The sequence below is a fragment of the Peromyscus maniculatus genome, chromosome 6 (assembly GCF_049852395.1).
Source record: "Peromyscus maniculatus bairdii isolate BWxNUB_F1_BW_parent chromosome 6, HU_Pman_BW_mat_3.1, whole genome shotgun sequence".
NCBI classification, from domain to species: Eukaryota; Metazoa; Chordata; class Mammalia; order Rodentia; family Cricetidae; genus Peromyscus; species Peromyscus maniculatus.
Genome location: NC_134857.1, coordinates 73,804,998 through 73,877,086, shown reverse-complemented (window position 1 = coordinate 73,877,086; position 72,089 = coordinate 73,804,998). Strand labels below are relative to the sequence as shown.

The following is a 72,089-nucleotide window of genomic DNA, read 5'->3' as shown; positions in this document are numbered from 1 at the left end:
TTCCACGTGGACAATAATAATATCACTAAGCTGACAAACATCATCTACAGATCAGCTTTGAACTACAAAGTGCTCAGAGCATTTTTGAGATGACTAGCAGAGATGATCCAGTCTCAAAGACTACTTGAATAAGGACTTGAGATAAATCCTGTACTTTGGCATTATATACAGACTGGATAATAATGAAGGATATAGTTATCTTTCCTAGAATTTGACAATTAACCTAAATTTTTTCTTTCAGGATAAAGATAACTTCACCCATACCCAGCAGGAAGCAATTTTAAGAATATGATACCCACATTCCCAAAGAGGTGGTGTGGGGCAGGTGGTTTTTTTGATCTTTTTAATGGGTTTTGAGTTTGAGATACTTTTCATTGTTTAGGGGGGTTGGTTACAAGTTGTTGTCAAGGGTTAGGAAAAAGGCTAAGCAAAGGAGATTAGATTTAATGTTCTTGTTTTTAAAAAAAGAGGAAAGAGAAAGAAAAGAAAAAGACAATTACTAGTTTTAAATACTTTACATTGGATTGGATTGTTTTATATTGTATACAAATTTGAAATTGATATTGTTAGAAAATGCTATATGTATATTTCTAATTGTATTTAAAATACCATTCATTTAACAATGTAATGCAATTTTCTGATCCTTGAATGTTATTATTACCAACTATTAGGATATAAAGAAATGAAAGTTAGTAGTTAGACATTACAATAGAACTCGTAGTCATATTAGATATGTTTTAAAAATTGATCATATATATTTTAGATAGACAGGTCATCTTCAGACCCTTCAGAGATCTACAGAATATGGCATTTAAAATATTTTAATAACTTAGAAATTTTTCTTTGAGACATGTCGGCTCCTGGCAGTACCAATCTACTTCAGAGAAAATATGGGCATTAAGAAACTGCATATGGAGTTAACTTTCATTGTGGCAAAAGTTAACCACTGGACAAAAAAGTATCCTCGGATCAACAGGACAAAATGGACAGACAGGACATGAAACAAAGGACTACTGATTCTTGCCAAAACAAGTGTGGTTATGGCTTTATCAAAAGGCATCTTCTGAAGCCAGGACAATATGGCACCTCCCTGAAGTGGCCTTCACAATCTGGAAAAGGTACAGTGCCCTTTTCTTCGAAGGCAGCTTAACAGGCAGTGGGCTGATGGCTTCTGATGTGCAATGGAGCAGCAGCTGAAACAGTTATTCTTGAAGAGTAACTAAGCTCACGCCTCTCAATAGTAGACTGGCATTTGATAGAGGGATGTGGAGAAGAACAGAATGCTGAAAAGCCATATATACACAATCAAGAAGAATGAACAGCTGAATTAAAAAACTGTCAACAATTTCCAGAATTTAAAATCCTGACACTAGTGGAATTCAGGTGTTTCTGGTACATGGACTGCTCTCAGCCAATGTGAGGTTGAACTGTTGACCTTGTGTACTTCCTACTTCACAAATGAGTCTTTCAGTTACGCTAAGCCTATAGGCTGAAGATGATGCCCCAACACTGTGGAGAAACCTCAGGTGACTGTCCAGGGAGCTGACTGTTTCTGTCAACTCACAAATTTTTTGGAAGTTGCTTGCATGCACTTCCTGTTTTTATTTTTGTTAGCTAATATTATTTCCTTCTTGGGTCTCTGAGGGAGTTGAAGATTAGTTAGGTATAGTTGAAGATTAGTTAGTTACAGTTGAAGATTAATTAGGATAGAAAGTGAATTAGATACATTTTGGACTTAACAAAATAGGAGAGATAATGAAATTATTTTCTCTGAATTTGTCAAATACAAACGAACTAGACCTTGTTTAGGTATTTATTACTTGTATATACTGTATATAGTTATTGTACTTTTGTACATAGTTTTTCTTTTGTTAGTTATAACCTTTTGCGTTTTTTCTTTTTATTAAAATCTAAAAGCAGAAATATGGTGGTATTTTATTTGTACTGAAATGTGATTTTAATTGTATGTTAATAAATAAAGTTGCCCAGGGGTCAGAGCTATTAGAGCCATAGCAAGAGTGTGACGGTGGTGGTGCACGCCTTTAATCCCAGCACTTGGTAGACAGAGCTAGGTTGATATCTGTCGACTGTCTCAACTATTCAGAGGGCCTGATCCAGTTGGGGGACCCTCAGTCTTTGGTTCATAGTTCATGTGTTTCCATTCATTTGGTTATTTGTCCCTGTGCTTTATCCAACCTTGGTTTCAACAATTCTCATATAAACCCTCCTCTTTCTCACTAATTAGACTCCCAGCGCTCCACCTGGGGCCTAGCCGTGGATGTCTGCATCCAGATTCCTCAGTCCTTGGATGGGGTTTATGGCACAACTATTAGGGTGTTTGGCCATCCCATCACCAGAGTAAGTCAGTCCTGGCTGTCTCTCGACCATTGCCAGCAGTCTTTTGTGGGGGTATCTTTGTGGATTTCTGTGGGCCTCTTTAGCTCTTTGTTTCTTCCTTTTCTCATGTGGTCTTCATTTACCATGGTCTCTTATTCCTTTTTCTCCCTCTCTGTTCTTGATCCAGCTGGGATCTCCCGCTCTCTTTCCCTCGACCCTCGCCCTTCATTGCTCCCACACATGTCCAGGCTGTTCATGTAGATCTCATCCATTTCTCCGTGTCTTTCTTGGGGTACCGTTTTCCAGGTAGCCTCATTGGTGATGTGAGTAGCAGTCCAGTCATCCTTGTTCCACCTCTAGCATCTTCCTATGAGTGAGTACATACCATATTTGTCTTTCTGAGTCTGGGTTACCTCACCCAGGATGATTTTTTCTAGATCCATCCATTTGCCTGCAAAACTCATGATGTCATTGTTTTTCTCTGCTGAGTAGTATTCCATTGTGTATGTGTGCCACAATTTATTTATCCATTTTTCAGTTGAAGGGCATCTAGGTTGTTTCCAGGTTTTGGCTATTACAAACAATGCTGATATGAACATAGCTGAGCAAATGCTCTTGTGGTATGATTGAGCATTTCTTGGGTATATGCCCAAGAGTGGTATAGCTGGATCTTGGAGGAGATTGATACCCAATTTTCTAAGAAAATGCCATATTGATTTCCAAAGTGGTTGTACAAGCTTGCATTCCCACCAGCAGTGGAGGAGAATTTCCCTAGTTCCTCATCCTCTCCAGCATAAAGTGTCTTCAGTGTTTTTGATCTTAGCCATTCTGGCAGGCATAAGGTGGTATCTCAGAGTTGTTTTGATTTGCATTTCCCTGATGATTAGGGATGTTGAGAAATTCCTTAAATGTCTTTCAGCCATTTGAGTTTCCTCTGTTGAGAATTCTCTTTTTAGTTCTAAAGGCCATTTCTCAATTGGACTGTTGGTCGTTTTGATGTCTAATTTCTTGAGTTCCTTATATATTCTGGATATCAGTCCTCTGTCAGATTTTGGGTTGGTGAGGATTTTCCCATTCTGTAGGCTGTTGCTTTGTCTTGTTGACCATGTCCTTTGCCCTACAAAAACTTCTCAGTTTGTAGAGGTCCCATGTATTAATTGTTTCTCTCAGTGTCTGTGCTACTGGTGTTATATTTAGGAAGTGATCTCCTGTGCCAATGCATTCAAGACTACTTCCTACTTTCTCTACTTTTTTTTATTAAGAAATTTTCTACTCACTGAACATACCATCCACAGATCCCTCTCCTCCATCCCCCTGCATCTTTCCCAAGTCACCTCACATCTTCACATCACTCAAATCGAGTTCTCCCATGGGGAGTCAGCAGAGCCCAGCACACTGAGACCAGGCAGATCCAAGCTCCATTCCACTGTACCAAGGCTGTACAAGGCATTACACCACAGGCACCAGATTCCCAGAATCCTGCCCATAGACCAGTGACAGATCCTGATCCCCCTCTCTGGGTGCCCCCCAAACAGTTCAAGCCAAAAAACCATCTTAAATATCCAGAGGACCTAGTCCAGTGCCATGGGGGCTCCACAGCCACCAGTCCACAGTTCATGGGCTTCAACTAGTGGGGCTGGTCATCTCTGCACATCCTCCCATCATGATCTCGAGGTTTCTCGCCTACAGAATCTCTCCTCTCTGAAATCAATTGAATTCCTGGAGCTCAGCCTGGTGCCTCGCTGTGGATCTCTCCATCTGCCTCCATCAGTCACTGGATAAGGCTCTATGATGACAGCTAGGTTATTTACTAAGCCGCTCACCAGAGTAGACCAGTCCAGGCACCTTCTGGACCACTGCCAGCAGACCAAGGTGGGGTCATCCTTGTGGATTCCTGCAAGCCTCCTGACCACCCTGCCTCTTCCTATTCTGATGATGTCCTCATCTATCATGATATCTTCCTCCCTGTCCTCCCACTCTGTCCAAGTTCCAGGATGACCCTCCCATTTCCCTATGTCCTCATCCCAACTCCTGGCCCTCTGAATCCCAATACACACCCAGTCTGCTCATGTAGATCTCATCCATTTCTTCGCAGGTTCTTGAACACATTGGCACCAGAGATCACTTCCTAAATATAACACCAGTAGCACAGACACCGAGAGCAACAATTAATACATGGGACCTCTTGAAACTGAGAAGCTTTTGTAGGGCAAAGGTCACCTGTCAGAATGGCTAAAATAAAAAACACTGAAGATAGCTTATGTTGGAGAGGATGTGGAGCAAGGGGATCACTCCTCCACTGTTGGTGGGAATGCAGAATTGTATAGCCACTATGAAATTCAGCATGGCAGTTTCTCAGAAAATTAAGAATAAGTCTTCTTCAAGACCCAGTTATACCACTCTTGGGCATATACACAAGGAATGCTCAATCTTACAACAAGGACACATGCTCATCTATGTTCATATCAGCATTATTCACAATAGCCAGAACCTGGAAACAACCTAGATACCCCTCAACTGAAGAATAGAATAAGAAAATATGGCACAAATACACAACGGAGTACTAGTCAACAGTAAAAAAAAATATCATGAAATTTGCAAGCATATAGATGGAACTAGAAAATATCACCTTGAGTGAGGTAACCCAGACTCACAAAGACAAACATAGTATGTACTCACTCATAAATGGCTACTAGATGTGAGGGAAGGGGTGGCCAGACTGCAACCCACAACTCCAGTGAGGGTAGCTAACAGGGAAAGACCCTAGGTGGGACACATGGATGACCCTGTGAAGGAGTAGTGGATGAGACCTACTTTCTCCTCTATCAGGTTCAGAAGTAACTGGATTTATGTTGAGGTCTTTGATTCACTTGGACTTAAGTTTTGTGCACGGTGACAGATATGGATCTATTTGCAGTCTTCTACATGTTCACATCCAGTTATGAAGAATGGATAAATAAAATGTGGTACATATACACAATAGAGTACTACTCAGCAGAGAAAAACAATGACATCATGAGGTTTGCAGGCAGATGGATTGAACTAGAAAAAATCATCCTGAGTGAGGTAACCCAGACTCAGAAAGACAAACATGGTATGTACTCACTCACAAGTGGATACTAGGTGTAAAGCAAAGGATAAGTAGACTGCAAATCACAACTCCAGGGAGGCTACCTAGTAAAGAGGACCTTAAGAAAGACACAGGGATTGTCAAATGACAGAGAAATGGATGAGATCTACATGATCAAACTGGATATGAGGGAGTGTAATAGAGGGCAAGGGTCAGGGGAAAAAGAGCTTAGGGGAGCAGAAGGTCCTTACTGGATCAGGAGCAGAGTGGGAGAACAAGGAAAACAATACAATGATAAATGAAGGCCCCCATGTAAACAGGAAGAAGCAGAGTGCTAAAGACTTCCCCAGAAATCCACAAAGATACCTCCACTATAGACTACTGGCAATGGTCAAAAGAAATCACGAGCTTACCTACACTGGTCATCAGATGGCCAAACACCCTCACTGTCATGATAGAGCTCTTATCCAGTGACTGATGGAAGCAGATGCAGAGATCCATGGCTAGGACCCAGATGGAGCTCCAGGAGTCCAATCAGTGAGAGAAAGGAGGGATTATATGAGTGTGAGGTATTGCTATTATAATTGGAAAAATCACAGGGACAAATAGCCAAACTAGAGGAAACACATGAACTGTGAACCAATAGCTGAGGAGCCCCCATGAAACTGGAACAGGCCCTCTGGATAAGTGAGACAGTTGATTACCTTGAACTATTTACGAGGCCCCCAAGCGGTGGGACAGGGACCTGTCCTTGGTGCATGAACTGACTTTTTGGAACCTAGGGCCTATGCTGTGACATTTTCCTAGCCTTGGTGTAGGGAGGAGGGGACTGGACCTGCCTCTACTGAATCTACCAGGCTGAACTGAATCCCCAGGGGAGATCTTGCCTTGGAGGTGGTGGGAATGAGGGTGCATTGGGGGGAATACTAGGGTTTAGGAGGAGGGAGAACAGGGGAAACTATGACTGATAAGTAAAGTTAAATTAATAATAAAATTATATAAACACATGTAATAAAGATAAATGCAAAAAATAAAAAATATATACATTTTCTGCTGGAAATCAGAATACTTTCTCATTTTTTTTTTTTTTTTTTTTTTTTTTTGGTTTTTTGAGACAGGGTTTCCCTGTGTAGCTTTGCGCCTTTCCTGGAGCTCACTTGGTAGCCCAGGCTGGCCTCGAACTCACAGAGATCCGCCTGGCTCTGCCTCCCGAGTGCTGGGATTAAAGGCGTGCGCCACCACCGCCCGGCTATACTTTCTCATTTTTAAGGCTCTACAGAGTCAGCATGTAAGTTCAAAGTTTGAAGAGGACAGAACTCACAGTTTAAAATGTGACATATAAGGTATTTAGTGGCTGATCTAATCAGTCAACATGATTGAATTGAGAAGTGTTTAGGACTTCACATAACACAAACCAAAATTCACTTATGATTTTTAATCTTGGTTCCCATTTTGACTTCCTATGGAAAGAACTAAAATCCTAAAATGGAGGACACATCTCTGAGATTTTCTGTATAAGTAGCAGAGTTAGATCCACTTCCATTCTGTATTTGGAGGTAGGAAGAGATAAACATATAATCTGGATCTCACGGCCTGAAGACACACACACACACACACCTTTAATCCATATCTTGATGCTAGAAGGCACACCCTAAATTCAGCCATACCCTCTGCTGTTGCTCTTTGCCTGCTCCAGTGAAAGAAACATTTTATCCCTGAACCCAGAATCAAAGAAACATGCCCTGACTCTGAAACCAGTGCCAAAGAAACACACTTTATCCCTAGATTCAAAGCTAGTGAAAAATATATCCTGGCCTTAGAATTAGAGGCAAAAGGCTTAGAAAAGCCACTGAAAGTAACACAGTTTGACTCTGAAATCAGGGCGACCTCTGACCCTGAAACTATCCAATGACTGAACAGAAAACCCTCTCCCTGGAGAAACTCCACACCTAAGAAATCTTATATCAGCTAGGCCTGGTGGTGCACGCCTTTAATCCCAGCACTCGGGAGGCAGAGGCAGGCAGATCTCCGTGAGTTCAAGGCCAGCCTGGTCTCCAAAGCGAGTTCCAGGAAAGGCACAAAGCTACACAGAGAAACCCTGTCTCGACAAACCAAAAAAAAAAAAAAAAGAAAAAGAAAGAAAGAAATCTTATATAAACCACCTCCCTGTTTAGTTGTCATCTGTTCTTTCTCATCCTGGCAGAGGCAGCCACTCCCTTGGATTTCTCCTTCCCAAATAAATTTCTTTCTCAAAAAATCTTGGGTGTGAAGATCTTCATTTGCTGGGGCAGAGAAGATGAACCTTGCTTAGATGATATGTAGAGAACTGAGCACAACAACTTGGCACAGACATTTCCTTAGGAGGCTGAGCTAGGTGGAGCAGAACAGAAGAACCTTGCTGATAGGTGTCTTAGGAGACTGGGCAACATAGAGCAGAAAAATAACAACTTTTCACTGTTGCCAAAGGAGATTGTTACCTTTCTCTAGGGGTTTCCCCTTTAGCAGAGTGAAGCAAAAGAAGCAGCATCTTTGGTCATAGAAGAATTAGAGTTCTGCTGAGAAACCCTCTTAAGTGGTGACTGAGTAAAGCTCAGCTGTAGGAGCTCTCCAAGAGAAGAGCAGGATTGCTATATCTTGTGGGGAGACCATCTCCCACTACACCCCAACTCAAAGAATAGCTAGAGCTGTCCTAGCAGCTCAAGGTATAGCCTGACTCCACAAGCATTCAGCACACCTTTCCCTATAGAGCTGAGCTGTCCCACGGCAGCTCCAGCCACCATAAATGTCTTAGTAACTCAAGGTATAGCCAGACTTCCCAACAGTCAGGATACCGACACCTTGCCACCCCCAGAATAGCAACACATGCTTACACACCTCATGTATGAACTTCTGGAGCATGTGAAATTTAAATAAAAGTGAACCCCCAAACAAAGGTCCAGCATAATTTTTAAAACAAGAGTTGAGTAAAGACCTAATCATTAAGGGGAATTTGTAAATGATGAATAAGAAAATGAAGAGGCCTTCAATTTTATTAGTAAACTGAGAGATAAAAATTAACAATTATCTATCACTATTATCTTTAAAAATCTGTCAGAGCCATGACTGTTGAGTCTGAGGAGAAACTGGGATCTTCATTTTCTGGTCTGGAAAATCTAAGTTGATAAAATTACTAAATAGACAGTCCCTCCAAACCTGAAGCATAACAGGATGCCATAGTTCCACAATTCCACTCCTAGGATAGTGCCACTAGAAATGAATAAAAAGTAAAGCAAGAGTCTGCCCAGTGTCTTCCATTGTCCTAGTGCTGAAGTAGAAGCAATCCAGGTTACTGTCAGCACTGCAGGGATGATGAAAAGGACTTTCCCATACAGCAGCCTGGGTGAATCTTACAGCTCCAGTTCAGAGAAGCATCTCAACATGCAAGAGTCCACTCATGCTCCATTCACAGGTAATTCAAACTGGACAAAGGCATTTAGAATGAGGTCAATGAAAACAGTGTTTGTCTTGAGGAGTGGAGGTTCACTAGGAGGGGCCCAAAGACCTCACCAAACAAGAACCACAACAACAACCATAATCAATCAATAAACAAAAAGACCCAAAAAGCAGGATAAGATGGCTGTAGTACCAAATTCTATCAGATTTCCAAAGCAGAATTAACATCAATACTCCTCATATTATTCCATAAAATACAAACAGAAGAAACAGTGGCTGATTCATTATATGGGACCACAGTTACCATGATACCCAAACCATACAAAACACCCCCAAAAAAGAGAACTACTGAACAATTTCCCTTGTGCACATAGATGGAAATATACTAAAAAAAAATCTTTGAAATGAATCCAAGAACACATCAACAATATGAATTGCCATGATCAAGTAGGCTTCATACCAGAAATACTTTTCAATAGAGGAAAATCAGTAAATGTGATCCACCATACAAACTACCAGTAGAAAACCTCATGATCATCTCATTACAAATAGACAAAGCCTTTGACTAAATCCCACACCTCTTCTTGGTCAATGTTCTAGAGAGGTTAGGGATACAAGGCACATATCTAAACATAAAAAAGACAGTTTACAGCAAGACCGTACAAAGCATCAGCTTAAATGGAGAGAAATTCAAAGCAATTCCACTAAAAATAGTTGTGAGACAATGTTGTCTACTCTCTCCATGCCTATTCAATATAGTGCTTGAAGTCTTGACTCAGCAATAAGGAAACTGACTGAGTTCACAGGGGTACAAACTGGAAAGGAAGAAGTCAAAATATTGGTATTTGCAGATGATATGAGAGTATACATAGGTGGCCCGAAAAATTCTATCACAGAACTCCTACAGCTGATAAACACCTTCAACAAAATAGCTGGATAAAGATTAACAACAAAAGAAATTCAGTAGCCCTTCTATAGAGAAATGAGAAGCAAACTGAAAATGAATCAGAGAAACACCCTTCACAATAGTCTCAAGTACTATAAAATTGGGCTAAATCTAACCAAGCAAGTAAAAGACTTGTATGATTAAAAATTTCAAGTCTTTGAAGAAAGAAATTGGCATAGATATTAGGAGATGGAAAGATCTCCCATGCTCATGAATCCGTAGGATTAACAGTAAAAATGGCCACCCTACAAAGAGCAATCTACAGATTCAGTGAATTCCCCATCAAAATTCTAACACAATTCTTCATATATATTGAAAGGACAATTCTGAGCTTCATAAGGAATTGAAAAAAAAACAAAACAGGATAGCCAAAACAAACCTGAGCAATTAAAGAACTGCAGGAGGTTTCACCATTCTACATCTCAAGATATAGTACAAAGCTCTAGTAATAAAAACATCATGGAATTGACATAAAAACAAACGTGTTGAACAACAGAATCAAATTGACTATCCAGATATAAACCTACACATGTACAGATAACTGATTTTTTTTTATAAATCCAAATATTCACTCTGGAAAACAAACAACCTCTTCATCAAATGGGGCCAGTCAAACTGGATGACTGAATGTTGAAGAAGGCAAGTAGATCCATACCTATATCTTGCACAAAACACATCTCCCAATGGATCAAAGAACACAACATAAAACTAGATACACTGAACATGATAGTAGAGAATTTGGGGAATAGCTTTGAACTCATTGGCACAGGAGAAGACTTTCTGGACAGAACACTGAGAGTTTAGGCACCAGGATCAACAATTAGTAAATGGGACCTCATGAAACTGAAAAGCTTCTACAAGGCAAAATAATCAGTCATTTGGAAAGAGCAGTAGCGTAAAAAATGGGAAAAGATTTTTACTAACACTACCTCTGATAGACGGTTAATATATATTATATATTATTATATTTCATATATTATATATGATACCTCGTGCCTGGCATGGTGGTGCATACCTTTAATCCAAATATTCCAGAGGCAGAGGCAGGTGGATTAAAGGACAGAGTGATCAACAAAATGAGTTCTAGGACCCCTTGGGTTTTTATACAGAGAAATCCTTTGTCAAAAATCTATCCCCCTAAAAATAACCCAAAACAAACAAACAAACAAAAAAATCCCAGGGAGTCTGATTTAAAAAAAAAACAGATTATCCAATTAAATAAGGGCTACAGATCTAATCCAAAATTTAGATGACTGAGAATCATTAAAGGAATGTTTAATATTCTTAGCCATCAGGGATATGCAAACCAAAACTAACTTGAAATTTGACCTCACATCTGTCAGAATGGCTAAATCAGTAACACAAGTGACAGTTCATGCTGGTAAGGTGTGTAGCTAAGGAAACAATCGTACAGGGGTGGTGGGAGTCCAAACTAGTGAAGCCACAGTGTAAATCAGTATGGTGTCTCCTCAGAAAGATCAATTTACCTCAATATCTGCCTACACAACTGTTGGGCAAATACTCTAAAATGCTTCTTTCTACCACAGGGACACTTGGTCAAGCATGTTCTTTGCTGCTCTAATCATAATATCCAGAATATAGGAAACAACCTAGATGTCCCTCAACAGAGAAATGGATAATGAAAATGAGGTATATTTACATAATGGAGTTTTACCCAGCTGTTAAAAAAGGACATCATGATATTTGTAGGCAAATGAGTGGAACTAGAAATATGCTGAGTGTCATAAGCCATATCCAGAAAGATAATTATGGTATATGTAGTGGTTTGAATAGGCAGGGCCCTCATAACCTCATATATTTGAATACTTGGCATTAGGAAGTGTTACCACTTGACAGGGATTCGGAGATGGGGCCTTGTTGAAGAAAGTGTGGCCTTGTTGGAGAAAGTGTGTCACTGGGGATGGACTTGGGGGTTTTAAATGCTCAAGCCAAGCAAGGTCTCTTTCTTTTCTTCGGTCTGCCTGCATTTGGATATGCAACTCTCAGCTACCTCTCTAGTACCATGTCTGCCTGCTTGCTGCCAAGCTTCCATGTTGATAATGGAATAAACCTCTAAAACTGACAGCCTCAATTAAATATTTTCTTTGATAAGAGTAGCTGTGGTCATAGTGTCTTTTCATAGCAATAGAACACTGACTAAGAGAGAAGTTGGTACCAGCAACTAGGGTATTTCTGTGACAGGCCTGACCATGCAGTCATTATTCCAACAATGAGGGATTATGTCAACATTTGCAAAGGTATTATTTACCCTTGTGATGATATTACAATGATGGCAGCTATGAAGACCATCAGGGAAGAGGTGTTTTTCTTAACTTGTCAGTTGACTTGGTTTTCACAACATGGATAGCAGGTGAAGAGCTCATACATGGTGAGTGGAAAGGAGAGCCAGGAAACCCTGAGATGGCTCTCTTCTTTCCTGCATTTTATTCCATCCAGACACACAGTTCCTGGATGACTCCACAAACTTTAGTGGTGGTCTTTCACATGGCTCTCATATAATCCAACTTAGAATCAGTCTTCCAGATCCATCTAAGGGTGTGGTTTATAAATATCCTAAATCCTTCTAAAGTCAACCACTTAGATTGACCAGATTCAGCTTTTCATTAGCTCATATTCTTTATCCTCCACTGGTGGGTTCTATCCTTAAACTTAGAACTGCCATGCTCATTTTGCTGGTCTTTAAAGGTGAAAGATTTTGCTCATTTCCATGAAGTGCAGAATGTGATCAAAAGAAACCATAGAGGGAAGGGCTTTGAATGGATCCTCCTCTGTATTGTGATCAGCGATATGTTCCCTTCACCTCATATCTCCCCAGTTAGTCCTGTCTTAGAGAGACTCTCTAAGCCTAAAGCACACAGAAATAAATTCAGATTCAATCAGCTCAGCCATTCCCAGTCTGGTTCTTCTGTAAGTCTGGCTGCAACACTACATTCTGTCAATATGGGATAAATCATAATTGGTTTTGACTCCTTGATTATTTATTCATCTGATAGACTTTTGCAGATGACTAATTAGTAGCATTAGAACTCTTTCCCATAAGAGTTCAGAGTCACTGGAGTAGACATCCCTCCATCATATGTGTCATTTGAAGGATTTTGTTGGTGATCACTTCAAGAAACATTGTTTGTAAGAAATGTGCTCTAAATTGTGAGTCCTGTGCTTCAATGAGCATGCTCCTAGAGGGAAGGTGTAACTTGTCACAGAGGAACTAAGAAACCTTGGACAGTAAGCTTAGGCTTTGCTCATAATGTCTCTCATTTATGGAGAGGCACAGGTGGAGCTTTTCTTTTTCCCGTTGGTAGGGTTTTCACAGGGCAAACTGATTTAGTTACAAAAATACTCAGATTCCCAACAGTAGGAGGTACATGTATTAAGCCTGGAATGGGATGGCCTCCTAGCTGACGGAGCCACTGTTCATTAAAGGAAAACAAAGCTGTTCATTAAAGGAAAACACACACACACACAATCACACACTGTCTAGCACATATTCATACACCTGAACAGACAGGAGGAATCAGGTGAAGTATCAAATAAATACTAAACCATGGGGAATAGCCCCATGACACACCTCTCCTATATGTCCACACAGAAAATGCTTTAACAAGACATTCCTCCAGACTTGAGAGGCCAAATAACTTTCTAGTATGTTTCCTTTTCGTGTGGAATTGTCAGAGTCCTCTGAAGTGTTTGCAGCAATTGATAAAGGCAAGCATGAATGCCTAGATTAAAATGAGCACACCCTGGAGGAGCCAACTCAGAAGGAGCCAATATCCGACAGTTCAGAGACTGCCACACACTCCTGCTGTTAGGACTCCCACAAACCCCCTGAGCTAAACAAGCACAGTATGTACACAAAGGACTTAGTACAGACACATGCAGGCTTTGTGATGGCCTCTTCAGTGTCTGTGAGCCCCTACGAACCCTGTTTAGTTGACTCTATGAATTCTGTACCCCTTATGTCTTTGATGCCTCCTACAACCCGGCTTTTCCCTCTTCCTTGAAGTTCACTGAGTTCTGATCAATGTTTGGCTATGAATCTCAGTATCTGCTCCCAACAGCTGTTGGAGAAATCCCAACTGATGTCCATTGGACTAGGCACCAATCTCTGAGTATAACAGAATTCATTAGGTATTGTCTCATTGATTGTGTGTATGTGTGTCAGTGAAGACACTGCACCAAATTATACTGCAGAGCACAGCTGGATGGAATAAAATGGCCATTTTCAAACAGAAACACCACTGGAATCCATAAGCTGATTTTACAATTTTTATTCATATGATATGACATTTTATTAGGGTATTTTAATTACTTGAGATGGATGTGCCCATGGAGACAAGAGGAGGACTGAAGAAAAGGTCCTCTGCAAGATCAACAATTGTTTTTGCCAACTGAGTCATCTCCCCTGTCCCAAACCCTGAGTTTGGAGAAAAACTTTGTTCATTATCTTTGCTTCTCTTGTAACCAAACATTCATGTTTGTTTTATCCTTTCTGAGTCCTTGATCATATCTTCTGCTCTGTCCAATCCAGATAGGTTTCTCCAAAGACACCCTGTTGTAACGTTCTTGGTGCCAGCAGTTAAAATGAATTTCACATTCTAACTCCTTAGAAAAAAATCAAAGCAGTATAACAACTAGGTAGAGGATGTGTAGATTGTACCATAGTGGAAGACTCCCCCTCCCTAAACCTGACATTGACTCCTTTACATCTGTATTAAGCTTCAGCCACCATGCTGTTATTCCCTAGTTTCACTGGAAATTTTCCACACATCCCATAGTCTACCCCTGTATCATGGGTAACACCATGACTGCTGCTTCTGGGAGACAAGTGTAGGACAAGGTTTACCAGGTCTTAGGATCGCTTCAAGCATTTGATAGGGTGCTCCAGGAAAGGGCAGTGAGCAGGCCTGGAACCATAAGCTTCAACCACTAAGTGGGGATATGAGCCCACCATTGTCTTCCAGTCTGAAGTCTCAGAAACCTCGGAAGCATGAGCTGTAATGAAATCCAGTGTCTGGGTTTTCAGCTGCCCTGAGCTGTGGAGGTCAGCCAGGAAGAGAGTGTGGGCAGCATTTTCTACAGAGAGGTCCCTGAAGAGGGCATCCTCACACATGACCTTCAAACGCTCCAGGCCATACTTGTCAGCAGCTGCCAGCAAGGCAGCTGCCATGCTGTCCAGGTCTGGTGCTGTTCCTGTGTAAATGAAGTTCATCATTGCCTTGAAGACTTGTGGCTCCAGGTCAGGGATCTCAATGCGATTCTTCCTGCTCTCCTCCATGTCATTTTGAAACATGGCTCTGAAAACTGGAGAGCGAACTGCTAAGATGGCCTTGTGAGCCCAGAATTCCTGGCCAGCTACCACTAGGCAACAGTCTGTGAACTGGGAATTCTTCCACAGCTCTCCTACTTCATCTGCCAGTGTGCATCTGGGAACCAGAATTCCCGGCTTCTTGTTCTGCTCAGAAAGGCTCAAGGAGACCTGGGCCACACTCACCTTGCAGACAAGGGTGAGCTGGTCATCTGGGAGAAGCCAAAATGCATGGGACAAGAGAAAATCTCGAAGAACAAACTTTTTGTAACCCCAGTCCTGGCCTGGAACGAATCTAAAAGCTCTTGGGTTCTTTTTGACATTCGTTTTCTCTCCTTCATTGCTTATGATCCAGAACTGGAACTTTGCCCAAACAGGACTCTTTAGAGAACTGAGCAACACTAGGTAAACTGACAGGTAATCTGCACTTTCTTCATCGACTCTGTTCGGGTGTACTCTCAAACACCATTTGTCATTGGCTCCTATTGAGAAAGTGGGGCTTCTAATGCTTTGCCGCATTTCCTCAGCAACAAAGGGGAAGTTGCTGATGGTCCACCTGTAGGAGAAATCCTGAATGCTGATTTGTGTGTGGTCCCATCTCTGGGCGATCTCATCTCCTGCCATTTCTCCTGCAGGTAGTTTGAAGTTTCAACTGGATTGAAATTGAAGAACTAGCAATTGTTTTCTCTTCACCCTGAGAGACGCAATAACAGACAGGATTTTGGTTTTTAGTTTTTGTTTCTCATCTCTTTCCTCTTCTACGAGGCAGAAAACTTGGGTCTCTGATATTTTCTATCCAGATTTCAATACTAATTTTAGAGGACACAATCTAGGCTACTTGATAACCTTTACATCACTCCATTATTTTATAGATTGAATCTTAGGTCAATAGGTGACTTGTTTTGACAATTATACACAACTTTTGGATAGTTTTGATCATTAATTCTGGTAATTCATATATAAAATGTTGCAAGAGGGTTCTCTAGAGGAACAGAATATATGCAAAGTATATATATATATATATATATATATATATATATATATATATATATATCAACAATTGGGATTTGTTAGAATGATTTTGGGCTGCAGTCCTGCTAATCCCAAATTGCCTTTAAAGGGAAAGACTAAGATTCCAGTACTTACTCAGCCCAGGACTTTGGATGTGTCTGCTGGACTTCACTATATGCTGGTGTTCCAAATATTCTCTATTGCCAGGGATGGGACGGACTTGCAGCAAGGTGATGGCAAGCAGTCAAATAGTAAGAGATTCTGGGTTCCATGTCCTTTTATATGCTTCCAGCAGAGGGTGTGGCCAAATTTAGGGTGTGTCTTCCAACCTCAAGATCTGGATTAAAGGTGTGTGTTTTCAGGCCCTGAGATCCAGATTAGATGGTTCTTTCTTTTTACTTCCAAAGTCTGTCCTTGAAATGGATCTACCCACATCAAATGAAACAAAACACTTCTCACTATTATGACCTCCACTTTAGGGTTTTAGTTAATTCCATATCTTGTTAAGTTGGGAACCAACAAAAACTACCACAAGGGTATTTTGCATATTTTGGTTCACCTTAAATAAAATAGGGTAGGCATCCATTCCTATATAGCTGTTACTTCCTCTTCTCTCAGTTTTACACAAATTTTTCCCACTAACATGAACAGGAAAGAAGTGGTTCCTTACCCTGTCAGGGGTCTCAGTATTCACAACATGGAGTTCAGGGTGGAAGAATTCATATGTGGTGGTCAAGAAGCAGAGCCAGGCAGCAACTCTGAAAGTGGCAGTCTTCTTTCATCCAGACTCACATTCCCTGGGATGGCTCCACACACTTTCATTGGTGATCTTGCCCCTCCCCCTCAGATAATCCTCCTTGGAAAAACTGTTCTTGATCCACTATGAGAAGATCCTCAATTCTCAGTTCCATGAAGCTGACTGCCATGATTCAGATTCTCAATACCTCATAATTTTCATCCTCCACTGGTGAGTTCTGTCCTCTTTAAACTTTGAACTTCCATGCTTACTCTAATGGGCCTTAAAAGTGAGACAGTATTCTGGTTTTCAAAGGGTGCAGAAAATATTCAACAGTTACTGAAGAAGGCATTTTGAAACAGTTCTTAGAATGTGATCTGTAAAATGCTCCCCACATCTATCACTTCTCTCTAGTTCATCATGTCTAGAGGGATTCACTAAGCCTTGAGGACAGAAAAATGCCTTCAGTGATTCAATCACCTCAGCAATTCCCAGTCTAGCTCTCCCGAAATTCTGGTTCAAATGGTGCTCACCTCTCAATCCACGATAAATCAATCAATTGGTTTTGATCTCTGAATATTTGGTTCCTCATTTAGGAACCTTTGGCAGGTAGCTAACTAGTAGCCTCTGTGACTTTTCTGTATGTGTTCAGGACCAGGGTGGCAGGTACCCTTTCCCTCAAATATCTCATTTGTAATGAAGTTAGAAAATTCCTGCAAGACCCCTCATTTGTAAGAGAAGTGCTCCACCTGTAAGTCCGGAGCTTCCATGAGCATGCTTCTGCAGAGTGGGAGCAATTATCTCAATGGGGAACTGACTCCTGCCTGAGTCTCAATTACAAGATCTTTTCATATAATTTCTCATTCCAGGAATGGTAGCTTTGATTTCAGGTGGGTGGTTCTTTGGGGGACATGACATAGCCAATGTGATTCAGATTCCCACCAGGAGAAGACAAAGCCTTAAGGAGCAGAGGTGTCCACACAACAGAGAAAGCCAACAGTCAATGAAGCAAAACTATACTAACAGTAACATGCAGAAAGACTTATAGACAAACATACACTGAGAGAGAGAGAGAGACAGAGAGACAGAGACAGAGAGAGAGAAACAGAGAGAGACAGAGAGGCAGAGACAGAGAGAGACACAGAGAGAGAAGAGATTGTTTGAAAATGGATTTAGGAAACTAGAAATCCTTCTTAGCCAGCTGGCAAACACATGAGGTATTTGGGATTCTAGTGTAGCTTTTAGCCTTTCTGAGTGTGGGATTTAAGAAAAATCCCCATATTCTGGGTTGACAAACTTCAGTTAATAAGAAGATAGCCCAAAGTGGCACTAAGGAAGCCAAAAGTGTTACTATATTTCAAGCAAGGTTAGAACATTTAGAGATATCCCTAGAACTATGGATGTTGGTAGATGAAGGCTTTGTTTTAGCTATGGCAGGTGTTACTGGTTTTTTTTTTTTTTTTTTTTTTTTTTTTTTTTTTACAAAAGTGCTGGGTTTTACTCCTTGAATGGTACTTCCTTCATGGAGACAGTTGTGCTTTCTTCTGGGGGCCTGCTAATGTCTGGTCCCTCTTACACAGGTGGGTCAGTGCACCATGAGCATACGGTACCTCAGAGGCTGAAAGAAGCTGTTGGATCCCCTGGATAACTGGATAACTGCATTACTGACTGTTGTCAGCTGACTTGTTAATGAAGTGAGTTGGATGGCAGTCTTCTGGAAAGGTATTCAACACCTTTGACTGCTGAACCATTTCTCCATACCATCACAGTTACTTTCTTAAAGAGGATGGAACAGCTCTGAAAGACTAAATCCTTTCTAAATTATGGTGGTATTCTATTTGTAATGAAATGTGATTTTAATTGTATGTTAATAAATAAAGTTGCCAGGGGGTCAGAGCTATTAGAGCCATAGAAAGAGCGTGGCAGTGGTGGCACACGCCTTTAATCCCATAGATCTCTGTGTGTTCAGGGATACAGCCAGCATTGGAGACATATGCCTTTAAGACCTAGAGGGCTGTACTTACAGACAGTGACAAGGCAGTCATGTGTTTGGGTTTACAACCAATGAGAAGGCAGAACAGAAAGACTACATTAAAAACAAACACACAGGAAGTAGGTGTCTTTCGGAGAGGTAGGAGCACTGCAGGAGGAAAGATTTTAGCTCTGAGCTCTGACCTCTTGGCTTTCTCTTTTACATTGGTTCTGTGTTTCTTATTTTAATAAGACGGTTGGGTACATCTACACTAAATCATTGGCACCTGAAATATATTAGCAGGAATTCAGAGGTAATCATGAATTTATTCCTATTTCTTTCTTTCATTTTTTTTCTTAGACATAATTTTTTATTCTTTTTATTTTTATTTTATTTTACAATACTATTCAGTTCTACATAACAACCACAGATTCCCTTGTTCTCCCCCTTCCTGCCCCCTCCCCTTCCCCCCAGCTCACCCCCATTGCCACCACCTCCAGAGCAAGGCCACACCTGAGTACTGAGATCTACCTGATAGACTCAGTCCAGGCAGGTCCAGTCCCCTCCTCCTAGACTGAGCCAAGCATCCCTTTATAAGTCCCAGGTTTCAAAAAGCTATCTCATGCAGCGAGCCCAGGACCTAGTACCACTGCCTAGATGCCTCCCAAATAGATCAAGCCAATCAACTGTCTCACTTATTCAGAGGGCCTGATCCAGTTGGGGGCCCCTTAGCCTTTGGTTCATAGTTCATGTGTTTCCATTAGTTTGGCTATTTGTCCATGTGCTTTATCCAACCTTGGTTTCAACAATTCTCACTCATATAATCCCTCTTCTTTCTCGCTAATTAGACTCCCAGCACTCCACCCGGGGGCCAAGCTGTGGATGTCTGCATCCAGATTCCTCAGTCCTTGGATGGGGTTTCTGGCACAACTATTAGGGTGTTTGGCCATCCCATCACCAGAGTAGGTCAGTCCTGGCTGTCTCTCGGCCATTGCCAGCAGTCTTTTGTGGGAGTATCTTTGTGGATTTCTGTGGGCCTCTTTAGCTCTTTGTTTCTTCCTTTTCTCATGTGGTCTTCATTTACCATGGTCTCCTATTCCTTGTTCTCCCTCTCTGTTCTTGGTCGAGGTGGGATCTCCTGCTCTCTTTCCTTCGACCCTCACCGTTCATTGCTCCCACTCATGTCCAGGCTGTTCATGTAGATCTCATCCATTTCTCCATCATTGGGTGATCCCCGTGTCTTTCTTGGGGTCCCGTTTTCCAGGTAGCCACACTGGTGATGTGAGTAGCAGTCCAGTCATCCTTGTTCCACATCTAGTATCCTCCTATGAGTGAGTACATACCCTATTTGTCTTTCTGAGTCTGGGTTACCTCACTCAGGATGATTTTTTCTAGAGCCATCCCTTTGCCTGCAAACCTCATGATGTCATTGTTTTTCTCTGCTGAGTAGTATTCCATTGTGTATATGTGCCACAATTTATTTATCTATTCTTCAGTTGAAGGGCATCTAGGTTGTTTCCTGGTTTTGGCTATTACAAACAATGCTGATATAAACATAACTGAGCAAGTGCTATTGTGGTATGATTGAGTATTTCTTGGGTATATGCCCAAGAGTGGTATAGCTGGATCTTGGGGGAGATTGATTCCCAATTTTCTAAGAAAGCGCCATATTGATTTCCAAAGTGGTTGTACAAGCTTGCATTCCCACCAGCAGTGAAGGAGAGTTCCCCTAGTTCCACATCCTCTCCAGCATAAAGTGTCCTCCTCAGTGTTTTTGATCTTAGCCATTCTGACAGGCATAAGGTGGTATCTCAGAGTTGTTTTGATTTGCATTTCCCTGATGATTAGGGATGTTGAGCAATTCCTTAAATGTCTTTCAGCCATTTGAGTTTCCTCTGTTGAGAATTCTCTTTGTAGTTCCATAGCCCATTTCTTAATTGGACTGTTGGTCTTTTTGATGTCTAATTTCTTGAGTTCCTTATATATTCTGGATATCAGTCCTCTGTCACATGTGGGGTTGGTGAAGATCTTTCCCCATTCTGTAGACTGTCGCTTTGCCTTGTTGACCATATCCTTTGCTCTACAAAAGCTTCTCAGTTTCAAGAGGTCCCATTGATTGTTTCTCTCAGTGTCTGTGCTACTGGTGTTATATTTATGAAGTGATCTCCTATGCCAATGCATTCAAGACTCCTTTCTACTTTCTCTTCTAGCAGGTTCAGAGTAGCTGGATTTATGTTGAGGTCCTTGATCCACTTGGACTTAAGTTTTGTGCATGGTGACAGATATGGATCTATTTGCAGCCTTCTACACGTTGATATCCAGTTATGCCAGTACCATTTGTTGAAGATGCTTTCTTTTTTCCATTGTACACTTTTGGCTTCTTTGTCAAAAATTATATGCTCATAGGTGTGTGGGTTAATATCAGGGTCTTCAATTTGATTCCTTTGGTCAACATGTTGGTTTTTATGCCAATATCAAGCTGTTTTTATTGCTGTAGCTCTATAGTAGAGCTTGAAGTCAGGGATTGTGATGCCTCCAGAGGTTGTTTTATTGTACAGGATTCTTTTGGCTATCCTGGGTTTTTTGTTTTTCCATATGAAGTTGAGTATTATTCTTTCCAGGTCCGTGAAGAATTGTCTTGGTATTTTGATGGGGATTGCATTGAATCTGTAGATTGCTTTTGGTAAAATTGCCATTTTTACTATGTTGGTCCTGCCTATCCATGAGCATTGGAGATCTTTCCATTTTCTGACATCTTCTTCAATTTCTTTTTTCAGGGACTTAAAGTTCTTGTCATATAGTTCCTTCACTTGCTTGGTTAGTGCTACCCCAAGGTATTTTATATTATTTGTGGCTATTGTAAAGGGTGATGTATCTCTGATTTCCTTCTCAGCTTCGTTGTCCATTGTATATAGGAGGGCTACTGATTTTTTTTTTTAGTTGATCTTATATCCTGCTATGTTGCTGAAGGTGTTTATAAGCTTTATCAGTTCCTGGGTGGAATCTTTGGGGTCACTCAAGTATACTATCATGTCATCTGCAAATAGGGAAAGCTTGACTTCTTCCTTTCCAATTTGTATCCCCTTAATCTCCTTATGTTGTCTATTGCTCTGGCTAGAACTTCAAGTACTATATTGAATAAGTATGGGGAGAGTGGACAGCCTTGCCTCATTCCTGATTTTAGTGGAATTGCTTTGAGTTTCTCTCCATTTAATTTGATGCTGGCTGTTGGTTTGCTGTAAATTGCCTTTATTATGTTTACGTATGTTCCCTGTATTCCTGATCGCTCCAAGACTTTTATCATGAAGAGGGGTTGGATTTTGTCAAATGCCTTTTCTGCATCTAGTGAGAGGATCATGTGGTTTTTTCTTTGAGTTTGTTTATATGGTGTATTACATTGACGGACTTTCGTATGTTGAACCAACCTTGCATCCCTGGGATGAAGCCTACATGATCATGGTGGATAATTGTTCTGATGTATTCTTGGAGTCTGTTTGCCAGTATTTTATTGAGTATTTTTGCATCAATGTTCATGAGGGAGATCGGTCTGTAGTTCTCTTTTTTTGTTGCATCCTTGTTTGGTTTGGGAATCAGGGTAAATGTAGCCTCATAGAAGGAGTTTGGTAATGTCCCTTCTGTTTCTATTATGTGGAACAATTTAGAGAGTATTGGTATTAACTCTTCTTTGAAGATCTGGTAGAATTCTGTGCTGAAACTGTCTGGTCCTGGGCTTTTTTTGGTTGGGAGACTTTTAATGACTGTTTCTATTTCCTTAGGGGTTATTGGACTATTTAAATAGTTCATCTGGTCTTGATTTAACTTAGGTATGTGGTATCTATCCAGAAAATTGTCCATTTCTTTTAGGTTTTCCAGTTTTGTGGAGTAGAGGTTTTTGAAATATGACCTGATAATTCTCTGGATTTCCTCAATGTCTGTTGTTATATCCCCCTTTTCATTTCTGATTTTGTTGATTTGGATTCTCTCTCTGTGTCTTTTGGTTAGTTTGGATAAGACCTTGTCTATCTTGTTGATTTTCTCAAAGAACCAACTTGTTGTTTCAATAATTTTTTGTATTATTCTCTTAGTTTCTATTTTATTAATTTCACCTCTCACTTTGATAATTTCCTGGCATCTATTCTTCCTGATAGACTTTGCTTCTTCTTGTTCTAGAGCTTTCAGGTGTGCTGTTAAGTCACTAGTGTGAGATTTCTCCAACTTCTTTATGTGGGCATTTAGTACTATGAATTTCCCTCTTAGTACTGCTTTCATAGTGTCCCATCAGTTTGGATATGTGGTGTCTTCATTTTCGTTGATCTCTAGGAAGTCTTTAATTTCTTTCTTTATTTCTTCCTTAACCCATTGGTGATTCAGTTGAGCATTATTCAGTTTCCATGAGATTGTAGGTTTTCTGGAGTTTTTGTTGTTGAAATCTAATTTTAAACTATGGTGGTCTGATAGAACACAGGAGGTTATTCCAATTGATTTGTATCTGTCAAGATTTACTTTGTGGCCAAGTATGTGGTTGATTTTAGAGAACGTTCCATGGGGTGCTGAGAAGAAGGTATATTCTTTTTTGTTAGGATGGAATGTTCTGTAGATATCTATTAGGTCCAATTGGGTCATGACATCAGTTAAGTCCTTTATTTCTCTGTTAAGTTTCAATTTGGGAGATCTGTCCAGTGGTGAAAGTGGGGTGTTGAGATCTCCCACTATTAATGTGTGGGGTTTTATATGTGGTTTAAGCTTTAGTAATGTTTCTTTTACATATGTGGGTGCCCTTGTGTTTGGGGCATAAATGTTCAGAATTGAAACTTCATCTTGGTGGATCTTTCCTGTGATGAGTATGTATTACCCTTCTTGATCTCTTTTGATTGATTTTAGTTTGAAGTCTATTTTGTTGGATATTAGGAAGGCTACATCTGCTTGTTTCTTAAGACCATTTGATTGGAAATTCTTTTCCCAGCCTTTTATTCATATGTAGTGTCTGTCTTTGAATTTGAGATGTGTTTCTTGTATGCAGCAGAAAGATGGGTCCTGATTTTGTATCCATTCTGTAAGCCTATGTCTTTTTGTAGGTGAATTAATTCCGTTAATATTAAGGGATATTAATGACTAGTGATTGTTCATCCCTGTTATTTTTTTGTTGTAGCGTGTGTGTACTTGTTTTCTTTGGGGTTTGTCGCTGTGGCTTTATCTATTGCCTGTGTTTTTCAAGTGTGTATCTGACTTCCTTTGGTAGGAATTTTCCTTCTAGTGCTTTCTGTAGGGCTGGGTTTGTGGATAAGTATTGTTTGAATCTGGCTTTGTCTTGGAATGTCTTGTTCCTTCCGTATATGATGATTGAAAGTTTTGCTGGGTATATTAGTCTGGGCTGACATCCATGGTCTCTTAGTGTCTGCATTACATCTCTCCAGGTCCTTCTGGCTTTCAAAGTCTCCATTGAGAAATCTGGTGTTATTCTGATGGGTTTACCTTTATAGGTCACTTGGCCTTTTTCCTTTGCTGCTCTTAATATTCTTTCTTTATTCTGTACATTTAGTTGTTTTATTATTTTGTGTTGAGGGGACTTTTTTGGGGGGTCTAGTCTGTTTGGTGTTCTATAGGCTTCTTGTATCTTCATAGGCATTTCCTTCTTTAAGTTGGGAAAGTTTTCTTCTATGATTTTGTTAAATATATTTTCTGTGCCTTTGAGTTGGTATTCTTCACCTTCTTCTATCCCTATAATTCATAGGTTTGGTCTTTTCACAGTGTCCCAAATTTCTTGGACATTTTGGTTCATGACTTTGTTGGCTTTAGTGTTTACTTTGACTGATGAATCTATTTCTTCTACTGTATCTTCAATGACAGAGATCCTCTCTTCCATCTCTTGCATTCTGTTGGTTATACTTGCATCTGAAGTTCCCGATCTTTTACTCTGATTTTCTATTTCCAGCATTCCCTCTGTTTGTGTCTTCTTCATTTTTTCCATTTCCCTTTTCAGGTCTTGGACTGTTTCCTTTATTTGTTTCATTGCTTTTTCATGATTTTCTTTCAGTACTTTATTGTTTTCTTCCAGGACTTTATTATTTTCTTCTAATTTGTTTGCCCTTTCCTCTATTTGTTTACAGCGTTCTTCCCATTTTTTTTGTCTTTTCCTCTATACAAGCCTCTACCTTCTTCATGATGTTATTCATAAGGCTGTTTTCTTCTGCTTCTTCCAATTTTTGATGTTCAGATCTAGATGTTGGAGGCAGGCTAGGTTCTGATGATGCTGTATTGCTCTTCATTTTGTTGTATGTACTTCTGCCTTGACGTCTACCCATCTCCTTATGGTTTGTTCTTCACCTTATCAGTGCACTTGTTTCAGACAGAGCTGACAGATTCAGGAATTCTCTCTCTCTTGTCCAGATGGGAGCTCCCTTGTCAAAATGGCAACTCCGGAGCAAGATGGATGCTCTTTTCTGGATGGGAAACTGGGGCAGGATGGGAGCTTTTGTCCAGACAGGAATTCAGTGGTAGGATGGGCACTCTTATCCTGAAGGGAAGTCCAGGGCAGGATGTGCGCTTCTGTCCAGAAGGGAAGTCCAGGTAAGGATGGGAACTCTTGTCCAGAAGGGAAGTCCAGGGCAGGATGGGAGCCCTCTCTGGTCCACAAGGGAAGTCTGGGGCAGGATGGGAGCTAGGGGCCAGACTCTAAGTCTCAGGAAGTGGCTGGGGTCTCCGGCAGATGGGCGTGGGGGCAGGGCGTGGAGATTGCAGGGGCTGCCAGGGGCTTGGACAAGGGGATCCTTCCCGATGGGGCTAGAAGGGGACCTGCCCGGTGGCCAGAACCTGAGGCCAAGTTGGGCAGGTGTTTCCAGAAGTGGCTGGTGCCCAGGGATGGGGTCCGGGATAGGCCCGGATACTCACCTCTGGTCCAGAAGTCTTTCTTTCATTTTTAATTGCTTTCTACTCTGCATGTCTGGCTTTCTTAGAAGTTGCCCTATGGACCAAGGTAGACCTCAGACTAACAGAGTTCAGTCAGCCTCTCCCTTCAGACTACTCTGATCATTGCCATAGAGTTTCACATCATGCCTGGTTCATTAATTTCTCTTTAATTACAGTAACCACAGTGTTAATTTTAAACAAATGATATTGAAAGGTATCCTTTAATATTAACTTAATGAATAGTAAGACTTTTTATTCACCTCAATATCTATTGAATCAATATATTTGAATCAAATTAAATAAGCTTTATTTCCAGCCATATTAGGTTTTCTCCCTAATGCTTGGACTGAGAAAATAGCCAGGAACATAGGAGAAATGTTCCTCCAAAAATGCAAGACTCAGGGTTTTCTGTGAGTTGGTGAGAGTGTTACAGATGAATTTTGGTGATGTAGGGACTTGTCTGAATTTTTTAACCAGGAGCCAATGACAAAGAGAAATAAGTGTTTGAGAGAATGTCTGAAATGATCTATGAACAAGGCAAAGATTACCTGTCAGTTTAGTTGTTGTTGCTCAACTAAACTGAAGAAGAAAAGAAGAAAGAATCTTTATTTGTAGAAAAAACTCTAATACACATAAGTTATGTCAATGATTCAACAAGGAATTTCCTTCAGCTAATAAACACTTTCAAAAAAGGTTTGTGGGAGTCCTAATGAAGGAGTATGGGGAGTCTCTGAACTCTTTGTCTGATATTGGAAACTTTTCTTCCTTCTGAGTTGCTCCTCCAGCCTTGATATGAGGGTTTGTGCTTACTATTATTACATTTTGTCATCTTGTGTTCATTTGATATCCCCAGGAGACCTGTGCTTTTCTGAAGGGAAGCAGAGGAGTAGTGCATATATGTGGAGTGGAGGGAGGGGAGACTATGGTCAGATGGGACTTTATGAGAGAAGAAAAAATAACTGGTAGTAGTATTTGGACAGATCTGCAAAGGAGCAGAGAATGTGAAGTTCTTTTGTCCCCTGTAAACACTCATAATAGATGCCTTCATCAGAGGAGGAGTTCAATAATCAAGTAGATAGGATGACCATTTAGGTGTACAGTCAGACTCTTTAACAAGCTATCCTCATTATTACCCAATGGGCCCATGATCAAAGTAGCTGTGGTAGCTGAGATAGGGGTTATGCATGAAATGACAACATGGATATCCACTCATCAAGAGTGACCTGGTTACAGCTGTTGCTGAATGCCAGATCTGCCAACAACAGAGACCAACACAGAGCCCCAGATGTGTCAACATTCTTCAGGCTGACCAGCCAACAAAGTCATGAGAGGATGACTACATTGGGCCTCTTCCTCTTTGGAATGGACAAAATTTTGTTCTTCCTGGAGTAGATACTGATTCTACTTATATATTTGCATTTCCTGCCTGTAATGATTTTACCAAAACTACCACACAGGGACTAACAGAATGCCTTGTCAACTCTCATGGCATTCTACACGTATAGCTTCTGACCAAGATACTAAATTCTCAGACATGGAGTTGCAACTCTGGCCCATAATCATGGATTCCACTGGTTGTGCCAGGTTCACCAACCTCCTGAAGTAGCTGTTATAAACTTTCAAGACTTAGTTAGAGAGCCAATGAAGTAGCAGTATTGGTGATATTATTGAGGCCATTCCACGTAGTTAAAAGATAGGTTTATTTTGTGGTAACTTACAAGTGAAGGGATAGGTTACAGGGTCTGGGAAAGGTGTAGCACAGTTCAGCTGTGTTCTCTGGAGAACTCTGCTCGGACTACCTCCAGCATCCAGGGTCCTGGAACCAAGAGAGCTGGTCCATCTGGATCCCGGGTCTTCAGGATCCTCTCTTGGCCTGCCTTGTAGGTGTGACAGTTACCAGAGCCTCAATAGGGGTTGGACCTTCCAGAGCAAAGCATGAATGGCTACCCACTACATCGCAGCAACCCCTGAGTGCTGGTTTAGGACACCATAGGAGGCAGGTTTCTCCATAGCCCAGATCCATGGGTCCAGGCACCAGGTGGTAAAAAAGGGAATAGAACCAACTCTTTGTTTCATTAATTTTTTATATTGTTCTCTTAGATTCTATTTTATTAATTTCATCTCTCACTTTGATAATTTCCTGGCATCTATTCTTCCTGGGAGACTTTGCTTCTTCTTGTTCTAGAGCATTCAGGTGTGCTGTTAAGTCACTAGTGTGAGATTTCTCCAACTTCTTTATGTGGGCATTTAGTACTATGAATTTCCCTCTTAGCACTGCTTTCATAGTGTCCCATTAGTTTGGATATGTGGTGTCTTCATTTTCGTTGATCTCTAGGAAGTCTTTAATTTCTTTCTTTATTTCTTCCTTAACCCATTGGTGATTCAGTTGAGCATTATTCAGTTTCCATGAGATTGTAGGTTTTCTGGGGTTTTTGTTGTTGCTGAAATCTAATTTTAAACCATGGTGGTCTGATAGAACACAGAAGGTTATTCCAATTGATTTGTATGTGTCGAGATTTGCTTTATGGCCAAGTATGTGGTTGATTTTAGAGAATGTTCCATGGGTGCTGAGAAGCAGATATATTCATTTTGTTAGGATGGAATGTTCTGTAGATATTTATTAGGACCAATTGGGTCATGACATCAGTTAAGTCCTTTATTTCTCTGTTAAGTTTCAATTTGGGAGATCTGTCCAGTGGTGAAAGTGGGGTGTTGAGATCTCCCACTATTAATGTGTGGGGTTTTATATGTGGTTTAAACTTTAGTGATGTTTCTTTTACATATGTGGGTGCCCTTGTGTTTGGGGCATAAATGTTCAGAATTGAAACTTCATCTTGCTGGATCTTTCCTGTGATGTGTATGCAATACCCTTCTTGATCTCTTTTGATTGATTTTAGTTTGAAGTCTATTTTGTTGGATATGAGGATGTTTCTTAAGACCATTTGATTGGAAATTCTTTTCCCAGCCTTTTATTCTTATGTAGTGTCTGTCTTTGAATTTGAGATATGTTTCTTGTATGCAGCAGAAAGATGGGTCCTGATTTTGTATCCATTCTGTAAGCCTATGTCTTTTTGTAGGTGAATTAATTCCGTTAATATTAAGGGATATTAATGACCAGTGATTGTTCATCCCTGTTATTTTTGGTGGTAGTGTGTGTGTACTTCTCTTCTTTGGGCTTTACTACTGTGGCTTTATCTATTGCCTGTGTTTTTAAGTGTGTATCTGACTTCCTTTGGTAGGAATTTTCCTTCTAGTGCTTTCTGTAGGGCTGGGTTTGTGGATAAGTATTGTTTGAATCTGGCTTTGTCTTGGAATGTCTTGTTCCTTCCGTATATGATGATTGAAAGTTCTGCTGGGTATATTAGTCTGGGCTGACATCCATGGTCTCTTAGAGTCTGCATTACATCTCTCCAGGTCCTTCTGGCTTTCAAAGTCTCCATTGAGAAATCTGGTGTTATTCTGATGGGTTTACCTTTATAGGTCACTTGGCCTTTTTCCTTTGCTGCTCTTAATATTCTTTCTTTATTCTGTACGTTTAGTTGTTTAATTATTATGTGGCAAGGGGACTTTTTTGGGGGGTCTAGTCGGTTTGGTGTTCTATAGACTTCTTGTATCTTCATAGGCATTTCCTTCTTTAAGTTGGGAAAGTTTTCTTCTATGATTTTGTTAAATATATTTTCTGTGCCTTTGAGTTGGTATTCTTCACCTTCTTCTATCCCTATAATTCATAGGTTTGGTCTTTTCACGGTGTCCCAAATTTCTTGGACATTTTGGTTCATGACTTTGTTGGCTTTAGTGTTTTCTTTGACTGATGAATCTATTTCTTCTACTGTATCTTCAATGCCAGAGATCCTCTCTTCCATCTCTTGCATTCTGTTGGTTATACTTGCATCTGAAGTTCCCGATCTTTTACTAAGATTTTCTATTTCCAGCATTCCCTCTGTTTGTGTCTTCTTCATTTTTTCCATTTCCCTTTTCAGGTCTTGGACTGTTTCCTTTATTTGTTTCATTGCTTTTTCATGATTTTCTTTCAGTACGTTATTGTTTTCTTCCAGGACTTTATTGTTTGCTTCTAATTTGTTTGCCCTTTCCTCTAGTTTACAGCGTTCTTCCCATTTTTTTTTGTCTTTTCCTCTACACAAGCCTCTACCTTCTTCATGATGTTATTCATAAGGCTGTTTTCTTCTGCTTCTTCCAATTTTTGATGTTCAGATCTAGATGTTGGAGGTAGGCTAGGTTCTGGTGATGCTGTATTGCTCTTCATTTTGTTGTATGTACTTCTGCCTTGATATCTGTCCATCACCTGTGGTTCGTTCTTGGTCTTATCAGCACACTTGTTTCAGACAGAGCTGACAGATTCAGGAATTCTCTCTCTCTTGTCCAGATGGGAGCTCTCTTGTCCAAATGGGAACTCCGAGGCAGGATGGAAGCTCTTATCTAGACTGGAAGTCCGGGGCAGGATGGGAGATTTTGTCTAGACTGGATGTCCTGGGCAGGATGGGCGCTCTTGTCCAGAAGGAAAGTCCAGGGCAGGATGGGAGCCTGGGGCCAGTCTCTAAGTCTCAGGAAGTGGCTGGGGTCTCGGGCAGATGGGTGTGGGGCAGGGTGTGGAGATTGCAGGGGCTGCTGGGGGTCTTGGAGAAGGGGATCCTTCCTGGTGGGGCTAGAAGGGAACCTGCCCAGTGGCCAGAGCCTGGGACCAAGTTGGGCAGGTGTTCCCAGGAGTGGCTGGTGCCCAGGGATGTGGTCCGGGTTGGGCCTGATACTCACCTCTGGTCCAGAAGGGAACTCTTCTTGTTAACAGAATTATGCCAGTTCAGAATACAGAATCTGTGCTTGAGACCCAGAAAGTCTCTAAGGTACAGTAGGATCCTGAATATGCAGTGTAATTGTCAGCCTGTATATACAGACTTTCTATTGGAGTATATCCATGTCCCAGAGGTCTTCTCTGATAGCTATCCTACATTCCTAAGATACCACTGAGATCCCATAGACCAGAAGTGGATACAGTGGTGGACTGAGGGCCCCTTGGAGTGGGCACGGGTATGGAGTACAAGAGCTCCAGGGTGTGCCCATTCTAATCTAGGCATCCAAGCCTCCCTTTATTAATTCCTGCATAACACTTCAGAAAACTCTGACACTTCCACACAAAAAGGAAACAGATTAGAAAGTTATTTGGCCTCTCAAGTCTGGAGGAATGTCTTATTAAAGTACTTACTGTGTGGACACATAGGAGAGGTGTGTCTTGGGGCTATTCCCTATGGTTTAGAATTTGTTCTATACTTCACCTAATTCCACCTATCTGTTCAGGTGTATGAATATGTGCTAGAAAGTCCTATGGGTTTTTTAAGTGTGTGTGTGTGTGTGTGTGTGTGTGTGTGTTTCATTGTGCTTCTCTCAGCTTTTTTTTCCTTTAATGAACACTGGCTCTCTCAGCTAGGAGGACATCCCCCTTCAGGCTTAATACATGCACCTCCTACTGTTGAGAATCTGAGTATTTTTGACTAAATCAGTTTGCCCTGTGAAACCCCTACCATTGGGAAAAAGAAAAGCTCCACCTGTGCCTCTCCACAAATGAGAAACATTATGAGCAAAGCCTAAGCATACTGTCCAAGGTTTCTTAGTAACTCTGTGACAAGTCACATGGGCCCTCCAGGAGTATGCTTACTGGAGCACAGGACTCACTATTTAGAGCACCTTTCTTACACACAATGGTTCTTGAAGTGATCAGCAACAAAACCTTCAAATGACACATATGATGGAGGGATGTCTACTCCAGTGACTCTGAACTCTCCTGGTGAATAGTCACCCATGCTGCTAATTAGTCATCTGTACAAAGTCTATCAGATGAATAAAAAATCAAGGAGTCAAAGCCAATGATGCTTTATCCTATATTAACAGAAAGTAGTGTTGGAGTAAGACTTACAGAAGAGCCAGACTGGGAATGGCTGAGCTGATTGAATCTGAATTTACTTCTGTGTGCTTTAGGCTTAGAGAGTCTCTCTAAGATAGGACTAACTGAAGAGAGATGAGGTCAAGGGAACATATTGCTGATCACACTACAGAAAGGGATCCATTAAAAGCCCCCTACCTCTATAGTTTCTGTTGATCACATTCTGCACTTCATAGAAATGAGCATGATAGTTGTTGGGAGCATTTTACAGATCACATTTTGAAGAGGAACCATCTCAAAATGCCTTCCTCATAACTGTTTAATATCTTCTGCTGCAAACCAGAATACTTGCTCACTTTTAAGGCACTATAGAGTAAGCATGGAAGTTGAAAGTTAGAAGAGGAGAGAACTCACAGTTTAAAATGTGAAATATAAAGTTTGGGAGGCTGGATCTAATCAATCAACATCATTGAATTGAAAAGTATTTAGGACTACACATAACACAAAGCAAAATTAACTTATGATTTTTAATCTTGGTTTCAAAATTGACTTCTTATGGAAAGAACTAAAATTCTAAAATGGGGAAAACATCTGAGATTTTCTGCTTAAGTAGCAGAGTTAGATCCACTTACAATCTGTATTTGGAGATAGAAAGAGATAAACATTTAATCCGTATCTCAGGGCCTGAAGACATACACCTTTAATCCATATCTTGATGCCGGAAGGCACACCCTAAATTCAGCCACACCCTCTGTTGTTGCTCTTTGCCTGCTTGCCCTCACCTTCAGCAAGTTCATTCCTTTCCTCTCTTTAGAGAATACTTCTCTGGAATGTCAACATATATTGAATACAGCTCAGCTGTCCAACCTCCTGGAATGAATAAGGTCTGGATTCTGGTACTTTCGCTTCATGGCTATCCATTGTGGGATTAGCAGGACTGCAGCCTCAAGCTAATAAATACCCCTCCCTCATCTATAGAAAGATTTATTATGTATATTCTGGTACTTTTGAGAACCCTTGCACAACACTTTTTTATATGGGTGAATAAAATGTCCCAAATTATTCAACAGTTGTGAATAATGGTCAAACATTTTTACCTATTGACCTAAGATTCAACCTAAAGAAAAATGGAGTAATATAACAGTCCCTAGTAGTATAGACTGTCTTCTCTGAAACTAATATTGAATCTGGATAGGAAATTTGAGAGAAATCTTCCATCCCCACTGAATAAGGAACAGAGAGGAAACAGAAACTAAAAATCTAAAAAATATTTGTAATTGTGACTGCCAGGTAAAAGTAGAAATATATACCAGTTCTTCCTTTTGAAGAAACTTTAACTTTCAAACCATCACAAGCAGATATGTCAGGGGACCTGGCAGCGAAGAACTGAGGCTACACACAGATCAGTGTCCAGAAATTCTCCTATTGGTGGACCATCTCCAACTTCCATTTTTGCTTGTAGAGAATGTGGGTAGACAATAAAAGTGCCACTTTCTCACCAGGAGCCAATGACAAACAGAAATGGTGTTTGAAAGTACACCTGAATGGGGTGGATGAATAAGGCAAAGATTACCTGTCACCTTACTTAGTGTTGCTACCTGTCCAAAGAGCCCACTGTGGGCAAAGTTCCATTTGTAGATCCTACATGCCAAATGAGAGAAAATAGAAATGATGAAGAGTCCAGGAGTCATCAGGTTCCTGCAAAACTGACACTGGGGATTCAAAAAGTTCATCTTTGGAGATTTTATCTTCTCTCATGGGCTTTGGCTTCTCCTGGATTACAAACTCACCCTCCTCTGCAAGGTGATCATGGTTAAGGACTCCTTCTGCATCTCTGATCAGAGCAAGAATCCGGGGATCCAGGTTATAGGTGCATGATGGCAGATGACCTATGAGATCTTTGGCAGAGTTCCCCATTCACAAACTGCTGCCTGGTGCTAGCTGGCCAGGACTTTCAGGCTCACAAGGCCATCTTAGCAGCTGTCTCCAGTTTTCAGAGCCATGTTTGAACATGACATGGAGGAGAGCCAAAGAAACCTGGTTGAGATCCATGACCAGGAGCCACATGCAGCACAAGTTGTTAGAAGGTCTTATTAAAAAAAAAAAAAAATACCGTGCCAGTTTTTGAGGTGAATCCTTGAAGATCAGAAAAGTAGAACAAGCCACAGCCATCTCACCTTGCCAGTTCCTCAGCTGATCCTGATTCCTCAGACTGGACGCATCTGAGTCCTATTCCAGAATGAATCTCAGCTGTACTGTTGCTAAAAGCCTAAAAGCTTAATTAGGCTCTAGTTCCTGGTCCTCACACTTTATATACCTCCTGCTTCCTGCCATCACTTCCTGGGATTAAAGGCATGTGTCACCATTTCTGGCTGTTTCCAGTGTAGCTTTGAAATCACAGAGATCCAGATGGATCTTGCCTCCAGAATGCTAGGATTAAAGGTGTATGTGCCACCATTTTCTGGCTTCTGTGTCTATCTAGTGGCTGTTCTGTACTCTGACCCCAGGTAAATTTATTAGGATACACAATATATTGGTGGACACAATATGTCACCACATTTCCCCTTTTTTGTCTAATATAATAAAAGAAGGTTATAGTCAATAATTACATTAACAATGTCGAGTCCATTAACATTTGACAGATTCAGAGAAAAAACTCCATTAATAAATAACAATGTCCAGTCCATTAATATTTGACAGATTCAGGTAAAAAAGTTTCATTACTTAACCTATTTAAAACAGTAGTTCCTTTTTAAAAGTAGATTAAACAATCTTCCTATTTATCTTATCAGCCACAAGTCGTCAAGGCAATGATGGGCTTCATTTACACTGGGAGGGGAGCAGAGCTCCACAACATGGTAGATGCTGTACTGGCAGCTGCTGTCAAATATGATCTGGAGCATTTGAAGTTCATGATTGAGCACGCCCTCTGCAGGGACCTCTCTGTGGATAATGCTGCCCACATTCTAATACTGGCTAACCATTACAATGCAGAGCAGCTGAAAACCCAGGCACTATATTTCACTACAGTTCCTGCTTCTGATGTCTCCGAGTTCTCAGGCTGGAATACAATGGTGGGCTCATACCCCAACTTGATGGCTGAAGCATACAGTTCCCTTGCTTCTGCACAGGGTCTCTTCCTGGAACTCCCTCTGAAAAGTCTGAAACAATCCATGGACATGTTCAGCTTTGATCTACAGGTGACTTCCAGAAGTAGCAGCCAATGTGGTTGTTTCAAAGCCACCTGGGTAGACTATGCTAGCAGGCAAACTTGCCACCTGGAAAGAGCAAGCAGGCAAAGACCAAAATCTTTTCTTCCTCATCTTTTTATAGGCTCCAAGCAGAAGGTGGTGTCCAATTAAAAGTGTGTCTTCTTTCATCAAGACCCAGAATAGAGGAGTATGTTTCCTTACCTCAAGATCCAGATTAGAAGTGATTCTTCCTACTTCAGATTAATCAAAAAATCCCTCTTGTGTGGGCTTCATTTTAAGATTTTAAAAAATTCCAGATATAGTCAAGTTGACAACCAAGAATAGCCTTTACTAGTTCACACCTTGTCAACTTCACACGCAATCATATCTCCTTATCCATCTTAATTCCAGATGAAAGCAAAAACCATAATTATACCTAAACATAATTTAATTATCCCACATACAATTGCAAATGCAATATATATTTAAGCAGGTTATAATTTCATCTAATATAACTGTCCCCCAAACAATCACAAATGCATTATGAATTTAGTATAGTTGGTGATGTCTCTTAATGAATGTTCCCTCATTATCTCAAATTTAATATGGTAGCCATTGCTAATCTCTTACTGGATGTTATACCATTTGATAAATAAAATGAAAGAAAACACAAATATCTGTACGAACACATTCTTAAGAAAATACAACAGAATTACTCATGTCAACTGTATTGCTGTTTTCTGTAATTTCTTTTATGGCTTAAGTTCCTGCTCCTCACCAGCTGCAATACTCAGGAGAACTGGCCCTGTACCTGAATAGGACAACAAAGTAGATCTGACTTTGTTGATGGGGGTTGGTCAGAAGGTTGTGCTTGTGTGTATCTTTCTCTGTCTCTCTGTCTCTCTCTGTCTCTCTCTCTGTCTGTCTGTGTGTGTGTGTGTGTGTGTATGTGTGTGTGTGTGTGTGTGTTTGTGTGTGTGTGTGTGTGTGTGTGTGTGTGTGTGTGAGAGAGAGAGAGAGAGAGAGAGAGAGAGAGAGAGAGAGAGAGAGAGAGAGAGAGAGAGAGGGAGATGTCCTGATGGCAGGAGGGCTGGAAAATGACCCCACTCCTTGCTGGGAGCTTCAGTGGGTGAGGTAGGAAAAGCAATGCTGGAGAGCTTGCCCTGTCCTGTTCATGAGGGAAAGCTGGCACACTGCCCAACCCAGCTACCACCCAGGCCCAGAACCAGGGCTACAATTTGGCCATCCCCAACATCCACCTTGTATGGAAAAAGAACCAGCTAAAGAAACCCACCCTGACCCTGGAGCCCAGAACCAGGGAAAGAAATATATCCTAAATCTAGGACCTGATCTAGTGAAAGAAACACTTTATCCTTGAACCCAGAAACAAAGAAACATGCTCTGACTCTGAAACTAGTGCCAAAGAAATTCACTTAATCCACAGAATCAGAGAAGTGAAAGAAATATGCCCAAGCCCTAGAATTAGAGCCAAAAAGCTTAGAAATCCAATAAAAGAAGTACAGTTTGGCTCTGTAATCAGAGCCATCTCTGCCCCTGACCAATGAATCTAACCAGTCCCTGAGCAGAAAACCTTGTCCCTGGAGAAACTCCACCCCTAAGAAATCTTATATAAACCACCTGCCTGTTTAGTTGTCATCTGTTCTTTCCCACCCTGGTAGAGGCAGCCACTCTCTTGGATTTCTCCTTCCCAAATAAATCTCTTTCTCAAAACTCTTGGGTGTGAAGATCTTCATTTGCTGGGGCAGAAAAGAGGAACCTTGCTAAGATGTCCTGTAGAGGACTGTCACCAAAAAAACTTGCAGAGACTTTCCCTTAGGGAGCTGAGCAAGTCAGAGCAGAACAAAAGAACTGTGCTGAGAAGTCCCTTTGGGGACTGAGCAAGGGAGAACAGAAAAAGTAAAAACTTTTCTCTGGAGCTAGAGGAGATTGCTATGTTTCTGCAGGGGTTTCCCTTTTAGCAGAATTAAACAGAAGAAGCAACATCTTGGGCCAGAGAAGAAGCAGAGCTCTGCTGAGAAGCCCTCATAAGCGGAGGCTCAGCAAAGCTCAGCTGTAGCAGTTCTCCAGGAGAATAGCAGGATTGCTATATCTTGCTGGGAGACCATCCTTCACTACACCCCAACCCAAGGTATAGCTAGAGCTGTCCTAGCAGCTCAAGGTATAGCCTGACTCTCCAAGGATTCAAGATACCTTTTCCTTTAGAGCTGAGCTGTTCCATTACAGCTCCAGTCACCACAGCTGTCCTAGCAGCTCAAGCCATAGCTTGACTCTATGAGCATTCAAAATACCTTTTCCTTTAGAGCTGAGCTGTTTCATTACAGTTCCAGCCACCACAGCTGTCTTAGCAGCTCAAGGTATAGCCAGACTTCCCAAGCAGTCAGGATACCTGCACCCTGCCACCCCAAGAGTTTCAGCTTACACAACTCATGTATGAATTGCTGGAGCATGTGAAAGGGCTGGAACTGCAGATTCAAAGATGCAGGATCTCTATGACACAAGGCAACAATGAAGGTTATCCAAGAGGAGTCTCACTGAGGGCCCAGTATTGACAGTATAGCAGAAGCCAGAGACCTCAAACCAGAACAATGACTCATTGTAATGATCACTTACAAGTTAAGATGTATGGACTAAAGGGTATACTGTGTGACTCACTGTGTCACACTACAGCTTCCACTCTGGGACTTTATTTTTGTATGTTAGTTAGTTTGGTTCTCTTTGTTTTGATTTTTTGGTTTCTCTTTTGAATTTTGTTTTGTTTTATTTTGTGGGAGAGGTTCCAAGGGTGGAGGGCAGCTACGATGGGTCAGGGAGATGGATGGACCTGGATGTATGATGTGAAACCCACAAAGAATCAATAAAAAATTGAATTAAAAAAGGGAGTCAAGCATTTAATCTCAGCCCTTAGGAGGCTAAGGTAGGCAGATCTCTGCATTTTTTAGTCCAGCTTGCTCTTTAGATTGGGTTCCAAGATAGCCAAGGCTATGTAAAGACACTCCCATTCAAAAACAGAAAGAGAAAGAACCCAAATCAGCCTGAAAGCTGTATTTCATTGTGTGTGGTGGTTAATGCCTGCATCTCATGATACCTTTGAGATTGACTTAGGAGGATTGTTTATATACAGGAAGGTCATTGTAAACAATGATTACAGCATATACTTACATTAGCTGGGGATATTTTGTTGGTTTGTTGTTGTTGTTTGTTATTTGGGGGAGTTTTTTCGAGAAGGGTATCAAAAATGTCAAACTCACAATGTAATTGAAAATGACCTGATTTTAAGAAATAAATAAACTGTTATGGAAAAAAATAAGTGAAATAAAATTAAATTAAAAAAACTTCAGGGCTGGAGACATGTCTCAGTGGTTAAGAGTACTGATTGCTCTTCCAGAGGTCCTGATTTCAATTCCCAGCAACCACTTGGTGGCTCGCAACCACCTGTAGTGAGATCTGGTGTCTTCTTCTGGCCTGCAGGGACACATGCAGACACAATACTATATAAATAATAAATAAATAACTCTTCAATTAAAAACTTCAAGTCTTTGACAAAGAAATTGAAGAAGATATCAGAAAATGGAAAGATCTCTGATGCTCATGAATTAGTAATATTAACATCTAAAAATGGCCATTCTACAAAAAGCAATCTACAGATTCAAAGCAATCTGCTCCAAAATTCAAAACAATTCTTTCCATATCTTTAAAGACCATCCTCAGCATCATATGGAAATACAGAAAGCATTGGATAGCTAAAACATTCCAAAACAATAAAAGAACTGCTGTAAGCATCACCATTCCTGATTCCAAATTGTACTTCAAACCTATAATAAAAGTAATAAAAGAGTATGGAGACCTCCAGGCCCTGACTGCTGCTGAGGGCCATGTCTGTGTCAGTGGCCCTAGTGCATTCAGGGTCTTTGCCCAAACTTGACTCTTTGGACAGCTGAGCAACAGTAAGTAAACTGACAGGTAATCTTCAGTTTCTTCATCGACCAGACATGCATACTCTCAAACACTATTTCTGTTAGTCATTGCCTCCTGAAGAGAAAGTTCAGTCAAGGTCCTATGTCACCAAAATCCCTCTGGAACCTAACCAACTTTTGGAAAACACTTATCCTTGCATTTTTGGGATTATAAAAACCCCACATCTCCTATCTTGCTGGCAATCCTCTCAAACCTGGGATTAGAGAGAAAACCTATTATGGCAGAAAATAAAGCTTCTTTAATTTGACTCAAAATGTTTGGGTTGGTGTTCTTTCCTTCAGTGGGAATATCACTACCCATCTTGGCCCCTTTCCTGGAGTTGTGATATATTTCTTCATTTCTGGTGTGTCTGCACCTTTTGTCATCTGCCTGGATTAGGCAGTTACAGTTTCCTATCCTCTTTAATCATTGGAAAATGAGGCACCATGAGGAGCTATAAAGGATTTCTTGCCTGACAGCCATAATCTTTCTTACCTCCATTGTGGAGAAACAATCCAATTGGCTGATGTTTATCTTGATCAATCACCCCACCTGACATTGTTATTTCCTTCTCAGTCTGTTGGATTAAGGATATCAGAAGCTCAAAGTGGCTTGGGAGAAGTCTGTGCTTCTGGTTCAATGATCTGTTTTTGTGGCTCCAAACAGGAGCACTGCCCACACCACCTATCATGGTGGAATCAGAACTTCCAGGCCAGAAGAACTTAAGGTCATGGAGACAGGAAGAAATTTTTTCTCAAGAGATTGCCAGGGGTGATAGTGAGTGTTACTATTCCCTTTTCTACCCCCTGGTGCCTGGTCCCATGGATCTGGGCTATGGAGAAACCTGCCTCCTGACTAATCCTACAAAAACCCTCCAAGTGGCTGCCACTTCATTGGCTCTGTAACTTTCTCTTCAAAAGTTCCTAACAGCGGCTCCAATAAGTCTGTGAATCTGGTACAACCAGTGGAATGCATGATTGTGGGCCAGAGTTGTACCTCTGAATGAGAATTTAGTATCCTTGTCAGATGGTATACTGTGTGGAATACCATGATAGTTGAGAAGACAATCTGTTAGACGCTGCATGATAGTTGTGGTAAAAATCATTACAGGCAGGAAATGCAAATATATAACTAGAATAAGTATCTCCTTCATGATGGACATTGTGTTGTCCAATCCACAGAGGAAGTAGTCCAATGTATTCATCCTTCATGACCTGGTTCCCTGGTCAGACCGGGGAACGATGACATATCTGGGGCTCTGTGTTGGTCTCTGTTGTTGGCAGATCGGGCATTCAGCAGCAGCTGTAACCAGGTCATTCTTGATGAGTGGATATCCATGTTGTCAATCCATGCATAACCCCCATCTCAGATACAATAGCTACTTTATACATGGGCCCATTGGATAATAATGAGGATGGCTAGTTAACGAGTCTGACTGTCCACAGAGTGGGTCATATTATCTACTTGATTATTGACCTCCTCCTCTGATAAAGGTATCTTTCATCCACATTTAAGGGACTGGGGTTTTCACATTCTTTGCTGATTTGCAGATCTGTCCAAATATTTCTTCCCCAAATGTCTGTCCAATTTTTCTTTATTTCCTTTTTTGTTTTTATTTTTCTTCTCTCATACACTCCCATTTGAACACAGTCTCCCTTCCTCCACTCCACAGAGATATACGACTCCTCTATTTCCCTACAGAAAAGCACAGGTCTTTGGGGGCTATCAACTGAACACAACAAAACAAAATGTAATAATAGTAGGCACAAACCTTCATATCAAGACTGGAGAACCAACCCAGAAGGGAGAAAAGGTTCCCAAGATCAGACAAACAGGTCAGCACTCACCACACTCCCTCTGTTAGGACTCCCACAAATCCCATGAGCTAAACAACCACAGCATGTACACAAAGGACTAAGTGCAGACACATGCATGCTCTGTGATTGCCTCTACAGTTTCTGAGCCCCTATGAAGCTTGTTTAGTTGACTTTGTGAGTTCTGTTCCCCCTGTGTCTTTGATGCTTCCTACAATCTGCCTTCCCCTCTCCCTTGAGGTTCACTGAGTTCTGCTTAATATTTGGCTGTGGATCTCAGTATCTGCTCTCAATAGCTGTTGGAGAAATCCCAGCTGATGTCCATTGTACTAAACACCAATATCTGAGTGTAACAGAATTTCATTAGGTATTGTCTCATTGTGTGTTTGTGTGTGTGTGTGTGAAGACACTGCACAAACTTTCACAGATGAGCACAGCAGGATAAACTAAAATGGTCGTCTTCAAACAGAAACACCACTGGAATCCACGAGCTGACTCACTAAGCCTAGAGGACTAGGAAATACCTTCAGTGATTCAATCAACTCAGCAGTTCCCAGCCTAGCTCTCCTGAAATCTGGCTCTGATGCTGCTCATCCCTCAATCCAGGATAAATCAATCAATTGGTTTTGATCTCTGAATTTTTGGTTCCTCATTTAGGAGCCTTTGGCAGATGGCTAACTAGTAGCCTCTGTGACTTTTCTGTATGTGCTAAGGGCCATGGTTGGCAGAAAACTCCTCCCCTCAAATATGTCACTTGTAATGAAGGTAGACAATACCTACAAGAACCCTCATTTGTAAGAAATGTGCTCTACCTGTAAGTTCTGAGCTTCCATGAGCATGCTTCTGCAGAGTGGGAGCAATTCTCTCAATGGGGAACTGACTCCTGCATGGGTCTCAATTACAAGATTTTTAATATAGTTTCTCACTCCAGGAATGGAACAAGTGTAGCTTGTTGACTGAACTTTCTCACCAGAAGCCAATGTTATTGATCTTCAATTCGGTTTTAATGCCAGAACCAAGCTTTTTTTTTATTATTACTATAGCTATATAACAGAGAATGAAGTCAGGGATGGTGATGCCTCCAGAAACTGCTTTATTATAAAGGAATGTTTTAGATATCCTAAGTTTTTTTGTTTTCCATATGAAGTTGAGTATCTGTTCTTTTCCATAAGAAGTCGAGTATTTCTCTCTGTTTGTTTTTGTCTCTGTGTCTGTGGGGGGGTGTTTGCATGTTTTTTATGTGTTACTGTTAGTTTCATATATATATATATATATATATATATATATATATATATATATATATATAATTTTACAACTCATTTAATTTCACATATCAGCCATGTATTCCCTCATCCTTCATTCTGCAAGCCCCAAGTCTCCCCCCAATCCAGCCCCATTCCCACCTCCTCCAAGGCAAGGTCTCCCTTGCAGAGTCAGCCCAGCTGGAGAGACACAGCCAAGGCAGTGCAGTCCCCTCATCTCTACACCAAGGCTGAGCAAAGTGGCCTAGCATAGGACCCAGGATCCAAAAACAGAGTTCTCAAGAGAAGAAGCCCAAATGTCTGAAAGACATTTAAGGAACTGCTCAATATCCTTAATCATCAGGAAAATGCAAATCAAAGCAACTCTGAGATACAATCTTACACCCCTCAGAAAGACTAAGATCAAAAACACTGAAGACAGCATATGTTGGAGAAAATGTAGAGCAAGGGGAACACTCCTACACTGTTGGTGGGAATGCAAACTTGCACACCCACTTTGGAAATCAATATGACGTTTTCTTAGAAAATTGGGAATCAACCTCCCTCAAGACCCAGCTATACCACTCTTGGGCATATACCCAAGTAATACTCAATCATACCATAAGAACACATGCTCACCTATGACCATAGCATCATTATTTATAATAGCCAGGACCTGAAAAAAACCTAGATGCCCTTCAACTGAAGAATGGATAAAGAAAATGTGGTACATACACCCAATGGATTACTACTCAGCAGAGAAAAACAATGACATCCTGAGGGTTGCAGGCAAATCAATGGAATTAGAAAATATCATGTTGAGTGGGTAACCCAGATTCAGAAAAACAAACATGGTATGTACTCACTCTTAAGTAAATACTAGATGTAAAACAAAGGATAACCAGACTGCAGCTCACAATTCCTGGGAGGCTAGTAAACAGGACCCTAAGAAAGTAACAAGGATTGCCCAACAAAAACAGAGAAATAGATGCGAGATACATGAGCAAACTGGGGGTTGATGTGTGTGTGTGTGTGTGTGTGTGTGTGTGTGTGTGTGTGTGTGTGTGTGTGTGATTTCTGCACACACTTCCAAAGCTGAGCAGTGCTGGATGGACTAAAATGGCATTCTTCAAACAGAAACACCACTGGAATCCACAAGCTGATTTTAAGTTTTTTATTCATTTGATATTTTATTTGGGTAGGTACAGTCTACAGAGAGGGATGTGCCCATGGAGAAAAGAAGAGGACTGAACAAGGGTCCTGTGCAAGAACAACAATTGCATTAGCCAACTGAGATATCTCTCCAGTCCCACAAACTGAGTTTGGAGAAAAATACCTTAATTCTCTTCCCCTTCTCTTGTAACCAAATAGTCACGTTTATTTTCTTCTTTCTGAGTCCTTCACAATATTTTCTGCTCATTCCAATACAGACAAGTTGCTCCAAAGAAACCCTGTTGTAATGTGCTTGGGACCGCAACTAAAATGTATTCCAGTTCCCAACGCATTGGAGAGAAAAATCAAACCAGTACAGTAACAGGGTAGTGTATACAACATAGCTCAGCACTTCCCCTCCCTGAACCTGACAATCACCTCATTTTCAGCTGTATTAAAGCCTGAGCCACCATGCTGACTTTTCCTAGTTTCACTGGAAATGCTTCATACATCCCATAGTCTAGCCAGGTGTCACTGGTAACAACACAATCTGCTGCTTCAGGGAGAGAATTGTAGGTCACAGCTGACCAAGTCCTAGGATTGCTTCAAGCATTTGAAAGGGGGCTTCAGGTAAGGGAGATGAGCAAAAGCCAGGTAACATTGTGCTTCAGCCACTAAACGAGGATGTGAGCCCACCATTGCCTTCCAGCCTGAGGTCTCAGAGACCTCAGAAGCATGAGCTGTAATGAAATCCATTGCCTGAGTTTTCAGCTGCTCTGAGCTGTGGAGGTCAGCCAGGAAGAGTATGGGCAGCATTCTCCTCAGAGAGTTCCCTGCAGAGGGCATCCTCACACATGACCTTCAAACGCTTCAGGCCATACTTGTCAGCAGCTTCCAGCAGAGCATCTGCCATGCTGTCCAGGTCTGGTGCTGTTCCTGTGTAAATGAAGTTCATCATTGCCTTGAAGACTTGTGGCTCCAGGTCAGGGATCTCAACACGATTCTTTCTGCTCTCCTCCATGTCATGTTGAAACATTGCTCTGAAAACTGGAGAGTGAGCTGCTAAGATGGCCTTGTGAGCGCAAAATTCCTGGCCAGCTACCACCAGGCAGCAGTCTGTGAATCAGGAATTCTCCCATAGCTCTCCTAGCTCATCTGCCAATGTGCATCTTGGAACTTGAATCCCTGTCTTCCTGTTCTGGTCAGAAATGCTGAAGGAGTCTTTGATCACGCTCACCATGCACAGGAGGGTGAGCTGATCATGTGGGAGAAGACGAGGTGCATGGGACAGGAGGAAATCTCGTAGGGTGTATTTTTTGAATCCATAACCAAGGCCTGGCACAAAAGTAAATGCTGTTGTTCTCCTCCTGATTTGCTTTTTCTCTCCTTTGTCGCTTATGATCCAGAACTGGAACTTTGCCCAAACATGACTCTTTAGACAGCTGAGCAAAACTAGATTAACTGACAGGTAATCTGCACTTACTTCATCGAGTCCATTAGGGATTACTGACAAACACCATTTGTCATTGGCTTCTATTGAAAACGTCGGGCTTCTAAGGCTTCCTAGCCTTTCCTCCACAATAGAATGGAAGTTGCTGATGGTCCACATGTAGGAGAAATTCTGAAGGCTGATTTGAGTGTGGTCCCATCTCTGGGCTGTCCCATCTCCTGCCATTTCTCCTGGGGGTAGTTTGAAGTTTAAAGTGGATCCAAAAATGAAGAACTAGCAATTGTTTTCTCTTCACCTTGTGAGACACAATAACAGACATGAATTAGATGTTATGTTTTTGTTTTTCCTGTATTCTCTGTTAGACGGGGCTTGAAATTTGGATCTCAGATATTTTCTATACAGATTTCAATACTAATTTCAGAGAAGTCAGTGTGTGCTACTAGGACCTCTTACATCACTCCATTTTTTTTGTCTAGATTGAATCTTAGGTCAATAGGTAAATGATTTTGACAATTAAACACAGCTGTTGAATATTTTGGAAAATTTTATGCACTCATATCAAACAATGTTGTACTAGGTTCTCTAGAGTAACAGAACATATATAAGGAATCTCTCTGTGTATGAAGGAAGGGGATTTATTAGAATGACTTAGGTCTGCAGAACTGCTAATCTCCCATTGGCTAGCTGTGAAGGAAAAGTCCAATATTCCAGTACTTACTCAGTCTAGGAGGTTGGATGTGTCCACTAGTCTTCAGTGTATACTAGAGTTCTAAACATTCTCTAATGCCAGGGAAGGGTTGGACTTGCTGCAAGGTGAGGGCAAGCAGGCAAATAGCAAGAGCTTCCTGCTTCCATGTCCTTTTAAATGCTTCCAGCAGGGGGTGTGGCCCAATTTAGGGTGTGTCTTCCAGCTTTAAGATCTGGATTAAAGGTGTGTGTCTTCAGACCTTGAGATCCGTATTAAATATTTGTGTCTTTTTACCTCCAAAGTCTGTACTTGAATTGGATCTTAACTACTTCAACTGAAGGAAAACACTTCTCTCTTGTGTGCCCTCCATTTTAGGGTTTTAGTAAATTCCATGTCTTTTTAAGTTGGAAACTAGAATAACCAGCACAAGTGTATTTTTCTTACTGTGGCTCATCTTAAATAAAATAGGGATGGCGTCCATTACTACACAGCTGTTATTTCCTCTTTTCAGGGTTTTACACTAAATCTTCATACTAACATGATCCTGGAAGAGGTGTCTTCCTTTCTCTGTCAGGGATCTCAGTGTTCACAACTTCTGGATTCTGGTGCAGCAAACGGCCATTCTTAGGGTGAACTTTTAAGCACAAAAACCATACTCTGGGTTCACACTCTTCAATTAACAAGAACAATTATCCAGAAGTGGCACTACAGAAGCCAAAATGTTACTGTATTTCAAGCAAGGTTTGAACATTTAGAGGTATTCCTAGAGCTGTGGACTTAGGTAGATTAAGCCTTCCTTTTTGTTATCACAGGGGATTGCTGTTTTTTTCCAAAAATGCTGGATTTTACACCATGCACAGTACTTCTGTCATGGAGACAGCTGTACTTAGGTGTGCGGCCCCAGTAATGTCTGGGCCCTGTTACACAGGTGGGTCTGTGCACCATGAGCCTATGGTGCCCTCAGAGGTCAGAAGAGGCTATTGGATCTCCTGAATAAGTGTAAACTGGAGTTACCAACTGTGGTCAGGTACCCTATGAATGTAGTAAATTGGATGCCAATCTTCTGGGAAGGTATTCAGCAACTTTTACTGCTGAACCACTACTCCATCCCATCCCAGTTACTTTCTTAAAGAGGACAGAAAAGCGCTGAAATACTAGTTCATTCTCTAAAGCTTTGGCATCTGAAAGGTTTTAGCAGGAATTCAAGAGGTAATCATGATTTCATTTCTACATCTTTCTTTCATTTTTGACAGCTTTCCACTCTGCATGTCTGGCTCTCTTAAAAGTTACTGTATGGACCAAGTTAGCCTCAGACTCGCAGAGTTGAGTCAGTCTCTGCCTTCAGACTACTCTGATCAATGCCATAGACTATCACATCATGCCTGGTTCATGAATTTCTATTTAATCACAGTAAACACAGTGTTAGTCTTAAACAAATGATATTGAAAGTTTGCTTTTAACATTAATTTAAAGAATATAAAGACTTTTTATTCATCTTAATATTAATTAATTTGACTAAAATATGTTGAGTCAAATTAAATAATCTTTATTTCCTGCCAAAATAGGTTTTCCCCTTAATCCTTGGACTGAGAGATAAGCCAGGATCATAGCAAAAGTGGGGGATTTAAACTCCAAAAATGCAAGGCTAAGGGTTTTCTGAGGGTTGGAGAGAGTGTTCCAGAGGAATTCCAGTGATGTAGGATCTTGGCTGAATTTTTTCACCAGGACCCAATGAAAAAGAGAAATAATTGGACTGTTGGTTATTTTGAAGTCTAATTTCTTGAGTTCTTTATATATTCTGGATATCAGCCCTCTGTCAGATGTGCGGTTGGTGAAGATCTTTTCCCATTCTATAGGCTGTCATTTTGTTTTGTTGACCATGTCCTTTGCCCTACAAAAGCTTCTCAGTTTCAAGAGGTCTCATTGATTAATTGTTTCTCTCAGTGTCAGTGCTACTAGTGTTATATTTAGGAAGTGATCTCCGACGCCAATGTGTTCAAAATTACTTCCTACTTTCTCTTCTGTCAGGTTCAGGGTAACTGGATTTATGTTGTGGTCTTTGATCCACTTGGACTTAAGTTTTGTGCACGGTGAGAGATATGGACCTATTTGCAGGCTTCTTCATGTTGACATCCAGTTATGCCAGCATCATTTGTTGAAGATGCTTTCTTTTTTTCCACTGTACAATTTTGGCTTCTTTGTCGAAAGTCATATGTTCATAGGTGTGTGAATTAATATCAGGGTCTTGATTTCAGTTCCATTGTTCCACATGTTGGTTTTTATGCCAGTACCAAGCTGTTTTTTATTACTGTAGCTCTATGGTAGAGCTTGAAGTCAGAGATAATGATGCCTCCAGAGGTTGTTTTATTATACAGGATTCTTTTGACTATCCTGGGTTTTTTATGTTTCCATATGAAGTTGAGTATTGTTCTTTCTAGGTCTGTGAAGAATTGTGTTGGCATTTTGATAAGGATTGCATTGAATCTGTATACTGCTTTTGGTAAGAATGTCATTTTTACTATGTTAATCCTACCTATTCATCAGCATGGGAAATCTTTCCATTTTCTGACATCTTCTTCAATTTCTTTCTTCAGGGACTTAAAGTTCTTGTCATATAGGTCCTTCACTTGCTTAGTTAGAGTTACCCCAAGGTATTTTCTATCGTTTGTGACTATTGTAATGGTGATGTATCTCTGATTTCAGGGGAAAGAGAACTTAGAGGAGCAGGATGTCCCAGCTGGATCAGGAACTGAGTGGGAGAACAAGGAAAGAGATACCATGGTAAATGTTGCATTTTGTCAAAGGCCTTTTCAGCATCTAGGGAGATGATCATGTTTTTTTATTCTTTCAGTTTGTTTATATGGTGTACTACATTGACAGACTTTCAAATGGTAAACCACCCTTGCATCCCTGGGATGAAGCCTACTTGATCATGGTGGATACTTGTTTTGAGGTGTTCATGAAGTCTGTTTGCCAATATTTTATTGAGTATTTTTGCATCAATGTTCATGAGGGAGATTGGTCTGTAGTTCTCTTTCTTTGTGGCATCTTTTTTTGGCTTGGGAATAAGGGTAATTGTAGCCTGGTAGAAAGACCTTGGTAATGTTCCTTCTGTTTCTATTGTGTGGAACAATTTAAAGAGTATTGGTGTTATCTCTTCTTGGAAGATCTTGTAGATTCTGCACTGAAACCATCTGGTCCTGGACATTTGTTGTTGCTGTTGTTGTTGTTGTTGGGAGACTTTAATGACTGTTTCTATTTCCTTAGGGGTTATTGGTCTATTTAAATAGTTTATCTGATTTGCATTTCCCTAATGATGAAGGATGTTGAGCAATTCCTTAAATGTCTTTCTGCCATTTGACCTTCCTCTGTTGAGAATTCTCTGTTTAGTTCTATAGACCATTTCTTAATTGGACTGTTGGGCATTTTGATGTCTAATTTCCTGAGTTCTTTATATATTCTGGATATCAGCCCTCTGTCAGATGTGCGGTTGGTGAAGACCTTTTCCCATTCTGTAGGCTGTGGCTTTGCCATGTAGACCATATTCGTTGATCTACAAATGCTTCTCAGTTTCAAGAGGTCCCATTGATTGATTGTTTCTCTCAGTGTCTGTGCTACTGGTGTTATATATAGGAAGTGATATCCTATGCCAATGAATTCAAGAATACTTCCTACTTTCCCTTCTATCAGGTTCAGAGTAACTGAATTTATGTTGGGGTCTTTGATCCACTTGGACTTAAGTTTTGAGCACGGTGAGAGATATGGGCCTATTTTCAGCATTCTAAACATTGATATCCAGTTATGCCGGTACCATTTATTGAAACGACTCTGAGATACCACCTTATACCCGTCAGAATGGCTAAGATCAAAAACACTGAAGACAGCTTATGTTAAGAGGATGCTGAGCTACGTGACTCTCCTCCACTGCTAGTGGGAATGCAAGCTTGAACAACCACTTTGGAAATCAATATGGCGCTATCTCAGAAAATTGGCAATCCATCTCCCCCAAGACCCAGCTATTCCACTCTTGGACATATACCCAAAGAATGCCCAATCATACCACAAGGGCACTTGCTCAACAGTGTTTATATCAGCATTGTTTGCAATAGCCAGAACCTGGAAACAACCTAGATGCCCTTCAATTGAAGAATGGATAAATAAAATGTGGTACATATACACAATGGAATACTACTCAGCAGAGAAAAACAATGGCATCATGGGGTTTGAAAGCAAATGGTCTAGAAAAAAATCATCCTGAGTAAGGTAACCCAGACTCAGAAAGACAAACATGGTATGTACTCACTCATAGGAGGATACTAAATGTAAAACAAAGATGACTAGACTGCTATTCACAACTCCAGGGAGGCTACCTAGAATACAGGACACTAAGAAAGACAGAGGGATTGCCCAATGACAGATAAATGGATGAGATCTACATGTACAACCTGGACATGAGTTGGGGTAATGAAGGGCAAGGTTCAAGGGAAAGAGCGCTTTGGGGAGTGGGAGATACCAGCTGGATCAAGAACATAGAGGGAGAACAAAAAATAAGAGACCATGATAAATGAAGACCACATGAGAATAGGAAGAAGCAAAGTGCTAGAGAGGTCCACAGAAATCCACAAAGATTCCTCCACAATAGACTACTGGCAATGGGTGAGAGAAAGCCCGAACTTACCTACTCTGGTGATAGGATGGCCAAACATCCTAATTGTCATGCTAGAAATCTCATCCAATGACTGAGGGAACCAGATGCTGAGATCCACCGCCAGGCCCTAGGTGGAGCTCCAGGAGTCCGATTGATGAGAAAGAGGAGGGATTGTATGAGTGAGAATTGTTGAGACCAAGATTGGACAAACACAAGGACAAATAGCCAAACGAATGGAAACACATGAACTATGAACCAATAGCTGAGGAGCCCCCAACTGGATCAGGCCCTCTGGATAAGTGAGACAGTTGATTAGCTTGATCTGTTTGGGAGGCATCCAGGCAGTAGGACCGGGACCTGTCCTTATTGCATGAGTTGGCTGTTTGGAACCTGGAGCTTATTCAGGGACACTTAGCTCAGCCTGGGATGAGGGGACTGGATTTGCCTGAGCTGAATCTACCAGGTTGAACTCAATCTCCAGGGGAGTCTTTACCCTGGAGAAGATGGGAATGGGGGGTGGCGGGGATCCTATGTTTCTTTTTTTACTTTATAAAAAATTAACTTTACATTTCAGCCATGGATTCCCCTGTCCTCCCTCCTCCTACCCACACCTGCCTTCCTCCAATCTAGGCCCATTCCCACCTCCTCCAAAGCAAGGACTCCCCTAGGGATTCAGTTCAGCCTGGTAGATTCAGTTGAGTCAGGTCCAGTCTGCTCCTCCCTTCACCAAAGCTGAGCAAAGTGTCTCAGCATAGGCCCTAGGTTCCAAAAAGCCAACTCATACACTAAGGGACAGGTCCTGTTAGCACTGTCTGCGGGGCCTCCTAAATAGTTCAATCTAGTCCACTGTCTCACTTATCCAGAGGGCCTGATCCAGTTCCATGGGGGCCCCTCAGCTACTGGTTCATAGTTCATGTGTTTCCACTAGTTTGGCTATTTGTCCCTGTGCTTTTTCCAATCATGGTCTCAATATCTCTTGCTCATATAATCCCTCCTCTCTCTCACCAATTGCACTCACTCCTGGAGCTCCAACTGGGGCTTGGCCATGAATCTCTGCATCTGCTTCCATCAGACACTGGATGAGAATTCTATCATGACAGCCAGGGTGATCGGCCATCTGATCACCAGAGTAGGTCAGTTTGGGCTTTCTCTAAGCATTGCCGGTAGTCTATAGTGGAGGTATCTTCGTGGATTCCTGGGGACCTCTCTAGCACTCTGCTTCTTCCTATTCCCATGGGGTCTTCCTTTATCATGGTATCTCTTTCCCTGTTCTCCCCCTCTGTTCCTGATTTAGCTGGGACTTCCCACTCCCCCAATGTCTCTTTCCCCCAACCCTTGCCCTTCATTACCCACCCCTCAAGTCCAGATTGCTCATGTAGATCTCCTCCATTTCTCTGTCATTTGGCAATCCCTCTGTCTTTCTTAGGGTCCTCTTTACTTGCTAGCCTCCCTGGAGTTGTGAATGGCAGTCTGGCCATCCTTTGCTTTACATCTAGTATCCACAAATGACTGAGTACATACCATGTTTGTCTTTCTGAGTCTGAGTTGCCTCACTCACGTTGATTTTTTTCTAGATCCATCCATTTGCCTGCAAAACTCATGATGTCATTGTTTTTATTTGCTGAATAGTACACCATTATGTATATGTACCACATTTTATTTATCCATTCTTTAATTGAAGGACATCTAGGTTGTTTCCAGGTTCTGGCTATTACAAACAATGGTGCTATGAACATAGCTGGGCATGTGTTCTTGTGGTATGATTGAGTATTCCTTGGATATATGCCCAAGAGTGGTATAGCTGGGTCTTGAAGGAGGTTGATTCCCAATTTTCTAAAACTATCTGTTTCTGTGTTTCATTTGTTAGGGAGACTTAGTAATCATGCTAATTTACTAGTGCTTTTCTGTCTACTTATAATACATGTCTGATCTTGATTTTGTTTGTGCTAAGTGGGACCTATTGATTATTTTTTTATTTTTTATTTTTTTCAATTTACATAGCAACCACAGATTCCCCTCTCATTCCTCCTGTTGCTCCCACTCTCCTCACCTTCTCTCCTTGTCCCCACCACTCATCCGTTCTTCTAACAGGGTAAGTTCTCCCATGGGGAGACAAGCAAATCCTGGTACATTCAGTTGAGGTAGGACCAAGCCCATCCCCAAAGCATCAAGGGTGAGCAAAGTGTCTGGTCCTAGGAAATGTGATCCAGAAAGCCAGGTCATGCACCAGGGATAGACCCTGATCACTCTGCCATGAGCCCCTCAAACCGACCCAGCTACACAACTGTCTCATTATGCAGAGGTTCTAGTCTGGTCCCATGCAGGTTCCACAGCTGTAGGTCTAATGTTCATGAGTTCCTTTGAGCTTGGTTCAGTTGTCTCTGTAGATTTTCCCATCATGATCTTGACCCCCTTTGCTCACATAATCCCTCTTCCTACCCTTAAACAAGACTCCTGGAGCTCAGCCAGATGCTTGGTTGTCATTCTCTGTATCTACTTCCATCAGCTACTGAACGAAGTCTCTATGATAACTCTTAGGGTATTCACCAGAATTATTACCAGGGTAAGCCAGTTCAGGTACCATCACTACTATTACTAGTAGTCTAATCTGGGATTGTGGGTTAATGGAAATTTCCCTAGCACCAGGGGCCTGTGACCTTTCTCTAATTCCTTATAAGAGGTCAAGTACAATGTCAGGAAACATCGCCTTCTTTGGGTCATATAGCCCAAGGTCATGGATGCAGCAAATACTGCTACACTTGCCCATTTAATCTAAATGAAAAGGTTCTAATCTTAATGCAAACCATATACTGCAGCACGAATCTTGAAAGTTCTTGTTAACAAAATCAAACCCAGGGCCAGGTATTAGAGTGAATGCTGGAAGATCAGAGAAGCAGAACAAGTCACAGCTTCCTCACCTCGCCAATTCCTCAGCTGATCCTCTTCCCTCAGACTGGAAGCCTCTGAGTCCTCATCCAAACGGATCTCAGCTGAAGTGCTACTCAAAAGCCTAAAAGCTTAACCAGCCCTAATTCCTGGTCCTCATGCCTTATATACCTTTCTGCTTTCTGCTATCACTTCCTGGGATTAAAGGCTCACTAACTAGGATTAAAGGCATGAGTCACCATGTCTGGCAGTTTTGAGTGTGGCTTTAAACTCTGCCTCCCAAGTGATAGGATTAAAGGTGTGTGTGCCACCATTTTCTGGCCTTACATCTAGTAGCTGTTCTGTTCTCTGTCTCCAGAGAAGGGTACAAAATATTTTGGGGAACACAATATACAATAAGAATGATTATTAAGTATTGTTCAGGAAAAAGACAGGGTAATGACATAAACAAAAATGGAATTCCAACCAACACAAATAACATTAAACAAGAAAGACATGCCAAATGTCCAAAACACGGGTAAATGGCACACTACTGAAGTTACTCTAATAGCTGTCCTGTTGTGAAGATTCTAACTCTAGTACTCATACGTTCTAGCTAAGACACAAGAAAACTGCAATTGTAACTATCTAGTTTTCAACTCCATCAAAGACCAGAGAAGGAACATAATAAAACCGGAGAAAACTAAAAATGCAAGCAAGCCATTTCCAAAATTCTTGTGAGAATAGACAGAGATAGCTGGCAGCCTGGACAGTCACCTAAAGTTTCTCAGCATCATTGGGGCAACCAATTTGTCTACAGACCTAGAATAGCTGACAGACCATTTTCAGAAGCAGGTATTTTTGAAGACCATCTTACCCTGTCTTGGCAGAGTTCACTAGTCACTTTTCCATGTTTTCCTTAATTTGTCAGTTGTCTTAATTTTTACAGTATGGATGACAGGTAAAGAGCTCATACATTTTCTAGATCCATCCATTTTCTTGCAAATTTCATGACATCATTGTTTGTTACTGCTGAGGGCGAGGAGTGGGGCATGAGAACATAGGGAAATGAGAGGGTCAAGCTGGAACAGGGACAGAGTGGGAGGGCAGGGAGGAAGGGTGCTGGGGAGGCTCTCAGGAATCCACAAGGTTGACCCCACCTTGGTCTACTGGTAGCAGTCCAGAGGGTTCCTGGATCGGTCTACTCTGGTGACCAGCCTAGCAAATAACCTAGCTGTTTTAGAGACTTTGTCCAGTGACTGATGGAGGCAGATACAGAGATCCATGGCCAGGCACCAGTCTGAGCTCCAGAAATACAACTGATGAGAGAGAGGAGAGATACTGCAGGCAAGAGATGTTGAGATCATAATGGCAGAACTTGCAGAGATGACTGGCCACATTAGTAGAAGCTCATGAACTGTGGACTGGTGGCTGTGGAATACCCATGGGACTGGACTAGGCCCTCTGGATATGGAAACGGTTGATTGGCTCGAACTGTTTGGGGGGCACCCAGGCAGGGGGATTGGGATCTGTCCCTGGTCTATGGGCAGGCTTCTGGAATCCGGTGCCTGTGGTGTGACATCTTGCACAGCCTTCCTGCAGTGGGAAGGGGCTTGGACCTGGCTAGGCTCAGTGTGCTGGGCTTTGCTGACTCCCCATGGGAGACCTTGATTTGGGGGATGTGGGGTGGCTTGGGAAAGAGGGCTGGGGGTGGGAGGAGGGGGGATCTGTGGATAGTATGTGGAGTGAGTAGAAAATTTCTTAATAAAGAGAAATGAAAAAAAATAAATAAGTAAATAAATAAAAAGAGCTCATACCTGATTAGCAGGTAGCAGAGCCTGGAACTCTTGAAGGCGACTCTCTTTTTTACTGCCATTTATTTCATTCAGATCCACAGTACACTGAAGACAGCTAATGATGGAGAAGATGTGGAGCAAGGGGAACACTATGTAAACTGACAGGTAATCTTTGCTTTCTTCATGGACTCAGTCAGGTATACTCTCAAAAAACATTTCTATTTGACATTGACTCCTGGTGAGAAAGTTCAGCAAATTTCTTATACCACAAAAATTCCTCTGGAACCCCCCGACCCTTGGAAAATCTGACTCTTGCTTTTTTGGGGTTATAAAAACCAGACTTCTCCAATATTCCTGGCTATTCTCTCAAACCTGGATTAGGGTATGGTGGTATTTTATTTATACTGAAATGTGATTTTAATTGTATGTTAATCAATAAAGTTGCCAGGGGGTCAGAGCTATTAAAGCCATAGCAAGAGCATGGCAGTGGCGGCAGCGGCAGCAGCGGCAGCGGCGGCGGAGGCGGCAGCGGGGGTGGCGCAGCACACCTTTAATCCCAGCGCTTGGTAGAAGAGCTACGTAGATCTCTTTGTGTACAGGGATACAGCCAGCATTGGAAACACACGCCTTTAAGACCTGGAGGGCTGTACATACAGGCAGTGATGAGGTAGTCACGTGTTTGGGTTTACAACCAATGAGAAGGTAGAACAGAAAGACTATGTAAAGACATGCACACAGGAAGTAGGTTTCTTTCGGGGAGGAAGGACCACTGCAGGATCAAGGGTAAGGTTTTAGCTCTGAGCTCTGACCTCTTGGCTTTCTCTTTTACATTGGTTCTGTGTTTCTTATTTAATAAGAAGGTTGGTTACATCTACATTAGGGAGAAAACCTATTATGGCTGAAAATAAAGCTCATTTAATTTGACTCAAAATATATTTATTGGTGGTTTACTTTCCTTTAGTGGGAATATCACTACCCATGTTGGCCACTTTCCTGGAGTTGTGATATATTTCTTCATTCCTGGTGTGCCTGTACTTTCTGTCATCTGCCTGCACCAGTCAGTTACAGTCTCCCATCCTCTTTAATCATTGGAAAATGTGGCACCATGAGGAGCCCTAGAGGATTTCCTGCCTAAAAGCCGTAATCTTGCTTACCTCCATTGTGGAGAAGCCATGCAATTTCCTGATGTTTATTCTGATCAATCACAAAACCTGACATGGTTATTTTTTTTTCTTGGCCTGTTGGATGAAGGATATCAGAAGCTCAAGGTGGCTTGGGAGAAGTCTGAGCTTCCAGTTCAATGATCCCTTTCTGGTAGCTCCAGTCAGGAGCATTGCCCCACCAATCACACTGGAATCATAATTTCCAAGCAAAACAATTAAAGTCATAGAAACAGAAAGCAAAGTTTTCCCCAACAGTTCAATAGTGGTAATAGTGCGTGGAACTATTCCCTTTTCTAACACATGGTGCTTGGACCCATGGATCTGGGCTATGGAGAAATCTTCCTCCTGGAGAATACTACTTCAGCCCTAAGGGTTGCTGCCACTTCATTGGTTCCATAATGGTGTCTTCAAAATATCACGAGAGCTGCTTCAGGGTGTTGGAGAACCTGCTCCAACCAGAGGATCCCATGATAGTGTGCCACAGTTGTACCTATCTGTCTGTGGATTTTATCTTGGTCACAAGCTATACTGTGGGGAATAACATGATGGTTGAAAAGACATTCTGTTAGTCCCTGTGTGGTAGTTTTGATAAAAATCATTCCAGGTGGGAAATGCAAATTTATATATATATATCTAGAATAAGAATCTGCTCCAGTAAGGAAGAAGTATTGTCCATTCCAGAGAAAGAGGTCCAATGTAGTCATCCTGTCATGACTTTGTTGGATGGTCAGCCTGGGGAATGTGACATCTCTGGGTCTCTGGGTTGGTCCTTGTTTTGGCATATCTGACATTCAGCAGCAGGTGTAACCAAGTAAGTCTTGAAGAGTGGATACCTACATTGTTGATTTCATGCATAACCCCCATATCAGCTACAATGGTGACTGTGATCATGAGCCCATGGGGCAATATCAAAAATGACTTGGGAACAAGTCTGACAGTCCATGCAATGGTTCATCATATATAATTAATTATTGACCTCCTCCTCTGCTGAATGCACTTTCATGAGCATTGTTAGGGGACAAATATATCTTCAAATTCTTTGCTCCTTTGCAGATCTCTCCAAATACTTCTTCCCCAAATGTCTTTCCAATTTTACTTTATTTCCTTATTTGGTTTTCTGTCTTCTTCTCTCATACAATGCCAACTGTCCATAGTCTCCCCTCCTTCCACTCCACATAGACATACTACTCCTCTGTTTCCCTACAGAAAAGCATAGATCTCCTGGGGATAGCAACTGGACACAGCATACCAAGATGTAATAATAGTAGGGACAAACCCTCATATCAAGCCTAGAAGAGTGAACCCAGAAGAGAGAAAATGTTCCCAAGATCAGATAAATATGTCAGAAACTCCTCATATTCACCTTCTTAGCTGTCTCACCAAATACTAAGCTAAAAAAAACACAGTATGTATGCAAAGGACTTATTACAGACCCATTCAGGCTCTGTGATTGCCTCTTAGGTCTCTAGAAGTCCCAATGAGCTCTGTTTAGATGAATCTGTGGGCTCTGTTTACCTGGTGTCTTTGAACCATCCTATAATCCCGCCTTTCTCCGTTCTTTGAGGTTCCCTGATCTCTGCCTAATGTTTGGCTGTGGATCTCAATATCTGCTCCCATCAGCTGATGGAGAAAGCCTAACTGATGGCAATTGGGCTAGGGACCAATCTTGAGGGTAACAGAATTTCATTAGGTATTTTCTCATTGATGGGTGTGTTGAGCAGAGTTGGATGGATTAAAATGGGATTCTTCAAACAAAAACACCACAGGAATCCACAAGCTGATTTTAGAATTTTTATTTCATTTGATAATTTATTTGGGAAGGTATTGTCTCCAGAGATGGAGGTACCCATGGAGACAGGAAGACGACTGAACAAGGGTCCTCTACAAGAACAATAATTGTTTTTGCCAACTGAGTCATCTCTCCATTCCCACACACTGAGTTTGGAGGAAAATGTCTACTTTCTCTTCCACTTCTCTTGTAAGAAAACATTCATGTTTATTTTCTACTTTCTGAGTCCTTGAACATATGTTCTGCTCAATTCAATCCAGACAAGTTTCTCCAAAGAAACCCTGTTGTAATGTGCTTGGGGCCAGCAACTAAAACATATTCCAGTTCCCAACTCATTGGATAAAAATCAAATCAGTACAGTAACAGGGTAGTGTATAATATAGCTGAGTACTTCCCCTCCCTTAACCTGACAATCAACTCATTTACAGCTGTATTAAAGCCTGAGCCACTATGCTGTGTTTCCCAAATTTCAATGGAAATGCTCCACACATTCTATAGTCTACCCAGGTGTCATTGGTAACAACAACCGGCTGCTGCTTCAGGGAGACAAGTATAGGACACAGCTGACCAGTTCCTAGGATGGCTTCAAGCGTTTGAAAGGGGGCTCCAAGAATGGGAGATTTGCAGAAGCCAGGGAACGGTATGCTTCAGCTACTAAATGGGGACATGAGCCCACCATTGCCTTCCAGCCTGAGGTCTCACAGACCTCAGAAGCATGAGCTGTAATGAAATCCAGTGCCTGGGTTTTCAGCTGCCCTGAGCTGTGGAGGTCAGCCAGGAAGAGAGTGTGGGCAGCATTCTCCACAGAGAGGTCCCTGCAGAGGGCATCCTCACACATGACCTTCAAACGCTTCAGGCCATACCTGTCAGCTGCTGCCAGCAGAGAATCTGCCATGCTGTCCAGGTCTGGTGCTGTTCCTGTGTAAATGAAGTCCACCATTGCCTTGAAGACTTGTGGCTCTAGGTCAGAGATCTCAAAGCGATTATTTTTGCTCTCCTCCAAGTCATGTTCAAACATGGATCTGAAAACTGGAGAGCGAGCTGCTAAGATGGCCTTGTGAGCCTGAAATTCCTGGCCAGCTACCACCAGGCAGCAGTCTGTGAATCGGGAATTCTCCCACAGCTCTCCTAGCTGATCTGCCAATGTACATCTGGGAATTTGAATCCCTGGCTTCCTTTTCTGATCAGATATACTGAAGGAGTCCTGGACCACGCTGACCTTGCAGAGGAGGGTGAGCTGATCATCTGGGAGAAGACGAGGAGCTTGGGACAAGAGGAAATCTCGAAGGATGTACTTTTTGAATCCATAGCCAAGGCCTGGCATGAACATAAAGGCTCTTGGGCTCGTCCTGGTTTGCATTTTCTCTCCTTCTTTGCTTATGATCCAGAACTGGAACTTTGCCCAAACATGACTCTTTGGACAGCTGAGCAAAAGTAGATTAACTGACAGGTAACCTGCACTTATTTTATCGATTCCCTTTGGGTATACTCTCAAACACCATTTGTCATTGGCTCCTATTGAGAAAGTTGGGCTTATAAAGCTTTCTGTTATTTCCTCCACAATAAAACGGAAGTTGCTGATGGTCCACATGTAGGAGAAATTCTGAAGTCTGATTTGAGTGTGGTCCCATCTCTGGGCTATCTCATTGCCAGCCATTTCTGCTGGAGGTAGTTTGAAGATTAAACTGGATCCAAAATGAAGAACTAGCAATTGTTTTCTCTTCACCTGTGAGACACAAATTAGACATGAATTATATTTTAAGTTTTTATTTCTCATCTATTCCCTTTTTGATGGGGCTGGAGACTTGGATCTCTTAAATTTTCTATACAGATTTCAATACTAGTTTCAGAGAAGACAGTGTAGGCTACTACGTACACTTACATCACTCCATTTTTCATCTAGATTGAATCTTACTTCAATGGGTAACTGGTTTTGACAATTACACAGCTGTTGAATATTTTGGAAAATTATGTACACCACAAAATGTTGTACTAGGTTCTCTAGAGCAACAGAACATATACAAGGAATTTCTGTGTATGAAAGAAGATTTAGGGCTGCAGTCCTGCTAATCCCACATTGCCTATGACGGAAAGCCCAAGATTCCAGTACTTACTCAGTGCAGGAAGTTGGATGTGTCCACTGGTCTTCAGTATATACTGGAGTTCCAAATATTCTCTATTGCCAGGGAAGGGATGGACTTGCTGCAAGGTGAGGGCAAGCAGGCAAACAGCAAAGCTTCCTGCTTCCCTGTCCTTTTATGCTTCCAGAAGAAGGTGTGGCCCAGTTTAGGGTGTGTCTTCCAGCCTTAAGATCTGGATTAAAGGTGTGTGTGTGTGTGTGTGTGTGTGTGTGTGTGTGTGTGTGTATGTGTTCAGGCCTTGAGATCTGAATTAAATGTTTATGTCTTTGTAGCAGGATTCTTAAAAGTTCTTATTAATAAAATCAAACCTGAGAGCCAGGTATTGGGGTGAATACTGGAAGGTCAGAGAAACAGAACAAGCCGCAGCTATCTCACCTCGCCGGATTCTCAGCTGGTCTTGTCTCCTCAGACTGGAGGCCTCTGAGTCCTCATCCGGAATGGGTCTCGGCTGAATTACTGCTCAAAAGCCTGAAGCTTAACCAGGCCAAATGCTTAACCAGCCAAAAAACTTCTAGTTTCTGGTCTTCACGCCTTATATATCTTTCTGCTTTCTACCACCATTCCCTGAGATTAAAGGCTGGCTTTCTGGGATTAAAGGTGTGTGTCACCATGCTTGGCTATTTCCAATGTGGCCTTGAACTCACAGAGATCCAGAGGGATTTCTATCTCTGGAATGCTAGGATTAAAGGTGTGAGTGCCACCATTTTCTAGCCTTTGTATTTAGTGGCTGTCTGTTCTCTGACCCCAGATAAATTTATTAGAGTACACAATATTTTGGGGAACACAATACCACCACATGTCTTTTTAACTCCCAGTCTTTTCTTGAATTGTATCTACTCACTTCACTGAAAGGAAACTATTCTTACTCCTGTGCCCTCCATTTTAGGGTTTTAGTTAATTCCATGTCTTGTTAAGTTGGGAACAAGTTTATTTTGCTTATTGTAGTTCATCTTAAATAAAACAGGGATGTTGTCCATTCCTACACAGCTGTTGTTTCCTCTTCTCAGGGTTTTATACCAACTCCTCCCACTAACATGATCTGGGAAGAGGTGTCTTCCTTTCCTAATCAGGTGTCTCAGTGTTCACAACTTGGAGGTCAGAATGGAAGAATTCACACATGGTGGGCAAGAATCAGAGCCAGGTAAGAATTGCTGAAATTGGCAGTCAGTTTAATTCAGACTCACATTCCCCAGCATAACTCCACCAACTTGCATTGGTGCTCTTGCCCCTCACCACCCCCCAGATAATCCTCCTTGGCCATACTCTTTCAGTTCCAGTTAAGGGTGTGGTGTGCTAAGAGTAGATCCTAAGTGCCTCTCCATTCCATCATGCTGGCTGCCAAGATTCAGCTTCCCAATACCTCATAATTTTCATCCTTCACTGGTGAGTTCTGTCCTCTTTAAACCTTGAACTTGCATGCTTACACTGCTGGGCCTTAAATGTGAGACAGTATTCAGGTTTACAAAAGGTGCAGAGTATATTCAACAGTTACCAAAGATGGGATTTTGAGACTGTTCCCCTTCATTTGTGATAAGTAAAATGTTCCCCACATCTATCATCTCTCTCCAGTTCATCACATCTGTAGGGACTCACTAAGACTAGAGAACATGACAATACCTTCAGTGATTTAATCTGCTCAACAATTCCCAGTCTACCTCTCCTGAAAGTATGGCTCTGATGCTGCTCTTCCCTCAATCCAGGATAAATCAATCAACTGGTTTTGATCTCTGAAAGTTTGGGTCCACATTTATGAATCTTTGGCAGGTGGCTAACTAGTAGCCTCAGTGACTCTTTCTTATGTATTTAGGATCAGGGGAGCAGGTACTTCAGAGTAGGAACATTCTCTCATGAGGGAACAGACTCCTGTCAGGGGCTCAATATAGGATCTTTTCATATAGTCTCTCATTCCAGGAATGGGACAGGTGGGTCTTTTGTTTCAGGTAGGTGGTTTTCTGGGGGACCTGGCACAGACAAAAGGACTCAGATTTCCAACTGGAGAAGGCACAAGTCTTAAGCAGCAGGGGTGTCCACAAAACAGAGAAAGCCAATGGTCAATATAGCAAAACAAAACTTACAGTAACACATAGAAAGATTTGCAGACAAACATAAGCAGAGAGAGAGAGAGAGAGAGAGAGAGAGAGAGAGAGAGAGAGAGAGAGAGAGAGAGAGAGAGGAGACTCCTTGAGAGACTCCTTGAACATGGATTTAAGCCAATAGAAATTCTCTTTTAGCCAGCTGGCAACTGCATGAGGTATTCTGGATTCTGTTGCAGCAACCAGCCTTTCTCTGGGTGAGATTTTAAGCACAAAATCCATATTCTAGGATAAGAAACTTCTGTTAACAAGAACAGCTAGCCAGAAGTCGCACTACATAAGCCATAATGTCATTGTATTTCAAGCAACATTTGAACATTTAGAGATATTCCCAGCCTATGGACTTTAGGTGGATTTAGCCTTGGTTTTAGTTGTGACAGAAATTTGCTGTGTTTTCCACAAGTGCTGGATTTTACACCTTGAATAGCACTTCTGTCATAGAGACAGTTGTACTTAGTTATGGGAGCCTGCTGATGTCTGGGACTTGTTACACAGGTGAGTCTGTGCACCATGAGCCTATAGTGATCTCGGAGGTCAGAAGAGGCTGTTGGATCTCCTGGATAACTGATAACTGGAGTTACCGACTATTGTCAGTTACCCTTGAAAGCAGTAAATTGGATGCCAGTCTTCTGGAAAGTTATCCAGCAACTTTACTGCAGAACCATTACTCTATCCCATCACAGTTACTTTCTTAAAGAGGATGGAACTGCTGTCAAAGACTAGTTCATATTCTAAAGCTTTGGCATCTGAAATGATTTAGGAGAAATTCAAGAGATAATATGATTTCATTTCTATATCTTTCTTTCATTTTTTATTTTATAATTTAATTTAATTTTACATATCAGCCACAGATTCTTCTGCCCTCCCTTCTCACACTGCTCCCCACACACTCCCCCCAGCACACCCCCCATTCCCATCTCCTCCAGGGCAAGGACTCCCCTGGGGATTCACCTTAACCTGGTAGATACAGTCCAGACAGGTCCAGTCCCCTCCTCCCAGGCTGAGCAAAGTGTTCCTGCATAGGCCCCAGGTTCCAAACAGCCAGCTCATGTGCTAAGGACAGGTCTCTGTCCCACTGCCACGGTGCCTCCCAAACAGTTCAAGCTAATCAATGGCCTCACTTTTCCAGAGGGCCTGATCTAGTCTTTCATTTTTGATGGCTTTCCACTCTGCATGTCTGGCTCTCTTAGAAGTTATTCCATAGACCAAGTTAGCCTTAGACTGGCAGAGTTGAGTCAGCTTCTGCCATCAGACTATTCTGACCAATGCCATAGACTATTACATCATGCCTGGTTCATGAATTTTCATTTAATTACAATAACTACACAGTTAGTCTTAAACAAATAACATTGAAAAGTTACCTTTAATATTAATTTAATGAATAGCAAGACTTTTTATTCATCTCAATATTAATTAATTTGACTCAAATATTTTGAGTGCAATTAAATAAGCTTTATTTCCTGCCATAATAGGTTTTCTACTTAATACTGGGACTGATAGAATAGCCAGGATCATAGCAAAAGTGGAGTTTTTATAACTCCAAAAATGCAAAGCTTAAGGTTTTCTGAGGGTTGGGAAGAGTGTTCCAAAGGAATTTGGGTGATGTAGGATCTTGGCTGAATTTTTTCACCAGGAGCCAATGACAAAGAGAAATAAGTGTTTGAGAGAATGCCTAAACCAGTGGATGGGGAAAGCAAAGACTATCTGTCAGTTTACTTGTTGTTCCTTAGCTGTCCAAAGAGTCATGTTAGGGCAAAGAACCTGGCTTCAGTAGGTCCATAAACCCAAACATAGCCTTCAGCAGCAATCAGGTACAGGAAGTCACCATGGACCTGGGTCACATGCCTCTTAGAATGGCATGGCCCCTGAAGTAGATTTATGTCTGAGGCTTCCATTAAATTTATGCAAATACCATGTTCTTTTATTACCACAGCTTTGAAGAACAATATGAAATCAGGAGTGGTGAGACCTACAACAGTTCTTTTATTGTTCAGGAGTGTTGTAGCTCTCCAGTGCTTTCTGTATTTCCATATGAAGCTGATAATTGTTTTTAAAAGATAAGGAAAGAATTGTGTCGAAATTTTGAAGCAGATTGCTTTTTATCTGTAGATGGCTGTTTGTAGAATGGCCATTCTTAGATGTTAATTCTACTGATCCATGAGCATGGGAGGTCTTTTTATTTTCTGTTATCTTCTTCAATTTATTCCTCAAATACTTGAAGATTTTATCACACAGGTCTTTTACTTGCTTTGTTAGAGTTACCCCCAAGGTATTTTATATTATTTAGGTATTTTGAAAAGTGTTTTTCTCTGATTTCTTTCCCAGTCTGTCTCTCATATGTATATAGAGTATTTTATTATTGAGAAAAGATTCTTCTATCAACTCAAAAAAATCAGTAGCCCTCCTATACACAAATGATAAAAGGGCTGAGAAAGAAGTCAGAGAAACATTACCCTTTACAATAGCCACAAATAATATAAAATACCTTGGGATAACACTAACTAAACAAGTGAAGGACCTTTTTGATAAGAACTTTAAATCTCTAAAGAAAGAAATTGAAGAAGATATCAGAAAATGGAAGGAACTCCCATGCTCATGGATAGGTAGGATTAACATAGTAAAAATGGCAATCTTACCAAAAGCAATCCCCATCCAAATCCCAACACAATTCTTCACAGACTTGGAAAGAAAAATACTCAACTTCATATGGAAAACTAAAAGATGCAGGATAGCTAAAAGAATCCAATACGATAAAGCAACCTTTGGAGGCATCACCATCCCTGACCTCAAACTCTACTATAGAGCTATAGTAAAAAAAACAGCTTGGTACTGGTATAAAAACCAACATACAGACAAATAGAATCGAATTGAAGACCCTGACATTAATCCATGCACATATGAACACCTGGTTTTTGACAAAGGAGCCAAAACTATACAATGGAAAAAAGAAAGTATCTTCAACAAATGGTGCTGGCATAACTGGATCTCAATATGTAAAAGATTACAAATAGATCCATATTTGTCACCATGCACAAAACTCTAGTCCATGTGGATCAAAGACCTGAACATAAATCCAGTTACACTAAACTTAATAGAAAAGTCGGAAGCACTCTTGAACGCATTGGCACCGGAGACCATTTCCTAAATAAAACACCAACAGCACAGACCCTGAGCACAACAATTAATAAATGGGACCTCTCAAAATTGAGAAATTTTGCAGGGCAAAAGACATAGTCAATAAGACAAAAAGACAGCCAACAGAATGGGAAAAGATCTTCACCAACCCCACATCTGACAGAGGATTGATCTCCACAGTATATAAAGAACTCAAGAAACTAGACATCAAAATACTGAACAGTCCAATTAAAAAATGGGCTAAAGAGCTAAACAGAGAGTCGGTGATGGTGGTGCACACCTTTAATCCCAGCACTCGGGAGGCAGAGGCAGGTGGATCTCTGTGAGTTCAAGGCCAGCCTGGGCTACCAAGTGAGTTCCAGGAAAGGCGCAAAGCTAAAAAGAGAAACCCAGTCTCGAAAAACCACAAAAAAAAAAAAAAATAAATAAAAAAAGAGCTAAACAGAGAATTCACAAAACAAGAACACAAATGGCTGGAAGACATTTAAAGAAATGTTCAACATCCTTAATTATCAGAGAAATGAAAATAAAATGATTCTGAGATACTACCTTACACCTGTCAGAATGGCTACAATCAAAAACACCAATGAGAGTCAATGTTGGAGAGGATGTGGAGCAAAGGGAACACTCCTCCACGGTTGGTGGGAATGTAAACTTCTACAACCACTGTGGAAATCAGCATGGCGGTTTCTCAGAAAATTAGGAATCAAACTACCTCAAGACCCAGCCATCCCACTCTTGGGCATATACCCAAGGAATGCTGATTCATACCATAAAGATACATGCTCAGCTATGTTCATAGCAGCACTATTTGTAATATCCAGAACCTGGAAACAACCTAGATATCCGTCAATGGAAGAATGGATTAAAAAAAATGTGGTACATATACACAATGGAGTACTACTCAGCAGAGAGAAACAATGAAAGCATGAAATTTGCAGGCAAATGGATAGAACTAGAAAAAAATCATCCTGAGTGAGGTAACCCAAACCCAGAAAGACAGTTATGGTATGTACCCACTCATAAGTGGATTCTAGATATAAAATAAAGAACAATCAGACCAAAACCCATAGAACCACGGAGGCTATATATGGAGGTCCCTAGGACGACTGTAGCTTATAATAAATATCAGTTTTATTCAATTATTGAAAAAAATAGCCAAACGAATGGAAACACATGAACTATGAACCAAAGGCTGAGAGGCCCCCAGCTGGATCAGGCCCTCTGAATAGTTGAGACAGTTGATTGGCTTGATCAGTTTGGGAGGCAACTAGGCAGTGGGACCTAGTCCTGTGCTCATTGCATGAGTTGGCTGTTTGAAACCTGGGGCTTATGAAGGGACGCTTGGCTCAGTCTGGGAGGAGGGGACTGGACCTACCTGGACTGAGTCTACCAGGTTGATCACAGTCCTCAGAGAAGGATTTGCCCTGGAGGAGGTGGGAATGGGGGGTGGGCTGGGAATAAGGGGAGGGGGTGAGAGGGGGAGAATAGGGGAACCCATGGCTGATATGTAGAACTGAATGGTATTGTAAAATAAAATAAAAGGATAAAAACTAAAAAAAAAAAAATTCTTCTCTTAAATGATGCATCCTATCCAGAGTTTTCACTCTCTTAGATTTTTCTCAAGCTAATTTGCTGAAAGTGTTTATAGCTGTAGGAAATTCCCTGTTGAAACGTTGACCTAACTTATGTGTAATATAGTGTGTCTTCTACAAATAAAGATTCTTTCTTCTTCCTTTTCAAATTGTACCCCCTTTATTGTTACTTACCTTACTGATTTAATTAAGTCTTTAATTAAGACTTTAATTGTTACATTGAATGGATACAAAAAGAGTGAACAACCTTGTCTTGTTTCCGATTTTAGTGGAATTGTTTGAGTTTCTCTTCATTAAGTTGATGTTGACTATGGAATGGTTTTAAACTGCCATTATCATATTTAGGTATGTCATTAATGTGCCAGTTTCTCCTTGACTTTTATCATGAAGGAATACTGAGTTTTGAAAAATGTCCTTCCTGCATTTAATAACATGATAATGTGATTTCTATGGTCAATCACATTTTTTGATTTTGGTATATTGAACCATCCTTCCATATTTGGAACAAAGCCTAATTCATCATGGTAAACTATCTCTGAATAGTTTGGGATTCATTTTGCAATTATTTAATAAGTGTTTTTTCATCAGTGCTCATAAGGGAATTGGTCCGTGATTTAGGTATCAGTGAAATTTTACTCATAAAATACATTGGGCAATAATCCCATGTTTCTAATTTCTGGGATAATTTGATGAATATGGGCAATAACTCTTCTTCCAATGGCAGATAGATTGTTGTGCCAAAACGATCTGTTCCTGGGTTTTATTTGGTGGGGATGCTTTTAGTGATTATGCTATTTATCTAGTGTGTTTCTGTCTCTTTATAATATATAAATGATCTTGATTTCATTTTGTTAAATTGGACCAATTGTTTCTTTTTTTAAATTTTTACCTTTTATCATTTTACATATCAACCATAGATCACTCTCTCCATCATCCTGCACTCCAACAGAGTAAGTTCTCCCAAGGAGGGACAGCTAAGCCTGGTACATTCAGTTGAGGCAAGACCTCCAGTTTGTTTGCTCATGTAGATGTCATTCATTTCTCTGTTATTGAGTGATCCCTGTGTCTTTCTTAGGGTCCTCTTTACTAGGTAGCCTCCTTGGAGTTGTGAGTTGCTGTATGTTTTTCCTTTGCTTTACATCTAGTATCCACTTATGAGTGACTACATACGATGTTTGTCTTACTGAGTCTGGATTACTTCACTTGGGATGCTTTTTTTCTAGATCCATCCATTTGCCTGAAAACTTCATGATGTCATTGTTTTTCTCTACTGAGTAATACTCCACTGTGTATAAGTACCACATTTTATTTACCCATTCTTCAGTTGAGGGGCATCTAGGTTGTTTCCAGGTCCTGGCTATTACAAATAATGCTGCTATGAACATAGTTGAGCATGTGTCCTTGTGGTATGATTGAGCATTCCTTGGGTATATGCCCAAGAGTGGTATAGCTGGGTCTTGAGGATGGTTGATTCCTAATTTTCTAAGAAAGTGCCATATTGATTTCCAAAGTGGCTGTACAAGTTTGCATTGCTGTCAACAGTGGAGGAGTGTTCCCCTTGTTCCACATCCTCTCCATCATAAGCTGCCTTCAGTGTTTTTGATCTTAGCCATTCTGAAGGGTGTAAGGTGGTATTTCAGAGACATTTTGATTTGCGTTTTCCTGATGACTAAGGATGTTGAGCAATTCCTTAAATGTCTTTCAGCCATTTGAGATTCTTCAGTTGAGAATTCTCTTTTTAGCTCTATAGCCCATTGTTTAATTAGACTGTTAGGTGTTTTGATGTCTAATTTCTTGAGTTCTTTATATGTTCTGGATATCATCCCTCTATCAGATAAGGGGTTGGTAAACAACTTTTCTCATTCTGTAGGCTGTCATTTTGTCTTGTTGACTGTGTCCTTTGCCCTACAAAAGCTTCTCAGTTTCAAGAGACCCAATTTTTAATTGTTTCTCTCAGTGTCTGTGCTACTGGTGTTATATTTAGGAAGTGATCTCCAATGTCAATTCATTCAAGACTACTTCCTACTTTCTCTTCTATCAGGATTAGAATAACTGGATTAATGTTGAGGTCTTGATCTACTTGCACTTAAATTTGTACACAGTGACAGATATGGATCTACTTGCAATCTTCTACATGTTGACATCCTGTTATGCATCACCATTTGCTGAAGATGCTTTCTTTTTCCATTGTACAGTTTTGGCTTCTTTGTCGGAAATCATAAGCTCATAAGTGTGCAGATTAATGTCAGGGTCTTCAGTTTGGTTTTATTGGTCCACATGTTGGTTTTTATGCCAGTACCAAGCTGTTTTTATTACTGTAGCTCTGTAGTAGAACTTGAAGTCAGGGATCGTGATGCCTCCAGAGGTTGTTTTATTATACAGGAATCTTTTGGCTATCCTGGGTTTTTTAGTTTCCATATGAAGTTGAGTATTGTTCTTTTCAGGTCTGTGAAGAATTGTATTGGGATTTTGATGGGAATTGCATTGAAGCTGTATATTGCTTTTGGTAAGATTGCCATTTTTACTATGTTGATTCTACCTATCCATGAGCATGGGAGATCTTTCCATTTTCTGACATCTTCTTCAATTTCTTTCTTTGAGGACTTAAAGTTCTTTTCATACAGGTCCTTTGCTTGCTTAGTTAGAGTTACTGCAAGGTATTTTATATTATTTGTGGCTATTATAAAGGGTGGTGTTTCTCTGATTTCTTTCTCAGCCCATTTGTCATTTATATATAAAAGGGCTACTGATAATTTTTTTAAGTTAATCTTGTATCCTGCTCCTTTGCTGAAGGTGTTTAAAAGCTGCATGAGTTCCAGTAATGCCACAGCCACGTGGCAACACATAGATTAATAGAAATGGGCTGAGTTAAGTTGTAAGAGCTAGCTAGTGAGAAGCCTGAGCCATTGGACTATACAGTTTGTAAGTAATATAAGCCTCTGTGTCTTTACTTGGATCCATGAGGCTGCAGGATCAGGTGGAACACAAGAAAACATCTGACCACAGCAACCTGAACCTATGTTGATGCCTGTGGGCTCTGCTACCTCCAAAGTACAGACTGATGTGAGTGACCTGTGTTGCCATCTGAGACCATGTTGATTCCCTTGGCGTGTGCTGCCACTCAGGGTTGTGATGGTGTCCATGGACAGACAGCTAGGTTGATGTCTGTGGTCTGTATTGCCATAGGAGACTATGCTTTGGTCAGTGACATGTGTTGATGCCAGGGAGCATGTAAATTTCCATAGTGTATGCTGTCACCAGAAACCATATTTAAGTCCAGGATCCATGCTCGTGATAACTGTAAGGGCAAGGAAGCTCCTTCTGTCATGGTATTGATGACTACAGACTCAGAGTTGCAAAAGAGAAACATAGAAGACATCTGTCACAACCTCTACTTCCACCATCCTTCCCAAAAGTGACAGCCTAGACAGAAAGCCACCAAAGAGAAATCTTAAAAACTGCATCCTGTGATAAGGATGCAGATGTGTAACTCTCCAGAATTGGGTTGAGGAGCAGTTGGGAAAGACTCGGTTTTCTTTTAGGGACTGGACACCAGGAGTTTGACCATGTTCCAGTGAGTATATGGGCAACAAAAATTGGACTTGTTCATTTTTACCTTCTGTTTTTTCTGGAGGAAGGCCCAAAGGTGGGATGGTGTCTGAACTAATGTGACTGGGAAACAAGGGTGCTTGGGTTCCATGACATAAAATTTCCAAATAATCAATAAAAAATCTTATGAAAAAATAGGGGAAGAATTTTGGATGGGATCCACAGGAGATGTGGGGTGGGTGGGTGGGGGAAGAAAGATGCAGTTAGTGTTCTGTTGCAACTCTAGGGATCTGACTGTGGGATTGGATTTGGAGGGAAAGAGGGAGTGATGGAGTTCTTCAGTTGGCTTACCCATTTTCCTGTCTTCTTCTGCTGGTGTGTTCTTAATGAATGCATGCAGATGTTGGAGGCTGGGATGATGAGATGAGTTGGGGGAAGGAATATTGGGGGAGAAGATCTTTGTGAACCAGTAGAAATGGGGCCTGACAGGAAAGAGACTGCTGTGGATATTGTTCTATATAAATAAAACACTGGTGGCCAGTGACGAGGCAGGAAGTAGGTGGGACAAGGAGAGAGGAGAATTCTGGGAAGCGGAAGGCTGAGGAGAGAGACACTGCAGCCACCACCAGGAGAAGCAACATGTGAAGACGCCAGGAAGCCACCAGCCACGTGGCAAGGTATAGATTTATAGCAATGGGTTACTTTAAGATAAAAGAACAGTTAGCAAGAAGCCTGCCACGGCCATACAGTTTATAAGTGATATAAGCGTCTGAGTGATTATTTTATAAGTGGATTGTGGGACTGCGGGGCTTGGGCAACCTGGAGAGAAGCCCTCCAGCAACAAGAGACCACAACAGATTTTCTACTACAGAGGAGGTTACTGACCAGGAGACTGAGGCAGCAGAAATGCTGGGCGTTTGATCGGTGTGTTTGGAGATGAGATCCTGTCTCCAAAACCAAAACAAACTCAATAACACCCCACCCCAAAGTCCACTCCTTTAAATACATCCCCCCTCCCAAAGGACATATTCTGAAGGTCTGTTCTTCTGTAATTATATTCAGGAGACAAAGGCAATGTGTAGTAGCAGCCTGGAATATACAGGGAGTTTAAGGGGGCCCTGGGACACATAGTTCATTTGAGTTGAGGCTGTCTTTCTTAAGTGACTTAATCTCTAAAGACAAAACAAATAAAAATTTAATGAAAGAAAAATAAAACAATGGCCAAGCATTATTTTTAAAATGAGAGTTGAGCAGAGACATCATCATCAAGGAGAATATGCAGGTAATGAATAATATGTAAAGATTAATAAAATGAAGTGGCCCTCCTCTTTCTCACTAATTAGAGTCCCAGTGCTCCACCAGGGGCCCAGCCGTAGATGTCTGCATCCAGATTCCTCATTCCTTGGATGGGGTTTATGGCACAATTATCAGGGTGTTTGGCCATCCCATCACCAGAGTAGGTCAGTTCCTGCCATCTCTGGACCATTGCCAGCAGTCTTTTGTGGGGGTATCTTTGTGGATCTCCGTGGGCCTCCCTAGCTCTCTGCTTCATCCCCTTCTCATGTGGTCTTCATTTACCATGGTCTTCTATTCCTTGTTCTCCCTCTCTTTTCTTGATCCAGCTAGGATCTCCCACTCTCTTTCCCTCAACCGTCGCCCTTCATTGCTCCCACTCATGACCAGGCTGTTCATGTTGACCTCATCCATTTCTCCGTGTCTTTTTTGGGGTCCCATTTTCCAGGTAGCCTCACTGGTGATGTGAGTAGCAGTCCAGTCATCCTTGTTCCACATCTAGCATCTTCCTATGAGTGAGTACATACCATATTTGTCTTTCTGAGTCTGGGTTGCCTCACTCAAGGTTGGATAAAGTACAGGGACAAATAACCAAATGAATGGAAGCACATGAACTATGAACCAAAGGCTGAGGGGCCCCCAACTGGATCAGGCCCTCTGAATGGGTGAGACAGTCATTTGGCTTGATCTGTTTGGGAGGCAACTGTGCGGTGGTGCTGGGTCCTGGGCTCGTTGCATGAGTCGGCTGTTTGAATCCTGGGACTTATGCAGGGACGCTTGGCTCGGTCTGGGAGGGGGGGACTGGACCTGCCTGGACTGAGTCTATCAGGTCGATCCCGGTCCTCGGGGGAGACCTTGATCTGGAGGAGGTGGGAATGGAGG

General features: G+C 41.3%; 3 pseudogenes; all 3 read right to left on the bottom strand.

Annotated features, from left to right (window-relative positions):
• Positions 1-14,655: 14,655 nt before the first annotated feature.
• Positions 14,656-15,735, bottom strand: LOC143273761 (speckle-type POZ protein pseudogene; annotated as a pseudogene).
• A 27,861-nt stretch (positions 15,736-43,596) lies between these two features.
• Positions 43,597-44,677, bottom strand: LOC143274054 (speckle-type POZ protein pseudogene; annotated as a pseudogene).
• A 13,298-nt stretch (positions 44,678-57,975) lies between these two features.
• LOC143273760 (speckle-type POZ protein pseudogene) lies at positions 57,976-59,064 on the bottom strand (annotated as a pseudogene).
• Between the last annotated feature and the right edge of the window lie 13,025 nt (positions 59,065-72,089).